General features: G+C 46.7%; 2 protein-coding genes and 1 long non-coding RNA gene across 4 annotated transcripts; 1 reads left to right on the forward strand and 2 right to left on the reverse strand.

Annotated features, from left to right (window-relative positions):
- Positions 1–20,660: 20,660 nt before the first annotated feature.
- Positions 20,661–23,843, reverse strand: LOC144381656 (uncharacterized). The gene is made up of 3 exons (XR_013447376.1): positions 23,740–23,843; positions 22,813–22,922; positions 20,661–20,881 (listed from the first exon to the last, which is right to left on the reverse strand). It is a non-coding gene; the product is annotated as an uncharacterized LOC144381656 (long non-coding RNA).
- Positions 23,844–24,021: 178 nt separating this feature from the next.
- Positions 24,022–57,025, forward strand: CYP27A1 (cytochrome P450 family 27 subfamily A member 1). Its single transcript, XM_036083071.2, has 9 exons — positions 24,022–24,735; positions 50,985–51,175; positions 54,406–54,605; positions 54,730–54,927; positions 55,117–55,289; positions 55,815–55,981; positions 56,149–56,230; positions 56,311–56,523; positions 56,634–57,025. The coding sequence occupies exons 1-9, from the start codon at positions 24,472–24,474 to the stop codon at positions 56,751–56,753; spliced, it is 1,608 nt and encodes a 535-aa protein (XP_035938964.1). The 5' UTR covers positions 24,022–24,471; the 3' UTR covers positions 56,754–57,025.
- Positions 57,026–60,611: 3,586 nt separating this feature from the next.
- On the reverse strand, positions 60,612–69,780 carry PRKAG3 (protein kinase AMP-activated non-catalytic subunit gamma 3). Of its 2 annotated transcripts, none has more exons than XM_078071339.1 (14): positions 69,706–69,780; positions 69,095–69,134; positions 68,495–68,650; positions 67,729–68,141; positions 66,492–66,573; positions 65,922–65,980; positions 65,756–65,801; positions 65,467–65,521; positions 65,155–65,281; positions 64,856–65,021; positions 63,520–63,557; positions 63,198–63,344; positions 62,626–62,859; positions 60,612–62,073 (listed from the first exon to the last, which is right to left on the reverse strand). In XM_078071339.1, exons 1-13 carry the CDS (start codon positions 69,724–69,726, stop codon positions 62,743–62,745), a joined length of 1,467 nt encoding a protein of 488 aa, XP_077927465.1. In that variant the 5' UTR covers positions 69,727–69,780; the 3' UTR covers positions 60,612–62,073; positions 62,626–62,742. The 2 variants fall into 2 exon arrangements, with proteins under 2 accessions (XP_077927465.1, XP_077927466.1); XM_078071340.1 differs by having other exon boundaries at positions 68,495–68,669; positions 69,706–69,777.
- Between the last annotated feature and the right edge of the window lie 827 nt (positions 69,781–70,607).

Genomic DNA, 70,607 nt, shown 5'->3' on the forward strand with positions numbered 1-70,607 from the left:
GGGGTGGGGGCATGGAGGGTGGTCACTATTCCTGTTCACTTCAGATTCACTCAGGATTGATCAGAAACTAATTTAGAATGCATACTGATGAAGAGGTGGTGTCGTGATAGGAAGAGCACATGGACCTTGTAGTCTGACCTTGGATTCTAATCTCAGTTCTGCTGTGTGACCTTGGGCATGTCATCTAACTTTTTAAAGTCCAGTGTTTTGTTTTAAGGTTTTATTTATTTATTTATTTGAGCACACACGCATGAACAAGGGGCAGGAAGGAGAGGGAGAGAATCTCAAGCAGACTCCGCACTGAGCGTGGAGCCTGATGCAGGGCTCAATCCCACCACCCCAAGATCACTACCCGAGCTGAAACCAAGAGTTGGACGCCCAAGCGACTGAGCTACCCAGGCACCCCTAAAGTCACGTGTTTTAAATAACATGAAAATAATACCTACATTGCAGGGCTGTGAAAATTAAGCAAGACATAGTAAAAGTACTTAGGACGTAAAGGGAACTTAATACATAACACGGTCACTCCTTTCTCCATTTGCTGTCCAAGCCCTGTTCCTTGGCTAGGGGGAGGCAGGCAAGAAACGTAAAGCCCTTTCCACAGGGGAAGTGAAGCAGCTGAGACATTTTAGAGGTGAGGAAGGCCAGAACAGGCTTTATATACCTCATTACCCCCACACAAACACTACCAGCATTATTCATTCTACTGTTTTACTCTTCATTGAGGGTTTCTTTGGTTAATATTTTACAGAATATTTGGGGCACCTGGGTGGCTCAGTTGGTTAAATGTCTGCCTTTGGCTCAGGTCATGATCCCAGGGTCCTGGGATCGAGCCCAGCATCGGGCTCCCTGCTCAGCGGGAAGCCTGCTTCTCTCTCTCTCCCTCTGCCTGCCGCTCCCCCTGCTTGTGCTCTCTCGATCTCCATCAAATAAATGAAATATTTTACAGAATATAAATTCCCTGGGAGAGGAAACACATTAAGCATTGCAAGTATGTGAATTGAATGAAATTATTCAGCCCTATCCCAAGAGAAACGTTGATAGAAAAGGGAGAGCAGGGGAGCACTGGGGACCTGGTGGCTGGAAGGGGGAGGAGCAGGGTCCAGAAAGCAGGAGACCTTGAACTGGAGCTGGAGCCAAGAACATGCACAGACCCAACAGCTGTGCCAAGGACAGTTGTTACAGGTGCATTCTTAAGCTCTTAGGCTATTCGTTGAGGGCGACTATCCCTCTCACCATGGCTGAACGACACACCGGGCTGCCCCCTGAGTCCATCCAGCCCTGGGCCAGTGAAGAAGGTGGATAACCCAGCACATGGTAGGTACTTCCACGTCCTGTCAGCTGAATTAGTTAAATAAGGGGGGGCACCAAAGGCAGCTGGGGGACCTCCCCTTCTCGTTTCCTCTGGATTTGTCCTTTAAGACCTAAGATTAAGCTGTGTACTTACTGGTTGAATCCCCCAACTGCTTTGAGACTTTTCAGAGATGTGTAGCTGAGGGACCTCTATCTCATGCCACTTGTGATTCTGATCCAGCCTCTCAAACCTTCTTGGCCTTTGGACCCCGCCCCCCACCCCCAGCAGAGTTTTCATCCTCGTTAATGTCCAGGGATCAATAGATACTCTTTTGACATGACCTTTCATCAGCTTCGGAGCAATGAAAGCTGCAAGCAATCATATGTTGCTCTTGGCAGATTTCTTACATAGATGAAAGCACACGAGAAGGATCAATAGTTGTTTTCAAAAAACCCATTTGTGCCTTTATTATAATGGACTTGGACACAGAATGCTAGGGACTGTCACTGGAAAAGCTAACACAATTTGAAAAGCTCTTTTCTCTTCACGCTTCAATTAGTGAAGTGGGGAGACCAAACCATACTTCACTGGCTAGTTATGAGGGTTAAATGGGGAGGGGGGGAGGATGTATGGAAAAAATTAGGCAAAGTGTCTGCTAACATACAGTTCAGATTTAAAATAGATTCTAGGGGCTCCTGGCTGGCTCAGAAGAGCATGTGACTTTTGATCTCCAGGTTGTGAATTAAAACCCCATGTTGGATGTAGAGATTACTTAAATAAAACTTTAAAAAAGTGGGGGGCACCTGGGTGGCTCAGTCCTTAAGCATCTGCCTTCCGCTCAGGTCATGATCCCAGGGTCCTGGGATCGAGTCCCACATCGGGCTCCCTGCTCAGCGGGAAGCCTGCTTCTCTCTCTCTCCCTCTGTCTACCATTCTGCCTACTTGTGCTCTCTGTGTGTGTGTGTCAAATAAATAAATAAAATCTTAAAAAAAAAAAAAAACTATAATGATGCAGGTTCAGAGATTTGGTGTATGTTCTTCAATGAGCCAATGGGGCGAAGCTACCATCTACGAATATGACTGAACCTCTACGAATGTTATTGAGGCCAAATGATAGGGCAGCATGGCTGGGCCTCCACCTGTTCTCCCGGGTGCCTGCTGCAGGTGCACCCTGGACGGCGTCCTGAGCAGAGAGCCGCTCCTCCAGACACGGGTGTGGCTAGAAAGGGAGCCTTGTCCTCGCATGCCATGCAAGGCACATTCAAGGAGAACCTGGTGTTGAACTGTTTGTAGAGGACCTGCTTCTGGGTCTGGGTTGCTATGTAGCTGAGCAATTCCCTCATCGGGATCTATTGAAAGGCAGCCCTTGACATAGGGGGTGGGGGTGGGAAAAGGGCAAAACAAAAGAAAACCAAAGTACAAGAAAAACTACAAGGAGACACCACTTACGTGGTAGGATAGCTCACATGAAAAAGGCTGAAAATACCACGCGTCAGCGTGGATGCAGAGCAACTGGAATGCATACGTTGCTTGTGGGAATGCAAAATGGTACATTGGAAAACAGCTTGGTAGATTCCCGTAAAGTGAAACATACTCTTAGCATATGACCCAACAATTCAGTCCTGCATGCAAATGTTCATAGCAGCTTTATTCATAGAGCAAACACTTGGAAACAACCCAAATATCCAACACCTACTGAAAAATAAATTGTGATATATCTGTTCAATACTACTTAGGAATAAAAAAGGAATAAACTGGGGCTCCTGGGTGGTCTGGGTGGCTCAGTCAGTTCAGTGTCTGAGTCCTGACTTTGGCTCAGGTCATGATCTCAGGGTCCCGAGATCGAGCCCTGCATTGGCTCGGTGCTGGGTGTGGAGCCTACTTAGGATTCTCTCTCTCCCTCTGCCTCCCCCTGGCCCCCTGCCCTGGCATGTGCACTCACGTTCTCTCTCTTTCTCTCAATCTCTCTCTCTCAAAAAAAAAAAAAAAATCAACTGATACATGCAATAATATGGATGAATCTCAAGAGTATTGTGCTAAATCAAAGAAGCCAGAAACAAAAAACTATGTACATTATTTTTTTTAAAGACTTTATTTATTTGAGAGAGAGAGAGAGTGAGAGAGCCCAAGAGGGGGGGAGGGTCACAGGAAGAAGCAGACTCTCCTCTGAGTGGGGAGCCTGACGCAGAGCTTGATCCCAGGACTCCAGAATCATGACCTGAGCCTAAGGTAGCCCCCCAACCCACTGAGCCACCCAGGCGCACCAGAACTATGTACGTTATGATTCCACTTATGTAACATTCTAGAAAAGGCAAACTGTAGTGACAGAAAGCATATCAGTGGTTGCCAGAGACTGTAGATGAGGGTGGGGATTGACAGTTCAGGGGTGCGTTGGAAATACTCTGTATCTTGATTGTGGTAGTGGTTGCATGACTGTACATTTGTTGAAAGTAGTCGAATTATACACTCCAGATGGGAGAGTTTTATCGTATGTAAGTATATGAAGCTGACTTTCTAAAAAGGACAAGGAGATACCATTTCATCATGCATATACAAATTAAAGACAATGAGATAACACTAGAATAATTAAAATTTAAAAGGCCATCAAGACCAAATGTTGGAGAGGTTATACAATTGGGGCTTTCACATCTGATGTGTGTGAGTATAAATGGTACAACTGCTATGGGACACCAGCAGTTTCTTGTGAGTTATATATCTACCTTCGATTCAGCATTTCCAGTCCTAGATAGTCCCCCCCAATAAAACAATATGCTCATCAAAAACGTTTGTTGCATCTTTCTTCATCATAATAAAGAGTTGGAAACAACCCAAATGTCTCTCAATAGAAGATCAGATAAGCTGGTCTGAAGTATTGCTATTCAGCAATAAAAAGAAAGAAACTACTGATTTATTCAACAACATGAATCTCAAAAAAATTATGTTGCATAAAAGAAGCCAGATGCAAAAGAGTACACACAGTGCAACTCGTGGAGTTCAAGAACAGAGGAAAATAACCTGTGGGGAGTTAATAGTGTGGTAGGAAAAGGGGTACCAGGGAACTTTCTGGAGTGATGGCAATGCTCTATTCTTGATAGGGGTCTTGTTTACACATGTAATGCACTAGTTAAAACTCATCAAGTTGTGCACTTAAAACCTGTGCATTAATTTTAAGATAGCACTTTTTTTTTAGAAATTGGGGTGACATTGACATAAAATTAACTTTTTTTTAAAAGAATTATTAGAGAAAGTACAAGTAGGGGGAGGGGCAGAGGGAGAGAGAGAGAGAATCCTCAAGCAGACTCCCCACTGAGTGCAGAGCCTGACGTGGGGCTTGATTTCAGGACTCCAAGATCATGACCTGAGCCAAAATCAAGAGTCAGCTGCTTAAGCAACTGATCCACTCAGGCGCCCCAAAAATAACTGTTTTAAAGTGAACAATTCAGAGGCATTTAATACATTCACAATGTTGTGTGACCACCATCACTCTCTAGTTCCAAGACATTCTCATCCATCTGAAAGGAAACCCCAGCACCCCTACTCCCCCACCTCACTTCCTGTTTGCTGTTTCTGTAGATTTACTATTGTGGATATTTCATGTAAATGGAATCCTACAGTTTGTGATCTTTTGTGTCTGGCTTCTTTCACTAGTATATTTTCAAAGTTCATCCACTCCGTAGCATGTGTCAGTACATCATTCCTTTTTATGGCCAAATAATATTCCATCGTATGCATATGTAGGTTCACAACCCTCTCAGGAGTTTTCCTGGTGTAATCTGAAACCAGGCCCCATATGCAGAGGGCAGGGAGAGACTGAAGAAAGAAGCAGGCCACTCCAGGTTGGCAGGTGACAATTTTAATACTAGCAAAGTGAACTTACATATGCAAGGTGAATGAATCCCTGCACCCATTAGTCATAATATCATCAGTGCATGATATATTTCAAATTTGAAAGATAGTTCCCTTGAAACCAGACAACCCAAATCTGAATGCTCTTTGGCAGAGGAATACAAATTTTAAGTCAACTCTCTTGTTGGGGAATTGATTCAAAATCAGGACCATGGGCTTGGTAAGTGCCAAGTATCTCAGCAATCATATCTGAGACTTTAGCTGAGATAAATATCACTGATTCTGTTGCCTCTATTAGATGGGAAAAATTCCAAATCCGTGGAGATGAAAGACAGTTTTTTTTGGTTTTTTTTGCAATTCCTCTCTAGCCTCAACAAATGACCTTTCTTATGGGTTGTGCTATTAATAGATGAAGTCTCGGACATTGAAAATCTCATCATGATATATTTCAGAAGAGCAATCAGTCACTGGAAGAGGTATTACAGACATTTTATTAATATGTATACTTCTTCCCAGAGAGTGGATGTTTGAGCAAAATAAATAGTAGCTATCGCTTACTGGGTTTCCATTTTGACTCAGGCATTGTTCTTGGAGTAGACACAAATGAGCGTGCACATGCAAGCACACTCACACACTTACTCTTATCAAAAAATTCCTTCAATATTGGTATGATTATTATCTCTATTTTTCAGATAGGAAAAATGAGGTTCAAAGAGGTTGGATGACTTGTGCAAGGTTATTGAATGAATCAATGAATGCATGTACTGCCCAGTTTCTCAGTGCCTTGTAGCAGTTACAGACTTCAGAAATCGATGGGAAGACCTGGCCTGAAGGAAGGAGGGACGGTGAAGCCAAAAAAAGAGTCAAAAATATTAGAAGATCGACAAATGTGACAGTGATTTAATCATACGGTCAGATGTACCCTAACAGTTATAAAGTAATAATTAAATGATTTAGAAATGATTTTTAGTGGGTTTTTCCCCCCATATAAGGTATTTCCACTACATCAAAAACTGATGATGTACTGGATGGTGACTAACATAACATAATAAAAAAATTATTTAAAAAAAAAAGGTGTTTCCTACACATTTTCCGTCACTGAAAACGATGAAATAGACAGTACATGGCCAAATAAAAACTTCTGCCAGTTGTCAAAAGGAGTTTCCAACATTATTCGACGACTTGTGGCACATCCCCAAATTTGTGGGTTTTCTTTTTCTTTCCTTTTCTTTTGTCTCAAGATATATTTTAGGAGCACTTGGGTGGCACAGTCGACTCTTGGTTTTGGCTCAGGTTATGATCTCAGGGTCGAGGGATCGAGCCCCGAATCAGGCTCTGCGCTCAGCATGGAGTCCGCTGAAGATTCTCTCTGTCTCCCTTCCCCTCTGTTCCTCCCCAGGTTCACGTGTGTGCGCACTCTCTCTCTCTAAAATAAAATCTTTTTTTTTTTTAAATCTATTTTATTCATACTACTCTAAATAAAGTGGCTTCCATTTACTCTAGAATAAAATGGCCTGCATTTACACTTACAGATCTCTTAGTGATTACCTATCCTAAAGTTTATCCCACGATGTACCCCAGAGATGCAGCTGTGAAAAAAGAGAAGAGACTTCATAAAATGGAGTCTGGAAGCTCAAACTGCAAATTAGATTTTATTTTATTTATATGAGAAGCCAAATTCAAGACCAGTGCTATCCATCATAGCAATCAACCTGTAGCTAATTAATTCTACAGAAATACCTGTAGTATCATTAAAAAGAATTGCTAGCCCCCATCTGACACCTATCTGGACAACCCTCTCCCCTAATATTGAAGATGGTAAACCAAGTCCTCAGTATAAAAGATAACATGTTGGGAGTCAAGAGCAATTTGTAAGCAATAAAGAATATTTTCTAATTTAAAATCTATGTGATTGTTTCCAGCCAAAATGAAGTAGCAGGGACTAGATTTGCCCTCCTGCATGAAACAACTAAAAAATGGACAAAATATGAAACAATGATTTTCAGACACTGGACCTCAGGCAGCATAGGACAGTGACCTGAGAGATGGGGAACAAAAAATACGATCCTTGTGGTTGCCCCAGCTCACTACCTGGAGAGAGTCTCTAGGCCAAAGCTCAGGGAACTGGACCTCAAGTGGAGCTTGGTAGAGCCCCTGAGCTGAAGAAGGAGAACTAGGAGTCGGGGATGCCAGGAATTCTTAGGTGAATTCCCAAAGAAGAGAGCTCCGCACAGAAAGAGGGACAGGGAGAATGCTCAGGAGATCTACAGAGGGTCCCTTTTGAGACATCAGCTCAATTCTGATCAGCGCATGTGTGAGAAGAAACCACCCAAGCCTGGGGGGAAAACCCACCTAAAGGAATAATCCTCAGAACTCATATAGGGACAGGAATAGATTATGTTCCCCACAAAGTAGGAAAAAATGTATAATTCATGGGACATCAGATTGAACATTCAGAAGGGTATCACCTTGATAGTGGAGAAAAATTAGTCCTAAAGTCTGTTCTAATCCCACCTAACAGAATTTAAAATCTACATGGTTGAAATAATTTATTTCCCATCTTTGGAGATGGTGACTTTCCATGTGGTCCCTCAATAAATATTCATTAAGTAACTGTAAAGTTGAATAGAGATTTTTACTTTGTCTAGATTTTGGCATCCAACTCCCCAGTTATACAAATGTGAGGGAAGACATGGGTGAGAACATCACAGAAGTGGAATCAGGTGTACCATTTGTCGGGGAGCCATACTATCCCATCCCCTTCAAGGTCCTTCCAGCTGGACTGAGAATCAAATTGACATGAGACAGAGAAAATAAAATCTAACAGGGTACATACAGGGAATCCAAACAGACATGGAAATTCTAAAGACAGGCAAAATGAGGGATATATGTCATCCTGACCTAAGGAGAAAGGGGTTGGGGTCTGGGACTTCAGAGGGAAGGAATGCAATTCACAGGGCAGGAATGTTGGTAATTGGATGTTTTCCCCGCCGTACAGATAGGTCACTCAGATAAAACTTATCTCTGGTAATAACCATTATTTTGGGAAAGATCCCCAATTTAAATTCTTCTAACTAGTTAAGGAAAGGGCCAAAGTTTCTACTGAGCCCTCAGGATCTTAACTGCCTTCAGCTCGAAATAATCTTCATGCCAAAGTGGCCCATCTTGGGGCAGCCTGCCCTGGGCCCCTACACATTCCATTTCTATTTTCTCCTCTATCTTGCTTGTGTTCCATTTAGCAGCAGATGAATCCAGGATAAAGTTATAAAATCAAACATCCCCCTAAGTGTTTAGAACATGTGATGGCAACTCTTTTTCGTGGCACCTGGGAGGCGGTAGGCTGCTTTAGGATGAAACAGAACATCTCTTTCCAGCTACTGGCTGCCAGAGACTCACTGAAGTGGATGAGGAACACAGACTTCGTACCTTTTAGGAGAAGCGCATGGCCACAGATGTTGCTGCCAATGTTCTGGGTGAAGAATGGCAAGTTTCGTGGTCTGGAGCAAGGGTGGCGATAACAAACAAGGCTTCCCCACAAAGCAGGTGCTCTTGACCCATGGCCGTGTCCGCCTGCTGCTGGGTAAGGGGCATTCCCACTACAGACCAAGGAGGACTGGAGAGAGAAAGCGCAAATCTGTTCAGGGTTGCATTGTGGACGCCGATCTCAGGCTTCTCAGCTTGGTCATTGTTAAAAAAAAAAACAGTGGAGAAGGATATTCCTGGGCTCACTGCTATGACTGTGCCTCGTCGCCTGGGGCCCCAAAGAGCTAGCAGAATCCGCAAATTTTTCAGTCTCTCTGAAGAAGATGATGTCCGCCCGTATGTTGTGAGAAAGCCCCTAAACAAAGGAGGTAGGAAACCTAGAACCAAAGCGCCCAAGATTCAGCGTCTTGGTACTCCGTGTGTCCTCGAACCCAAATGTCGGCGAATCGCTCTGCAGAAACAGCGTACGGAGAAAAATAAGGAAGAGGGTGCGGAATATGCGCAGCCTTCGGCCAAGAGAATGAAGGAGGCCAAAGAAAAGCACCAGGCACAGATTGCCAAGAGACGGGGGTATCCTCTCTGAGAGCTTCTACCTCTGAGTCCAATCAAAAATGAGATTTTTCTAAGAGTAGCAAATAAATAAGATCAGACATCAGATTTCAAAACAAAAAACAAAAAACCCAGCTAAAAGCCAAAAACCAAATATGTGATGACAGCCCTAGAAACTGTTTACTTCCTCATTTTGAACAGACAATGTGCCCATTGTTTGGTAGCATTACTGCATCCTTGTTACACAATTATCCACAAAATATCATTCAGGCGTTGCACCTCCCAGAGACTACGCTGGTGATCTTTCCAACCCACGCCATTTGCTCCCAGCTCAGTGCCACTGTTCATTAAACATGAATTTGAGAAACTCAGTAATGTTGTTGGAATTATAAGTTAGTCTTCCAAGGTTGGTCTCATAAACCTTCTGTTGAAATTGTGGGTTTGGAAATGCAAGTTTGTCCTTTGATTTTATTTTTAACCTCTCATTTACTCTAGTGAGTACACTTTATCATGGGTCCAGCCGAACCCTCTACTATCCTTCAAACAATCTGCAAACGCTCTAACAAGCTTCTAGATTGAGGAATCTTGGGGGTATAAATTATATGCACAGGTAGGAGCATGGACATAGAATGCAGCTTTACTCTGTGGAGTGTCATGCCTAATTTCCCACCTAGCTCCTACCTGACTTCAGCGCTGGGCTGGTCTGGGTCTCTTTCTCTCCTTCTTTCCTTTCCTTCTTTCTCTCCCTCTCTTCCCTTCTTTCTTCCTTCCTTTCCTTCCTCTATGATTTTTTTATGGTGGCAAAATATATATGCCATAAAATTGGCCATTTTAACTGTTTTAAATGTACAACTCAGTAGCATGAACGACATGCACTTTGTTACATAACCATTATCACTACCTGCTGCCAAATATTTCATCACCCCAAACAGATGGCTCATGTGGGAGGTTTTTTTTCCAAAGGGGACTGCCGTAATTTCTTTGGAAACTCATGTAATCCTACAACTGATCTTGCCATTCTTCCATTAGGAATTGGAGTCTGATTTCTCTCGCCTTGGATCTGGGAGAGCATGTAACCGCTCTGACTACAGAGTAAGGCAGAAGTGATGTGGTGTTGCTTCTGAAGCAGGGTAATCACAGATCAGGCTGCTTCTGTCTTGTTCTTTGGAACCTTCATGCTTGCAGCCCTGAGCTGCCATGTACTCTGAAGCTGCTTTGCTACGGGGAAGCCAAGGCCACAAACAAAACCATGTGAGGACACTCTGGACGACAATCCTTACCCCTGAGTCATCAGGCACTTCCAGATTCTTGCAGCCCTCAGCCTTTGCATCTTTCAGACTGAGGTCTCAGACACCATAGAACAGAAACAAGCCATTCCCACTGTGCCCACTCCAGATTCTCCTGACTCACAGAATCCGTACCCATAATGCAGCCATTGTCATTTTATGTCGCTAATTATTTGGACAGTTTGTTATGCAGCAATAGCAGAAGTCTAATACAAATGATTGGTTTTATTTTTTTTTTTAAGAGATTTTATTTATTTATTTGATGGAGAGAGACACAGCGAGAGAGGGAACACAAGCAGGGGGAGTGGGAGAGGGAGAAGCAGGCTTCCTGCAGAGCAGGGAGCCCGATGTGGGGCTCGATCCCAGGACCCTGTGATCATGACCTGAGTCGAAGGCAGACGCTTAACGACTGAGCCACCCAGGAGCCCCCAAATGATTGGTTTTAATGCATAATGCTAGCATGTTAGAACACATGAGCTCCATTTACCCCTTCCTGCCTTTTTTATTATTATTGTGACATTGTGATTTATGAGATATATATAGCCGGTCATGCAGATGACCAATATATATTTCTCATATACATTTGGTCTTCATTGATGGTTCCTAGCTTACAGCTCTCAAGACCCTAGGAATTTCCTGAGCAATAAGAGCAATGGGAGAATCTTTTGCTGTAATATTTGCTCTCCCGGGGCACCTGGGTGGCTCAGTCATTAAGCATCTGCCCTCGGCTCGGGTCATGATCCCAGGGTCCTGGGATCGAGCACTGCATCAGGCTCCCTGCTCGGCAGGAAGTCTGCTTCTCCCTCTCCTACTCCCCCTGCTTATGTTCCCTCTCTTGCTGTCTCTCTCTCTGTCAAATAAATAAATAACATCTTTTTAAAAAAAAATTTGCTCTCTCATGCTCAGTTCCTGAAATCACTCCAGAGCCATAAATGTGCAATGTGTGTCTTGTGGTTTCTAACGAGCCCCTTTCCACCCCAACTGGGTTTACACTCATAAGGTGACTTTTGGAAAGCACCTAAGAATGGGGGCTAGTTGCCAGGGGAGCCAACCATGAATAGAGGATTGGAACTTTCAGTCCCGAGCCCTGATTTCCAGGGAGGGGAGAGGGGCTGGAGGCTGAATCAGTCACCAACGGCCAATGATTTAATCAACATGCCTCTGTAATGAAGCCTCCATAAAAAACCCAAAGGATGGGGTTCAGAGAGCTTCCAGTCTGGGGAACCAGAAGGCTTCCACATGCCACCATCCTGGGCCCAAAGTCCATGGGGACAGAAGCTCCTTTGTTCTGGATATTGTCCTATGTTTCTCTTCATCTGGTGGTTGGTTTATCTCCTTTAAAATTCTTTGTAATAAACCAGCAATCTAGTGAATAATTGGTTTTCCTGAGTTCTGGGAACTGCTCTAGCAAATTAATCAAAGTCAAAAACCTGGGACCCTCTGATTTAGAGCTAGTTGGTCAGAAGTCTAAATAACCACCTGCCCTTGTGGCGGGCATCAGAAGTCTAAGGAAGAGGTCACGGGAACCTCCAAACTGCAGCTGGGTGGTCCGAAGCACAGATCACCTGGGCTCGAGATCGGCATCTGCGGGGGTGGGCAGCAGTCTTGTGGGACCGAGCCCCTCACCTGCAGAATCTGATGCTGTCTCCAGGTCCATAGTGTCAGAATGGAGCTGAGCTGTAGAACACCCAGCTGGTGTCCCAGCACCATGTGGTGGTGTCTCCCCGCACCCCCCAGACACGTTGGAATTAGGTGAGCAGAACCCCTTATTTAAAATTACATTTTAGGGGCGCCTGGGTGGCTCAGTTGGTTAAGCGACTGCCTTCAGCTCAGGTCATGATCCTGGGGTCCTGGGATCGAGCCCCACATCGGGCTCCCTGCTCAGCCGGAAGCCTGCTTCTCCCTCTCCCACTCCCCCTACTTGTGTTCCCCCTCATGCTGTCTCTCTCTCTCTATTAAATAAATAAATAAATAAATAAATAAATAATAAAATTACATTTTAATTCTACATATATTGCAAAACTGCTGAAAGCAACACTCCGCTTTTTGGAGGCTTTTCTTCTTAGCTTTCCAATCTCTCACTTTGCAACCCTAGAATCTGGCAAATGTCCAGAGGTAGAAACTGGCTGCGTGCTGGAAGTCTCCTCTAAGTTCTGCCAACATTCTTTCTAGTTTCTCTCTCCCGCCTGAGTGACTCTCCTTGAAATTAAAGCCTGGACTTTCAACCTCCCATCTGTTCCCAGAATTTCCGAATGCTCCCAGCATGAAAATACCTGTAGTGATCAGCTATACATTCTTTTTTTTTTTTAGATTTTTTTTTAAAACTATTTATTTGACAGTGAGAGAGACAGCGAGAGAGGGAACACAAGCAGGGGGAGTGGGAGAGGGAGAAGCAGGCTTCCCGTGGAGCAGGGAGTCCGATGCGGGGCTCGATCCCAGGACCTTGGGATCATGACCTGAGCCGAAGGCAGATGCTTAACAACTGAGCCACCCAGGCGCCCCTCAGCTATACATTCTTTTCCCTCGGTGGCTTCATCACTCTGGACCTACTACTCAAAATGTGGTCTATGGGCCAGAGGTCTTGTCATTACCTAGGAGCTTGTTAGAGATGGAGAATTCAGGCCCTCCCCCAAGCCTCCTGAATCAATACTTTCTATCCATTGTGAACAGAGCCCTGGTTATAGATTAAATAGGACACCCTGGTAAATTACAATAGTGATAATCATTAATTGAGTGATGAACTTTACTTATATTATCTTTCATCCTCACAACAGCCCTGTAACTTTGGTATGCATTAGTCTTATTTAATTGTTGAGAACTGAGACTTATTCAAGGGGTTATGTAACTTGCCCAGAGTCTCATAGCTAGTAAGTAACAAAGCCAGGACTGTGCGTCCATTACAGCCCATATACTCTACTGCCATGAATCTTTTTATCTTATTACAAAGAAATTCATTTAAAAAATTAAGACAACATACAGAAAAGTATAAAGAATAAAAGTCACATATAATTTACCACCATTATTAATTTTCGTGTGTGTATTTCCAATTTTGTGTGTGTGTGTGAGAGAGAGAGAGGGAGGGAGAGATGAACTGTTGAAATGGTTTTGTAACTTGTTTTTGTTTCTTCTTAATGAAACGTTGTGAGCATTTTAATACAACCCTTGCTCTTTTCACCATATCAAGCTGCCTCTTGTTTCAATAAATTCTTTTGTATCAGGGTAGGGAGCCCCATTCAAGGGTCAGAATATAGCAACACTCCCAGGGGCTCCCTTTGCATGGGTGGCCCTCCCCCATTAAGGGAGCAGTGGCTGAAATGTTTCATCTCATTCCTTTTTGGGAAAGACCAACACAGCAGAGAAGAAAATAGTCATTTATTTGTTTGCAAAAAATTTCAGGTTTATTATTTTTTTCTAATTTTATTTTTTTATTTTATTTTATTTTTAATTTTATTATGTTATGTTAGTCACCATACAATACATCATTAGTTTTTGATGTAGTGATCCACAATCCATTGTTTTCGTATAACACCCAGTGCTCCATGAAGTACGTGCCCTCCTTAATACCCATCACCGGGCTAACCAATCCCCCCTCCCCCCCAAAAATTTCAGGTTTAGATGTGTGATGAAATATTTAGAAAAAAACATATTTGGTTACAGAGAGCCAGAATTCCTGCTCCGAAGAGCAGACGGGTTACCTCAGGTGGCAGAAGGGGAGGCAACGGCGAAGAGGTCTAGTGAAAGGAAGTCAGTACGGAGCGCTGCAGAAAGCAAGATGGAGTCCCTCATGTCAAGCAATGGTGCAGGCAGCTGGGGGCACTGCGGTTCAGACCAGGTTACCACCGAGAGCAGCACCTGCTGACGACGCACCCAGAACAATAACCAGCAGAAAGAGAGCAGATCTGCAAACGCCCGACACTGACTAAATCCCCTGTAAAAGGGAGGATTTTGCAGCAAACGGTCAGACTCTCTGGACACTGAGCCCTCTGCGTCTGACCACTTCAGAAAGGTAGCTGCTGCCAACGGCTCTGCCCAATTGATCTCTGAACAGAACCGAGATCCTTGCCGGCTTGAACACAATAAGCAGTCAGTGCCGAGAGGGGACCCGGACCGGACCTGGACCGGACTGAGGCCTTATCTCAAGCCTTATCTCAGGGGCGACTCAGACTGAGTCTTTTGATTCATTAACGTCCTACACCTGCTCTTATCTTGTTTGTTGTGTGACTTGCCTTGTGCCTTGCGTGACTTTTTTTTTTTTAAAGGAGGCTCCCCACCCAACGCGGGGCTTGAACTCAAGACCCTGAGATCAAGACCTGAGCTGAGCTGGTATCAAGAGTCAAACCCTTGGGGTGCCTGGGTGGCTCAGTCAGTTGAGCATCTACCTTGGGCTCAGGACATGATCTCGGGGGAGGGGGAGGTTGGTCCAGGGATCAAGCCTCTGTCCAGCTCCCTGCTCAGCGGGGAGCCTGCTTCTCCCTCTCTCTCTGCCCCTGCCCCCCACTTGTAAACACGTGCTCTCTAAAATAAATAAATAAATCTTAAAAAAAAAAGAAAGAGGCAATGTACCAGTTTGCTCAGGCCGCCATTACAAAGCACCCAGACTGTGCGGCTTAAAGAGCAGACATTTATTCTTTCAGTTCTTCTGGAGGCCAGAAGTCTGAGATCAAGGTGTTGGCAGGGGTGGTTTTTTTCCCCTAAGATCTCTCTCCTTGGCTTGTAGACGTCCTGCTCAGGTGCCTTCACCTGGACTCCTCTGTGTGTGTCTGGGTCCAAATCCCCTTATAAGGATGCCAAATGTATTAATTTAGGGCCCACTCAACCTCATTGAATCTTAATCACCTCTTTAAAGGCCCGATTTCCAAATATAGTCACATTCTGAGGTACTGGGGGTTAGGACTTCAACAAACGGGTTTGAGGGGCAGACACTTCAGTCTATAACAAGCAGTATTTCAAAGGAGATTCCACTAGCCCAGGAACAGGCCGAGAGAAGAGTGGGACATAAAGCAGGGAGTGAAAACCGGCACACACAGATTTTGTTTGGACTGATTAATTTGTTTATTAAGGCTGTAGGGGGTATTCTCATAAAAATTCTGATGATTTGGCTTCTTGCTTAAAATCTAAAGCTCCAGCCCCATGGGGCCTGCATTCCTGCATGGCAATGCTTGGCTGGGGTCGGGTGGTAGCTGCCCCAATTCCCAGCACTCCCCTGCTCTGCTCTCCGGCCTGGTCTGCTTCACCTAAAGCCATCAGGGTTTTTGGCACCTGGGGTGGAGAGTATAGATGTAGATCCAAATTCATGTTCGAACTGAAGAAAAAAACGTATGTGATATTTCAAACCTATGGGGAAGCATTGTGTGGAAGAACGGGCCATGCTGTCCCACCCCCACTGAGAGGACAACTGTTGACTTGAGGAGTTTAAGGCAGGTGCCTTCCTCTGGGCACCTGAGAGTGCAGCCCTTAAGTGCTAGCCTAGAGCTCCTGTGATGTCGGCAGTTCCCCTGGGCCCCAAGAAAGGCAGGGGAGGAACCAGCTGCTTTGTTTGTTCTTCAGCAAAGTAATGGACACTCACTGATTCTATTAATTTTAAGAGGAAATGCTCTGGCTTCAATACGGTTTAGACTGCACCGTCTTTAAGGGGAAGAAAAGTAATTTGCCTCGGGTGAGATGCTCGCTTTTAGAGGTCAGCCAATAGAGGAACGATGCCAGCTGCCCGGCCGCGTGCTCACAGGCGGGAACACTGTGAATACTACAGGAACCGGAGGGTCTTCCTTCACCATCTCCCGGCGGCTGGGTGCCCACCCCCCTGCGCCTGTGGGGCCACTGGCTGAAACTCAGGGTTGAATGAAACTACCAAACTAAGACTCAGAACCTTAATCTGAAGAAAAGAATCCAGGTTCCTTGGGAAAGAAGTGGGGTTTTCTTAAGGAAGGGAAGTAGAGTTTCTCTACTTTGAGACTTGAAGAAGAGAATGCAAGAGGGACCAGGAACAAACCAAGTTCTGGAGCAGCCAGTTAGAAAGCTGTTCGAGAAGCATCTGAAGCACAGGGTCATGAAGGTCTAGGGCACCAGCTGCCCACCCTTGGGCAACTTGAGGGAGAATGTGTGATTCTCCTATGTAGCGGTTCCCTTCTGGAAATGTCTTTTTTGCTAAAGGAACATAGGCTGTCTGCTCTGTTGGTCTTGTGAACACTAAAGAGGCAGAGTGGCATGACGTGGAAGGGTATGTTCCTTCCCATCTCCTCCTGGCCCTCAGTGAAGACAGAGGGTCACCCTTGGGTGAACTGTAACCTTAAGCTGCAGGTGGTCATTGTAATATCAGAGGATAATCCTGAAAGCTACACGGCACCGGGACGCCTGGGTGGCTCAGTTGGTTAAACAGCTGCCTTCGGCTCAGATCATGGTCCCAAGGTCCTGGGATCAAGTCCCGCATCGGGCTCCCCGCTCAGCAGGGAGCCTGCTTTTCCCTCTGCCTGCTGCTCCTGCTTATGCTCTCTATCTCTGACAAATAAATAAAATCTTAAAAAAAAAAAAAAAAAGCTACACGGCACCAAAGCAATGTTCTGCAGTGAAATGGAAGATCAAATCTGCTAAGTCTTGTAAGTTAAAGAATCCTGCTCCCAGATGGGAGATGGGGGCACCCAGCAAACTCCCAAGCTATTATATAATAAATGATGTTGGAATAATTAGATGTTATTTAATTTAATGATGTTGGAATAATTAGATACGTTAACACCCTAGGTCACACCAGAAACAAAAATTCATTCTAGATGGATTGGATTGCTCAATGTGAAAAAAATATATAGCATATAAAAAACAAAACTATCAAATATTAGGTAAAATATATGAAAGCTTTTTCTTTCTTTTTTTTTTTTTTTAAAGATTTTATTTATTTATTTATTTGACAGAGAGACACACAGCGAGAGAGGGAACACAAGCAGGGGGAGTGGGAGAGGGAGAGGCAGGCTTCCCACAGAGCAGGGAGCCCAATGCGGGGCTCGATCCCAGGACCCTGGGATCATGACCTGAGCTGAAGGCAGACGCTTAACAACTGAGCCACCCAGGCGCCCCTATGAAAGTTTTTTCTGCTAACAATCTTGGGGTAGTCCCAAGCAAGATATGAAACCGAGAGGTCATAAAAGGAAAAAAATGCCAGGCTGGACTACACAGAAATGAACAAAAGATACTTTAAATGCAACCAAGATATAGGGAACAGATGACCAGAAGAAAATACTTGTAATATATAACAGACAAAGGTTAATCTCCCTAAATAGGAAAAGAACACCAACACACTAATAAGAAAGACAAAAACAAAAAACAAACAAAAAAACTCGACAGGAAAAAGATCAAAGGATATAATGAAGGACTTCATAGAGAAATAGAAATGGTCAATAAGAATATATTTTTAGAAACCCTGAGCCTTTATAATATTTTTTTTTTTAAGATTTTATTTATTTATTTGACAGAGAGAGACACAGTGAGAGAGGGAACACAAGCAGGGGGAGGGGGAGAGGGAGAAGCAGGCTTCCCGCCGAGCAGGGAGCCCGATGTGGGACTCGATTCCAGGACCCTGGGATCATGACCTGAGCTGAAGGCAGACGCTTAACGACTGAGCCACCCAGGCGCCCCCGAGCCTTTATAATATTTAAAAGAATTCACATTGAAGTATCATTATGACTCTTTTACCTGTAGGCGAAAAAAGATTTGTAAATACAGAATAAGGTCTGGAAGAATATGCGCTAAACCCTGCGCAGTGTTTCATTCTGAGGGAATATAACAGGAAGCAGAGCAGGTGTCTTTTATTTTGTTACTTTATATTGATTTTTCATGTGGTGAGATTATGGGTGATTTTTACCTTGGGGATGTTTTGTCGCTGTACAATTTAATTCCTTGGCAAGCAGTGCAAACATAAATTCACTGCTTTCAGGGGGTTTGAAAAGTTTCTGTTTATTTTAGTTTTCAAAATCACAAAAAATGTATGAGTTAATTAGAAGAATCAGGCCAGTTTTTACCTATTTTCACATCTCAAATTTTTTTAGAGGGGGAGGGGCAGAAGGAGAGGGAGAGAGAGAATCTTAAGCAGGCTCCAAGACCCTGAGATCATGACCTGAGCTGAAATCAGGAGTCAGACACGGAACTGACAGCCATCCAGACGCTGCTACAACCAATTTTTATTCACATTATTTGTCCTTGTACTTAATTCATGGATATCTTCAAGTATACAATTTCCCCAACATACTTCTTTCTAGATATCCCCCCTACTGAAAATAGAAAAGAAAGAAAACAAGGAAGAAGGAAAGAAAGAAAAAAAGAAGGTGCCATATATATACGGCTTTGATTATTTTAATACATTATTATTGCTTTCACTAAAGTTTTGACTCTAGTGAGGACCAAAGTGACCAGGATAAGAGATAGCCAGACATCACTTTGGGAAACAAGTTTCAGAAAGGTCAAAAGAAAACGTCCTTGCTACGTGACTTTTGAATAAGCCACTTGAAAAAACTAGGTATTACATGTACATATTACATAACTCAAAGAGTCCAAGAGAGTGTGCTGGGGAATTGTGTCCCTGCCACCTTTGTTCCTGAGGCAGATACCATTACAAATAGTAATATCTAGTATATCCTTCCAGAGACAGTCTATGCATGTGCAAATGTTGGCTTAATTATAGGGTAGCCTACCGTAACACTGGTTTGCCTCTTACTCTTTTTACTTAAAAAAATAGATCTTAGGGGCACCTGCGTGGCTCAGTCGTTAAGTGTCTGCCTTGGGCTCAGGTCATGATCCCAGGGTCCTGGGATGGAGCCCTGCATCGGGCTCCCTGCTCAGTGGGAAGCCTGCCTCTCCCTCTCCCACTCCCCCTGCTTGTGTTCCCTCTCTCGCTGTGTCTCTCTCTGTCAAATAAATAAAATCTTTTTTAAAAAAATAGATCTTAGAAATTGTTGTATATCAGTATATCGATAGAGCTGTATCATTGTTTTCAATGATATGCAAATGCCAATGATTTCAGTCATTGAATGATGGTTAACCATCATTTACCTCATTAGTCCCCTACTGATGAGCACTTATGTTGTTTCTAATATTTTATCTGTTCAAGCAATGCTGTGATAAATATCCCTCCGTGGGGCACCTGGGTGGGTCAGTTGGTTAAGCAACTGCCTTCGGCTCAGGGTCCTGGGATCGAGCCCCGTAACGGGCTCCCTGCTCGGCAGGAAGCCTGCTTCTCCCTTTCCCACTCCCCCTGCTTCTGTTCCCTCTCTTGCTGTCTCTCTCTCTCTCTCTGTCAAATAAATAAATAAAATCTTAATAAATAAATAAATAAATAGCACTCCGTATTTGTGATTTTGCAAATGTGCAAGAATTTGTAGAAGAAATCCCTGCATGTAGGATTACTGGCTCATAAGGTAAGTGCAATTTATTTTTTATTTTTATTTTTTTAAGATTTTATTTATTTATTTGACAGAGACAGACACAGCGAGAGAGGGAACACAAGCAGAGGGGGAGTGGGAGAGGGAGAAGCAGGCTTCCCGCTGAGCAGGGAGCCCGATGCGGGGCTCGATCCCAGGACCCTGGGATCATGACCTGAGCTGAAGGCAGATGCTTAACGACTGAGCCACCCAGGCACCCCCCAAGTGCTATTTAAATTGTGAATGCTCTGTAGTAATTTGTATTCCTTTGAACCATGATTAAGGGTTTGTTTCCCTATACCTTCAACTACATAATGATATCAAGCTTTTGATCTTTGCCAACCTCATAGGTGAAAAATGGTCTCTTACGTAGTTTTGATTTGTCTTTCTTTCATTGCAAGTGAAGTTGAACATTTTTGTATATGTTTAAAGCCATTTATATTTCCTCTAAGGTATCCATTTATTATGTCTTAATTTTATTCAATTTCATGTATTTAGTTTTAAGCGTTCATTCAAATTATAAAAATAATTTTTGCTATTTAAAGATTCGCTTGCTGGGTAAGAAAAAATCCAGCTACATGGTATTTATGAGAGATACTTCTAAATCAAAATAACTGGAAATAGAGGGATGAATAAAGATATATCAAACACATGAATAAAAAATAAAGTAGGAGTAACAATATTAAAACCAAAGCAATTTAATATTTCAGATTTATGAGAGGTGCTATTCATCAAGAATATATAATAGTCATGAACCTTTATGAATCTAACAACAGATTTCAAAATATAAAACAAAAACTGTTGGAAATACAAGAAAAAAAATTTTTTTAATACAGCTTTTTTTTTTAAGATTTTATTTATTTGTAAGAGAGAGAGAGAGCACAAGCAGGGGGAGCAGCAGGCAGAGGGAGAAGCAGGCTTCCCCCTGAGCAAGGAGCCCGATGCAGAACTTGATCCCAGAACCCTGGGATCATGACCTGAGCCAAAGGCAGACACTTAACTGACTGAGCCACCCAGGTGTCCTGAAATGCAAGAAAATTTGATGAATCCACAGATACATAATATTTTGGGGATACTAAAATGTATCTCTCAGAAGTTAACCAATCAAGTAGACAAAAGTAAGTAAGGTTATAGAGGATCTAAATAACAAAATTAAGTTAATAAACAGAGAATACATATTTAAAAAAGACACATGGAATGTTCAGAAAAAGAAACAATTATGAGACTATAAAAACATTTTGATAATTCTAAAAAGACCATATACAATCTGACCACAATGTAATAACTATAATTTAATAACAAAAGAATGGAACCTTTCAAAACAAAAAACAAAACCGCAACTATTTGCAAGAAAATAAAATCACCTTTTTGTATGACTCTTAGATTAAAAAGAAAATCAAAATGGAAATTACAAACTATTGGGACATGAATGACATTAAGGGAGAATGTTTAGTGAATCTTGTTGGAATGGCCAACACAGTAACATGTGAAAATGTATAGCATTAAAAGCATTTATCGGGAAATCAGAAAATTTTACTAAGCAGTCAGTTTTTTAAAAAGGTTAAAAAATAGAAAATAGCAAGAAAATGAATCCGGTGGGCAGGGGGGAAGAATAAAGATAAAAGCATACATCAGATTTCTACTTCTGTTAATACTGGACTTTCTTCTAAGGATAGCTAGAAAAGCTATATGACTACAAATATGACAAGCATTTACTTGAAGCATCAGCATCAGCGAACACGCAAGGTAATAAGACAATAGAACCAGAAGATGGAAACCCAGAGGTAAGTTAGGCATTAGGTACCACTTTCCTATTAGTGGTATTTCCTATTTTCTTTTCTTAAACTTTTTTTTCTTTTAAATATTTTATTTATTTATCCGAGAGAGAGAGAGAGAGAGAGAGAGAGAGAAAGAGAGATCATGAACAGCAGGGAAAAGGAGACTCCCCACCGAGTAGGGAGCCCAATGCGGGACTCGATCCCAGGACCCTGGGATCACAACCTGAGTCAAAGGCAGACGCTTAACTGATTGAGCCACCCAGGCGCCCCTGCATTTTCATTAGAGGAAGCTGAGTGGTTTAGCCTCACAGGGCTGGGTGAAGAAACGTTGGAATCCATGATCTCTTATACCCAACTTCAGATAGGGATCCCAAAGGGTTAAGGACTGACTAGGATTGCAGCTTGGCTTCAGAGAATCTCACTCCTGAAATTGAATTAGGCTCATCCTGGGTTGCTTGTGCCTTCAGGCAACTGTCAGAAACAAAAGTAAATCTTGCCTGAGGAAAATGAAATCATCCTAAACCTTAATGAGCTCCACCAGAAACTTAAAGAATGCATTTTTCTGGCACACAATCAAAAGCAACCAGGCCCAGGAAGAAATACGGCAACATGAACAAAAACCACTAGAAACAATGGACAATAAAAACTGTTTCATGTAGAACCCAGATATTGGAGTTATTAGTCATAATTCTTAAAACAACTATGTTTACAAAATATAAGGGAATAATAAAAGATAAAACTAAGAATTCTGACATAAAACTAGAAATATAAAAAAGGACATAGATTTTATTTTTTTTTTTTTATTTTTATTTTTTTTTAAAGATTTTATTTATTTTATTTGACAGAGAGAGACATAGCGAGAGAGGGGAACACAAGCAGAGGGAGTGGGAGAGGGAGAAGCAGGCTTCCCGCCGAGCAGGGAGCCCGATGTGGGACTCGATCCCAGGACCCTGGGATCATGACCTGAGCCGAAGGCAGACGCCTAACGACTGAGCCACCCAGGCGCCCAGGACATAGATTTTAAAAAAACTATTCAAAATTAAAAACTGAAAAATACAATAGCTGAAATTAAGAATTCAATGGACAGATTTAACAGCAGTTTAGACACAGCTGAATTGAGGATTAAGGAGCTAGAAGAGACAAGATAATTTAAAAAAAATGCAGAAGAGGGGCACCTGGATGGCTCAGTCGATTAAGCGACCAACTCTTCATCTCAGCTCAGTTCTTGATCTCAGGGTCCTGAGTTCAAGCCCCACTTGGGCTCCACCCTGGGCGTGGGGCCTGCCTAAAAAAAACAAAAGTTAAAAAAATGCAGGAGAGTGGGCGCCTGGGTGGCTCAGTTGGTTAAGCGACTGCCTTCGGCTCAGGTCGTGATCCTGGAGTCTTGGGATCGAGTCCCGCATCGGGCTCCCTGCTCGGCGGGGAGTCTGCTTCTCCCTCTGACCCTCCTCCCTCTCATGCTCTCTGTCTCTCATTCTCTCTCTCTCAAATAAATAAATAAAATCTTTAAAAAAAAAAAAAAATGCAGGAGAGAGGGTAAGAGACAGGAAGGATCGGCCAGAAGGCCTAGCATAGGTATAATCTGAAGTTTTAGAAGGGGGGTGGAGAAAAAGGAATGGGATTGAAGAAATGTTTGAACAGATAATGTCTGCAAAACTCCCAAACTGATGAAAGATTTTCAGTCACAGATTTAAGAAACCCTATGGCCCCAAATGGGATAAATACAAACATAAATCCACACCTAGGCCACATTAACTGACCCTCTAATTGTTGCCCCTTTGAACCTAAAATGACCTTTCTCCCTTTGGCTGTTTGTAAATAACCAATTCTTCCAATGTTCTTAGAACAAGATTTACCATCCTGCTTTTAACTTTTTGAAATAGAAATAACGTTTCAATGTACCTTGAATATATAGGAGACAAAGGATTCATGAAACACTACTCTTTCTTCTTGGCAGTATTTTCTGTACTATTTTATTCTTTTCCATCTTATTAAAAAATAATTCTGGTCACAGTCCCTAAATCCGGGCTCAACCTACAGTTTGGAAAACCCTGCCTTAGCTGATTTAGGAGTGTGGAGAGAATAGAAATGCATTAACAAACCTCTGATATGTAAATTTGTTTGTTTGGCTTTTACCCTCCAGGAATCAGATGACCTTGGACACGGGCCGGTTTTCTTTTCTTCGCTGTGCTCTGCTTTGTTTGCTTCTTCTTCCTCTTTTTTTTTTTTTTTTTTTTTTTCTTTTTCTTTGCTTTGGGGGTGGTGCGCATTAGGAAAAGCCGGCGGCCGGTTAAATCTCAGCGGCCGGTTCCTGCTCTCGGGGAAGGGAGGAACACTGGGGCGAGGGCGCTCTGCGGTAGCGACCCTGTAGGTCAGGCGAGGGCCCGGCTCGCTGGCTGGGGCTTCCTGGCCTTGGAAGCGCCCGGAGCTTTCGAGAACTTTGCTGTCCTGCGAATGAAATGTCAGACCAAAGAACTTCAAGTTCTCCTTGAGAGTCCGCGGAAGTGCAAGGTGGGGAGTCGCGGAAGAGGGGGCCGCGATCGGCGCTCTGGAGGTCTCGGTAAATCCCGGGGTGCATCCTCTGCAGTCGTGTTGGCCGGCGCCTCCCCCGGGCCGCAGGCTTACGGCTGGAGGAGGTGGCTTCTGTGTGTTCGTGAGGTCCCGTCGGGGAGAGACCGAGGACCGCGAGGAAAAGTGAGCGGTAAGGGGCCTGGCCGGCCTTCGCCCGGCCCACGCCTGGCTGTTGGCGCCCTTGAACCCGCCCCACCGGATAGATCTCGGAGCGGGTTCCAGGCGCTCTTCGCTCGCGGTCCAAAGGCGCGGCGGCGCGGGCCATGGATCGCCTGGCTGCGCTGCGGGGCGCGAGGCTGCGGTGGGCGCTGCTGGGGACGCGGGTGGCCCTCCCTGGACTCTGCCCGCACGGGGCCAGAGCCAAGGCCGCGATCCCCGCCGCCGTCCCGGTTACCGCCGAGACTCCTGGAAACGGGCCTGGCGACCGGAGACTGCGGACCCTGGAGGAGCTTCCAGGGCCCGGGCAACTGCGCTTCTTCTTCCAGCTGTTAGTGCAAGGCTACGTTCTGCGGTTACACAAGCTCCAGGTAATCGAGCTGGGGCGGGGGGGGGGGGGGGGAGGCGGGTAGGCTCGCGGCCGGGGTGTGGGGGGGTGAGCACCGGGACAGAGAAGCTGGAGATGGAGAGATGTTGGACAAAAAAGTGAAGGACACGAGAATTTAGCTCAGGACCGACTGGAGCTATGGTCCTAGACTGGACATCTGTAGGGATTATGAGTAAAGGGTAGACAGAACCCTTTGAACTGAAATGAATAGGTCCAGGAGTGGTAGGGCACCAGGGAGGAGGTGACTTGGGAGGCCAGGTTCCAAAATGAACAGAGGTTGAGAGAGGCAGGAACTGTCTTGGTAACAGAATGGCAGATGCAAGTGTCTTAAGTTGCCAGATGTGGTAGAACCACTATTTAATTCCGGGATAATGTTGGCTACCACAGACTTCTTCCAAAGGAAATGGCTTTGGGGAGGATTACAGACATCTCGCAATTTGCAAGATAGATTTTTCCATGGGGAGAAAAATGTCACTTCTCAGGGAGTGAAAGCAAAATCGTAGACGTTCAGGAAAAGGTGCATTTTTTTTGTTGTTATTAAGGAATCAATGTCCAGTAAGAAGAGTTTATTCAGTAGAACACTGAGGCAGGGATGGATGGATATCCCACTGTGAACGGATGGAAACTGGAAAACCCAATGTGGGTTAAGGTGGAGAGGTTTTAGGAAATGAACTGAAGAGATTCATCTGGGATCTGTCTTCCTCATGACTATCACAAAGTTATAAACCCATCCACTCTGCCCCAGGCATTTTTCCAAGTGCTGGGATTCATTGAGAGGTGGCCAATGCCCTCATGGTTTATATGCTCAGTTGGAAGCTTACATCCCAGGGTTTATATGGTCCTTTGAGGGAAGGAGGAGGACAAGGATATGAACAAGTCAATAAACAGCTCATTTCAGAAAGAGAACTTGAGTGCCCTGCAAGGAGAAGCCTGTCCAGCGTTGGGGGCGGAGTGGGACCTTGATTCATTTGCCCTCCACATGTGTGGTTCACAGTGATTGGCAAGAGGAACGGGCAAGCTCACCTGCTGGGCTGGTGAGCAGGCTGGTTACCATGTAGGTGTGCTGGCCAGTAGTCAAAAACTCAGAGGAGCTGTGGGCACTGGGGATAGGACAGGCCTTTAAGGAGGGCCTCGAAGGTCAGACTGAGGGCCCGGGTTCCTCTGAGGGGCTTCGATGGGCTCTTGAGCAGGCCTGGGGGCAAGATGGCCTCCAAGGGACACTGTCCAGGTTATGGTGTGTGCAGTAGGATGGACTAGACAGGAGGGGTAGAGAGGGCCTCAGGGGACAAAGGCTCGGGCGTGGTGTATCCGAACCACCCTCCAGACAAAGCTGGACCAGGAGTTGAGGATCAGGGGGGAAAATGACTCAGGCTTTGAAGCACTAAACTGACCGGTGTCTCTGCACCCACCCGGGCTGCTGCTGTCTCCTGGGGCCGCCTTTGTTAGCTCCTGTTTCCGAGACTTGGTGGGCAGCTCCCAAGGCACTCAGAGATGGTTAAAAAATCATTCCTTCCGGGCTCAGCCTCAAGAAACCAAGTAAGCCAAGAAACCAGAGTCCTGTAAACTTTTCCTACTTGATTTAACCTCTGGAAATATGAGAGGCCCAGTGAATGCCCCGAGGGTGGCGACTAAGGATTTCTCATAACTTCTTAGGGAGAGTTTACCGGAAGGTTTTGCTTAGGATTATCTCTGGAGCAGTAACTACCAAAGAAATTCTAGGCCATCTTAGGAGGTGGAGGAGGAAGCAAGAGGAAAGCCAGGAATGTGTAATATTTTATTTTATTTTATTTTAATGTTATTTTATTTTATTTATTTGAGAGAGAGAGAGAGCCAGGAGAGAGGGAGAGAGAGAATCTCAAGCAGACCCCCTGCTGAGCGTGGAGCCCAACATGGGGCTTGGTCTCACGACCCTGAGCTCATGACCTGAGCTGAAATCAAGAGTCGGACGCTTAACCGCCTGAGCCACCCAGGCGCCCCATTTACTCTTTCTTTGAGATGGATACCTAGAAGTAAATCCAGAGTCGTCTGCTTAACTGACTGAGCCACCCAAGAGCCCCAGGCATGTATAGCCTTTTAGAGCAGCCAGGGCTAGGATCTAAGAGAGCCCCCTGGCTCCAGCCCCTGTATCCGAGATCTGGAGTCACATGAACCTTCCCAGGGCATCGATGGAAAAATACATTAGCCCTTCCCCCTACGTGCGGCTGGTGTGAGTTAATAAAGAGAGGAGTGCTGCACATCTATAAAACACAGTTAATACCCCTATTGAGGAGGAGGATACATTTCAGTGACCCACTTTGTATCAGTTCAAGTTTATTTGGTTGCCACTCACCCTGGCTGCAGGTAGCTTTACTGGCTCCTGTAACCAGAAAGTGTAATAGTTGGATGCCCTCCAGCTATATGGTTTGCTCTGGAGCTTCATGAGATCGTCAAAGCTTTAGTTTTGTTTTTCTGCAGTTCTCTTGGCTCTGCTGTCTTGAAGAAGTTGGTTGACTGACCCGGGTTAATTGCCTGTCTCTGAACCCATCATAGTGGCCAGAGACATACTCTAATGAGCTTAGACACGTGCAGGCTCACCCCTAAAGCTGGGATTGGGGTCCCTTCCACCTAAACCACGTGAGTACTGCACAAAAGGCAGAGGACTGGAGCTGATAGAAAGGCAGCTGACCATAATATCCCCCGGACCCTCAGTTGTCAAAAACTGCGCATCACACACAAAAATAATAAAATCAGCTCAGGGAAGCGTTGTAGGACTTAAGGGGCGGGGTGGGGATTGGAACATGTGAAAATCGTGCCAGTCCATAAATGCGGTTCCCTTCTCTTTCTTAACTAAAATAATACCAAGAGTGCTAGAAAAATGAAATGTGAGCGTACATTAAATTTATATGTAGATTTATATCAAATTGGTTTCTTTCAAAGAGGTCGGCCCAGAGAATGATGAGACCAGTTCCATATTCCGTAGTTCTTATCGTGGACTGCCTCGGTTGGCGACCCCTCGTGTGCCCCACAATGCCCTGTGCACGTAACTGTCATTTCATATGCATGGTTCTCTCTCTCTCTCTCTTTTTTCATAGTTACACATATTTTTTCCTGTGATGAGAACTCTAAGATCTACTCTCTTAGAAATGTTCAAATATACAATACTGTATTAATAATTATAGTCACCAGGCTGAACATTACATCCCCCGGACTTATTTACTTTGTATCCGGAAATTTGTATCTTTTGACCCCCTTCACCCATTCCAGCCCCCTCCCACCTGCCATGCCACCAGTCTGTTCTGTGTATCTATGAATTCGGTTTTGTTTGTTTTGTTTTTAGATTCCGCATGGAAGAGAGATCAGTCAATATTTGTCTTTGTCTGACTTATTTCAGTTAGCATAATGCTCTCAAGGTCCATCCATGTTGTCATACATGTCAAGATGACCTTCTCTTGTGTGGCTGAATAATATTGCATTGTATATATACCACAATTTCTGTATCAATCCATCCATCAACGGACATGTAGATCACTTCTGGGTCTTGGCTCTTGTAAATAATACTGCCATGAACATGGGGTGAGTAGATCTTTTGGGTTAGTATTTTCTGTTTTCTTTAGATAAATACCCAGAGTGAAATTGCTGGATTACAGGGTAGTTCTATTTTTGATTTTTTGAGGAACCTCCATACTCTTCCACAAGGGCTGTACCAGTTTGCATTCCCACCAACGGGGCGCGAGGGTTCCCTTTTCTCCACGCCCTTGCCAGCACTTTGTCATCTCTCGTCCTTTGAGGTTCATTCTAACAGGTGTGGGATGCTATCTCATTGTGGTTTTGATTTGCATTTCCCTGATGATGAGTGATGTTGAGGGTCTTTTCATGTACCGGTTGGCCATTTGTGTGTCTTCTTTGGAAAAATGTCTACTCGGATCTTCTGCCCATTTGTGAGGCAGATGGTTTTCATTGATATTTTCTATTGTCTTTTTCGTCTCTATTTTATTTATTTCCATCCTGATCTTTGTTATTTTCTTCCTTCTACTAACTTTGGGGTTAGTTTGTTGTTCTTTTTCTAGTTCCTCGAGGTGTAAAGTTAGGTTGTTTATTTGAGATCTTTCCTGTTTCTTGATGTAGGCATCTATCACCATGAACTTCTCTCTTAGAATTGCTTTTGCTGTATCCCATAAATTCTGGCTTTTTCCACTCTTTCCGTCCTTTCCCTGAAGCCTGCATTCCCATTCTCCACTGGACATCAGCATCAAAGGCCAGATCAAAGGCCAGATGATCTGTGACCTTCTGAACCTGGCAGGCTTTGTTCGAGGATGTCGTGTCCAGCTCCGGCAGCAACAGCGCCAGGTCAGCCTCCTTGCTTGGCTGTGGCTCAGCCGGCAGCCTGAGCAGCCCCACGGGGACTGTGGGAAGGAAGGGTGCCCGGGCGCCCCCTCCTGCTGGGTCTCCCGTGCGGCACAGTCTGCCCCTATGATTTATGCAGGCACCACTGCCCCGTCCGTGTCCCTTAAAGCATGTTTGGTTCCCCTGCTCAGGAATCTCCAAAGGGCCTGGGCAGTCAGCTTTTAACTCTTCACAGGGATGTCAGAGGCCCCAGCCTCCTTTTCCCAAGAGGCCCCCTCCTCTTTTAAGGTTTAGGATGCTGTATTTCCATTTTCTTTCTTTCTTTCTTTTTTTTTTTTTTTTAAGGTTTTATTTATTTATTTGTCAGAGAGAGAGAGAGAGTAAGCACAAGCAGGGGGAATGACAGGCAGAGGGAAAAGCAGGCTTCCCGCCGAGCAGGGAGCCTGATGCAGAACTCGATCCCAGGACCCCAGGATCATGACCCGAGCCGAAGGCAGACGCTCAACCGACTGAGCCACCCAGGCGTCCCTCTTTTTTTTCCTTTTAAATTTTTTTTTAATTTTTAAGATTTTTATTTATTTACTTGAGAGAGAGAGAGAGAGAGAGAGAGAGAGCATGAGCACGGGGGAGGGGCAGCAGCAGAGGGAGAAGCAGACTCCCCTCTGAGCAGGGAGCCCGATGTGGGACTCGATCCCAGGACCCTGAGATCACCACCCGAGCTGAAGGCAGATGCCCAACCAACTGAGCCACCGGCGCCCCTGTATTTCTATTTTCATTTGTCTTTAGGTATTTTTTGATTTTTCTCTTTCGGTTTCTTCTTGGTTATTCAGTAGCCTGTTGTTTAATCTCCACATTTTCGTGAATTCTCCAGGGTGTTGGGTGTTTGTTTGTTTGTTTGGTAATTGATTTCTAGATTCATACCCTTCTGGTGACAAAAGATGCTTGATAAGATTTTAATCTTCTTAAATTTGTTAAGACTTGTTTTGTGGCCTATCATGTGATCTCTCCTGGAGAATGTTCCTTGTGCACTTGAGAAGAATGTGGATTCTGTTGTGTTTGGATGGAATGTTTGGTATATGTCTGTTAAATCCATCTAGTCTGTTGTGTCATTTAAGGCCCATGTTTCCTTATTGATTTTCTGTCTTGGTGATCTGTCCAGTGGGGTATCAAATTCCCCTACTATTATTGTATCACTGCCTATTTCTCCCTTTAGGTCTGTTAATATTTGTTTTATATATTCAGGTGCCCATGTTTTATATCATCACCTGTTTATATGGCTTAGAGGCTGGGCTGATAAGTTCTGAGGGCTGGGCCTATGTCTTTCCCACCTCTTTGTCTCCCAGTGCCAGAGACAGGCCTGGGTACAAGGAATGTTCTCAGTAATGTTTAATAAAAAATAAATTTCAGGGGCGTCTGGGTGGCTCAGTCGGTTAAGCGTCCAACTCTTACCTTCGGCTGAGGTCACGATGTCAGGGTCGTGAGATGGAGCCCCGCGTTGGGCTCTGTGCTGGGCGTGGAGCCTGCTTGAGATTCTTTCTCTTTCTCTGCCGCTCCCCACTCTCTCTCTCAGATAAAAAATAAAAATAATAAAAAATAATAAATTTAAAAAAAAAATAATAAATTTCATGTAACAGCCAAGGGACTGGGACGGATACCAAGCAGTGGCTACATCTGGTGGCAGACTTTGTGAGTCTCTCCTCAGCTCTTGGGTCTGGGTTGTGTGACGTTAGATGGAGTAAAGAAGAGACAGTGAGGGCGGTGGGCAGATGGAGTAAGCCTGACCCTTCAGGTCTTAGCTTTTCGAGTTCAGAAACTAAATTTCATCAGCAAATTCAGCATGGGCAGACTATTAGGGACTGACCAACATTGGCCAAACCCACAGAAACAGATTGTGGACCGGAGTGCTCACATGTTTATTTACTGGAGAAGCTGGCCCTCTTGGGGATCCTAATACTCCATCACATAGAAACCCTGTATTCTAGTTATCTATTGCTGTGTAACAACCTACTCCAAAACATAATGGCTTAAAGCAACATTTTGTTACACTCCTGGTTTTGTGGGTCAGGAATTTGAGCAGTACACATCAGAATTGACTTATCTCAGCTTCACAGTGTAGTGGGCTTCCGTTTGAATGGCTAGTGATGGTTGGGATGGCTCGAGTGGGGTGTATTTCCGGGCCTCAGGCCTGGTTTTGGGCTGGCTTCCTCAGTTTTTCCCCATGTCACAACTCCTGGGCCTGGAATTTCCAAGATTGTTTCTTCAGTTGCATGTTTGGTGCCTGGGCTGGTTTGGCCACATCAGCTGAATCTCTCTCTCTCTCTCTCTCTCTCTCCATGTGGCTAGCTTGGGCTTCTTCACAGCATGGTGGTCTCTGGATAGTGAGAGTTCTTACAGGGTCCTGGCTTCCCCCAAAGTGAATTTCCAAGGGCTAGAAAGTGGATGTTGCCAGTTTCTTAAGGCCTGGGCCTGAAAATTGGCACAGCATCATTTCGACTGTATTCTACCCATCAAAGCAGTTACAGAGCCCACCCAGATTCTAGAGGAGAAGACGTAGACCTCACCTCTTAATGGGAAGGGTGTCAACGAGTCTCTGGCCATCTTTAATCTGCCACATCCTCTTCCTAGGATCCAGGTACCTAGAGACAGAAAACAGTCATTACATTAATGGATTGCTTGGTGTGCAGAGACCCCAGAACGAAAGGAGTAGAATCGTATGGAAGGAAATTTCATCTAGGCTTTGGAGAAACCTGGTTGAATGTGACTCTCTTGTGCCTATCCATTAGATTAAGTATCTCTCTCTTGAGAGATGAATGCTGCCAAATTCTTGCTGCTTGGCTCCCCTCTTCTGGGTTTTGTAATGGCCACTCCCATTCTGTTAACACATTCTTTCTTCAGTTTGGCTAATACCATTGATTGGGTGGATTTTCTGCCCCAGGACTCCTGTTACCATCCAGGCTTTCAGAGATTATCCTCTAGTTACCTTTATTTGGCTCTCAGTCTCATCTGGCAGACATGATAGGTTGTCCTTGAGACTATGGCCAAATTGGGTGGATGACTTTTAAGCCTCAGGGGTGGGCAATTTGAAACCAGGTATTAAGGTCAAAAGTGTGAATCATACCAATTTAGCAACTGCACTGTTGTGGAATTTTTATCTTACAGATACAATTCTCTGGTCAAAGAGAATACCAAATAGTCAAGGTAGCAATATTTCTGATTGGGAAAGATTAGAATGACGTGCATGTCCCAGTAAGGGACTATTTGATTATAGTATCTTCATACAATGGAATTTTATGCAACCGCTAAAACAGACCACAGTTCTATGTGTATTACTATGAATTGCCTGCTAAGAGATGGGAAGAAAGTAAGGCACAAAACTGTATCTATATGCATGCATATATTTAGTAGATGCATAAAATCTCTCTGGGAGGACGCACCAGAACTTGGTAATGATGGTTGCCTCTGTGTGGGGTCTTGGCATTGGAGACGAGAGTTAGGAGGAGGTCTTACCTTTAATGTGGGACTGCTCTGGACCTCCACCAGGTTTTCTCTGTTACAATGAAATTACCTATTACAATAAAAACAATAGCAGCAGCCAAAGAATGGAAAGCAGGGGATAAGTGCACAGCTGACCACATGCTTCCTGGTCTAACATAATATTTTGAGGTCCTCTGATGGCCCTTCCTCTTGCACCCTTGTTTGGCTCCGGGTCCTTACTTTGATTTCCACCTCTGTGCTACATCCTCTTTCCAGTTCTGTATCCGCTGCCGATTGCACGTTCCTTGTTCTTGGAATACTCTCGTTGTTCCGCCCGCCTGAGACCAGCCCGGTGTGTAGGCAATGATAGGTGTAGTAGAATACTATTTCTGTAAATTAAAAAACCACACAAAGATACTATAGGCTATCATTGGACCCATATATATGTAGTAAAATTATATAAACATTGACAGAAAGGATACATTTCAAATTCAGGATAGTGGGTTGTTCTGGAAAGGGAGGGTGAAGGGAAGGATAAGGAGACTTTGAAGTGTTTTCTTTTTTTTTTTAATATTTTCATTTTTGAAAAAGATTTGAAGCAAATATGACAAACGGTAACAGTTCTTAATTTTGGTGGGTGGGTGCGTGTGTATTTATAATGTTATTTTCTTTAACTATTCACATTAAAATATTCATAATAAAAAGTACAAGTACTCCTGCTCATCCTAAGTCCACATGGAGCCACCGATCTCGGAGATCATTCAAGGCCAGGTCGAGAGCTGGGAGAACCGGGGAATGCTGTTAATTATCTAGCACCTTCTGTCTCTTGGAAATGTGAATTCCATTTGTGGGAGGGGGTTGGGGCTAAATTCCTGATGACACTTTGACAGTCCTGAGACATGACTGTCCCAGCGGGGCTCCTCTTCACCTTTGACCCCGAGTGGGCCTTCTTTCTGCCACATCTGTCAGTGTAGGCAAAGGAATGACCTGTGCCTACAGTTACCTCTCTCCTTCCGTTTATCCAACTGATGGCTGCCAACTTTTAGGGGCAGGCTTGTTGGTACCAGAAAAACAGTACATGGTGTTTGTGAGTTTACTTTTGTCCTCAGCGCTGTTTACTTGCTGTTTTTGTGGTGTTTTTTTTTTTTTTAATGCTGTGCCGAGAGCCTCCCTGAGGAGTCCACTTGTCAGTACACTGAACAGGCCATTAAGTAGGAAAATAGAATATTGCGATGTGGTATCAATTTTTCCCAGGGGAGATTTTAGATGATTTTAATGTTCTTTTTTTCCCCCCCTCTGCTAACAGCTTTATGGAGATATAATCACGTGCCATATCATCCACCCCATTGAACAATTACATGGCTTTTAGGAGATTCACAGACTTGTGCAACCATCACCACGTCAATTTTAGAATATTTTCATTGCCCCAGAAGGAAACCTTGTGCTCTTTAGCGTCACCTGGGCCCCATTCCCTCATTAGCCCCTGGCAGCCACTAATCTATTTTCTCTCTCTATGGATTTGCCTATTCTAGATATTTCGTACAAACGGACTCAATGGACATGTGGTCTATTATGAGAGGCTCCTTTCACTTAGTGTGCCGTTTTCAAGGTTCATCCACGTTGTGGCCTGTATCGGCACTTTGTTCCTTTTCATGGCTGACTAATATTCCATTGTGGGGATACGGCACAATGTGTTCTTTCCCCATTTGTTGATGGAGGTTTGTGTGGTTTCCACTTTGGGGCTCAGTATTACTTTTTGAGTTTTCAGGGTACACATGACTGTCAAAAATAAGCACGGCGGACATTAAAGTGGTGAAAACAGATTTTATTCAGTAATGAGTGACAGGAGGGGAAAGAAATTAAACTCCTTTCTGGTTTGTGCGGGGGGAGTGACTGGGCATTTTCAAGGGAGAGTGAGAGAGCGGGGAGCGGGATGGTGGGGGCTTGAGCAGAGACAGGGAAATGAAAAATTACAAAAGCAGGAAGCGGGGCAGTTGGTCCATGTGAAACTCATCTGGTTTGTTAACCGGTGCTTATCAAAGTCAGACTCCCACATTTCCTCAGAGCCTGGAGACAGGGGCCTTATTTTTAGGTGTTGGCGGGAACAAACAAGAAATTCTTTTGGCAGCCTTGAGTTTTCTCAGGCAGGCCTTTCTCCTAAGGATGAAGGTCATCCTAGGGATGCTACTCTGAGCTATTAGATGTCGGTGTGTTCAAATCTTTCTCGGCCCCAGCTGAGGCCTAGCTGAGAAGAGGCCTGGGGAGAGCCTGACCAGGTCTGGTTAAGGACTGAATCTCTATCATATCCCAAAGCTGAGTTTCCTAACTTTGTTTAGGTCCCTGACCTTTTAAAAATCTGAAAGTTACAGCCCTTTGCAACAGCAAAAAATGAGTCTATATACAACATATTACATAGAATTGCAGCTTTCCCTCCCACCCCCCAGCCTGTCTGCACCCCAGGTAACCACCCCTTACCTAGAGGCAGATTAGTGCATTCTAGGCACTATGCCTAAAATTTGGGTAATGGCCATTATGACCTGCCTTGAGTGATTTATCTTAACGTATGGGTAGCCACAGTGTACCTTTGGGATCAACTAATAGTCTAGTTCTCTTATTTAACTGATGAAGTGTCAAAGAGGAAAAGGCAAAGCTAAGGCTTGACTGATTTAATCAGTAAAGATACAACAAGCCACTTACAGATTTAGACATTTTATTTCTTACATAGTAAAAGGAAGAATAAGCAAAGGTACCAGCTCCCCGGGAACCACATCCCACACATTCAAAAGGACAATACTGAAACTTTTCCCACCAGATCAGTGCAATGTGAGTTACAGGGTACCCTGTTGCTGAGGCATTCCTTCTAGACGGCAGCCAAGGGGATTTCTCTTCGGTGGCTCTTGTCTGGGTGGGGGTGGGCAGAAAGCCAGCACTTCATCAGAACCTGGGAGGTGATGAGGAACTGTTTCATGACAACCTCCCAGGGGATATTAGGAAGGTGAGTGCGAGGTGGCCTTATAGCAGCTCCTTATAGAACATTCTCTCATATTCCAGGAAGATGGCAGAGTGTTCTGCCAAAACTCATAAGCTATGGCTCAAGTCATCGCATGTGTGGATATGTACGGGGCTGTTCCATTATTCTCCCCTGACCTTTCACATATCCAGATATGAGAGAGAATTCTCAGTGATGTGAATATCCCACCAGATAAATAGTCCAGTTCTACTGATAGGAGCTCATACCAAATCGGCCGTTTGTCTTCAGCAACATCAGATGAGAGTCACCACACCCTCCACTCCCTGGAGGCTGACGGGGCCTATTTGGAGTATAGACTGCGGCCGGGCCCGCACCCGAGGGTAGCCAGAGGTGTCAGCGACCACGCACGCCCCACCCAGCCGGCCTGGGAAGTCGTGGGCATTACGACTGCCCATCACCACCGGTGCTGAGAGTTTAGAGCAGCCCGTGACAAATGAACAAAAGAGGCCAACAGTAACAGGATGAAGCTAAAGAGACCAAATCAGTGTCCAGAAAGTTAATCTTGTTCTGTTATCTTTACTGGAGGCTGACCATTTCTGAAATCAGTGTCTCTTGGGAAGTTTATAACAGTTTTTAGATTGAGATTCCGTTTGGCCGGTGGTCAAGTTGAGGGTGGTGGCAGTCTGGGTTAAATTGGCCAGATGTCAATTAGATGCCATCTTGTCTGTAGATAGATGCTGAGAGAGAGAGAGAGAGATTAGTAGTCCTTCCTGCACCTCCAGCTACCAGGGGATGGCCCCTGATCTCCCACAAGCCAGAGGTATCCCTTTTTCCACAGCCGTGTGACCAATGACCATTTCTTCTAGCAATCACTTCACCTTTTTGTCCCAGTCCTTCTTTTGTCTTACTCTCGCACGAACCCTGGTTTCTCATGAGGTGCTTCAGTCATTTCTCCCTTATCTACCAGCTACCTATTCTAGAACATCTCCGAACCCCCATGGCAGGACCATCTGGGGAGTCGTCACGTCATAGTCATGACCATTATCGTCAACATCTATTATTGCCCAAGAGCAGCAAACACAGCTGATGGCAAGAGAAGTACCAGGTTAGAGTCGTTCACTCCCTGACTCTTCTTGCTGCATGCAAATTCCAGGAACCTTGGTTTTCCAAAGGGCAAGTGTGGGAAGAAAAATGGTAGAATGAGAAGAGTTAATTATGTGGCTTGGGTCCCTTACAGCTTATCCAGGCCTCTCGAGAGGATGGTAGGGGACCCCTACGGTCTGTATGCCAGGACAGGCTAGCGCTGGTACTCCTCACTACGTGCCCCCACATTTCCTTTACCGCTGGACTGTTTAGCGGACAGTCCGGACATATTTGCCAGGCTTCTTTGGCTTCACGTGCCGGAGTCACTATGCCTTGTTTGGGGGCCAAGTCTTGAATTGTAGATGGAGTACCATGCCCTGTGCAATGGTGTACCCAGGTGGCTAGGGTCCTTACATGGGCATCACAGGTCCCCTCCGCTTGCTGATTTCCACTGATGTGTGTTCATCCAAGGAAACCTTTGCCACGGGCATCCACCTGGGGCACGGACAGAGGGTATGGGTCTTGTGTGATCTGCTGCCATAATGTTCCTTACCAGAGAGCCTGAGACTTGTTCATCCAGGCATTCCACTGCCAAACATCAGCTCACAGGGATCAGGGATGAAGGGAAAATGTAGCAAGGTGCATTTTGGGAGGGCTTTTCCAGAACAAGTACCACAGCTCCCAACCCTGCCTGTTGAACAGCGAATGTTCTCTTTTCCACATATAGTTGTAAGCAGTTTTCTTTGGGGCCACACAGCAGCAGCCCAGTATCCCCCCCCGGCCCTCAACTTAGCTGATCTGTCCATGAACCAGGCCCAGGCTTTGTCAGGAACCTCAGTGCGGCGAGGCCTCCAAGAAATTTGAGGGCTGGCCTGGACCCTGCATCTGAATCAACACATCTGGGGGGCGACTAGCCACTTAATGGCTGGTGGACGACTTCCCTGGATGTACCACTGCCACGTAATAAGGGATGCTTGTTAGGCCATACCCACTTCATTGGTGTTCTCATTTCTGACCCATCTCATGGGAGGGACCCCAGGTAGAGCCACGCTTTGCTGTGTTGGCCTGTCCGTGGGCACTAGCTCTGGGTAACAAGCCAGTAACGGTCTCTCACGTGGGGTATTCCAGGTCCTGATGACAGGCGAGGGCCACGTCCAAAACCCTAGAGAACCAGTGTCCCATGGCCACGTCATTTCGCTGCAAAACTCAGTCTGCATGTCAGTCACTGACCCGTGTAGCTCAAATGGCGAGTGAGGGTTGACCCAAGTGGAAGGGCAGTCTGTACTGTTGGATTGTTTGTTTGTTTTTCTAAAAAAATAAAAACATACATCTATCTATCTATCATCTATCTATCTTAGTGACCTCTACACCCAGTGCAGGGCTTGAACCCATGACCCTGAGATCAAGCATCGCAGGCTCTTCTGACTGAGCCAGCTAGGTGCCCCTGGATTGTTTTCTTAAGCATCATGTTTGTCTGTACTGGTTCTTTGATCAAGACCGTGATCTTCCCTTCTACCCCTTCCCTTTCCCTGGAGTCCTGTACTACTTTATTGATTATTGATAACACATGACTGAGCTGAGAGAACAAGGTGGACTCCCAGTGGTCCACTCAACCCACCACCATTGTTCTAATCATGGCGTTTCCCCACTGGGAACATCCCTTACAGTGTACAGAAGCATGAGATGTACTTAACACACCTATTCCCACAATACATTCAGTAGTATCCATGACAACCATTGGAGTGTGTATTGGCTCAAAAAAGGTCGCCCATGGTAATCGTTAACTGTATGTGTCCTCTTGGCTAGGTTATGATGTTTGGTGAGACACTGGTCTAGATATTGCCATGAAGGTATTTTGTGGGTGTGATTAACATTTAAATCAGTACCCCTTGAGTAGAGCAGTTTACCCTCCATAATGTGGGTGGGTGGGCCTCATCAAATCAGTTAATGGCCTTAAGTGAAAAGACTTAATGTCCCCAGAAGAAGAAGAAGGAACTCTGCCTCCAGACTGCCTTCAGACTGAAGACTACAACATCACCTCCTGCTGGAATTTCCAGCCTTCTGGCTTGCCTTATAAATTTCAGACTTGTTAGCCCCACAATTGCATGAGCCAGTTCCTTAAAATAAATCTCTCTTTATATATACATATACCCCAGTGGTTTTGTTTCTCTAAAAAGGCCTGATTAATACACCCACAAAATTATATCAGTCCATTGTCCAATTTGAGAGTCATTTCCAAATCCAGCTGAGGTAATTTTTCAGCCATGCCCATGGGTATTTCTCAGCATCCTAGTGACTTGTGCCCAGAGTCCAAAAAGGCTGAAAAATTCTGACAGCCTTGGTTGCCATCAAGTCCCGAACCCATCTTAGCCAGTGAGTGCATAAGAACCCTGGTCCTCCTTAGGGAAGGAGGGACTTGGGTCTCTGCCCTAGTCCTGTTTATTCTTGAAAGGGGTAAGATCTGGGGGGAGGGGCGGGGTGGAGGCACTGGATCAGCAGGGCTCCAAATTGCACAAACCTCAGCAAGGGCATCTCGATCCTCTTGGCCGTCCTCCTGTTTGTCCACAGTAAGTGCCAGTGGTGACTGGGGATTCTTCTCTGTTACAACCTTGGTCTTTCAGTTTTGTAGCCCTCTCATGGCCTGGTAGCGAGAGAGAATTTCCTTCCTGGACAAACTCTCAGTCTCCAATTCAGTGTCATCCTGGCATAATAACCAGGTCCATATGATCCTACATCCTGGATGCCTGTATTCCTATGTTGTCCCCGTGTGTTCGTTTGCGAGGGCCGCCATAACAAAGGACCCCAAGCCAAGTGGCTTAAACAACAAAGATGTACTGTCGCACGGTTCTGGAGGCCAGAAGCCCTGGATCAAGGTGTTGGCAGGGTGGGTTCCTTCTAAGGGCTGTGCAAGAAGGATCTTTTCCAGGCCTCTTTTCTTGCCTGGTAGAAGAGTTGTCTTCATGTTCACCTGCCATTCTCCCTGTATGCATGTGTGTCTGCATCCAAATTTCTTTTTCTTAGGACACCAGTCATAATGGATTTGGGCCCACCCTTGTGTTCACTGGATTACTTCTTTATTCTGTCTTAAAACAAGGTCACGTTCTGAGGTACTGCATGTGGGACTTCAACATATGAATTTGTGGGGGGGGCACATTTCAATCCATAACACTCCCCCCTTAGCCTGAGGGGCATTGACCTTGCTCTCTGTCTAGGCTTCCATTCTGGGAAGTTTGTTGCCCAGAGATGAATAGTTTTCCAGAGTCTGTCTTTGGGGTGCAAGAGCAGATTTAACTGTCCCCTAAAGCCTGATGGTGCCCCTTGAACAAACAACTCAATCTAACCATAAGTGACTATCTGATCATCCAGGCACTCATGTTTTCCACTATAAATCCAGCTGTGGTTACAGCGTCCCAAGAGAAGTTATGGTTTCCTCCCTGGTCATCCCTGGGTGCTTATCAGATGATGGTTTCATTATGGGTGGAAGGACCCAGTGCAACAAGCCCTGATCAGTCTTCACCTGTCCTTCCTCCATCACCTAAGGAATTTGTGTTCATGGCCAGGGTGTCTAAAGAGCATGGGGTTGGTCATTAGGTGACATGTTGATTTCCATTCATTCTCATCCGGCGGAACTGGTGTGGCTTTCTTATCTACTACCTGGTGCAACCAAATTTCCAGAGTCTCATTAGGCTTTTGCCCAAATCGCTCCCTAATTTCTCCTTTCCTGCTCATTGTAAGAGGAGACTTCAGTACATCTCTGGGGAACTGACTGCCCTTGATGACAGGGGGTATTTTACTTCTAGCCACAGCCACCTGTCCGATGGAAACAGTGTCGCTTTCCTTGGTGATAAGGAACAACTGTGGAATGCTTTTTAAACATTTTATGGGCCCCTCTCCCCTTTTGCTCTAAAAACCAACACAACTCACCAGGGCTCTCGGGAACCACGGTCAAGAACCTTTTGTCACCTTGTCACTAAACACATCCACCAGGTCTGCTACTGCCTACCAGGATCCTATTGCAGACTTCGCGAGTTGGCCTGTGGGGTCTCACTGTCTTTTTTCCTAAAAGGATGCTGTGACCTCATCAGCTTTGGTGAGGAGGGTTTAAAAACCCCATGTAAGTCCATCTGTCAGGAGCAATGGAGTGACACCCCGGGTACTGTGGTTCTTTTTTGCGGGAGCAACTTTTTTTAAAGAAGATTTATTTATTTATTTGGCAGAGAGAGAGACAGAGAGAGCGCACAAGCAGGGGGAGCGGCAGGCAGAGGGAGAGGGAGATGCAGGCTCCCCGCTGAGCAAGGACCCCGGGATCATGGCCTGAGCCGAAGGCAGGCGCTTAACTGACTGAGGCACCCAGGTGCCCTGCAGGGGCAACTTTTATATCAGGAATATACCGCTTTTTAGTTGGTAAAAGACAGCAGTTTTTCTCTGACTGCTAGAGGGATTCCATGCTGTCACTTTACCAATATTGTTGCCAAAACTACTTGGCAAGCGGACTCTGAATCTTACTGGTCATTCCTACTGAGACCTTCAACTTGCCAACCAACAAGACATCATTATACAATGAAAAGTTGAGACATCAGAGGAATGTTCGTAACACCTTAGGAACACTGTCAGGGAGACGTCTCAATACTGGTCACACATTTTGCAACAGTCTGTAGGAGGAATCACCTTGGGGACCTCTCACGGAAGGAATTTTCCCTTTTGTTCTCTCTTGGAGGCCATTCTTGTCCCAAACCATCAGTCGCTTTTTACGGAAGCACAGACCAAGGGGTTTACGTCAGGCACTTCAGTGAGCAGTGGCTGGAAGGTCAGGGGAGAAGGGGCAGCACGGAGGGACAGCTCCAACAGAAGGACAGCTTTGCAGTTAATTTCAATTTTCGGTGGCCTTTGTTTTTTTTTTTAAGATTTATTTATTTGAGAGAGAGAGAGCGCGAGAGTGAGCGGGAGGGGGGTGTGAAGGGAGGGGCAGAGCGAGAGAACTCAAGCAGACTTCCCATTGAGCGCGGACCTCCCTCTGGGGCTCCATGTCATGACCCATGTGAGATCATGACCTGAGCCAGAATCATGAGTTGGAACGTTAACTGATTGAGCCACCACAATGCCTTTTCAGTAGCCTTTTATTAACAGGATGGATAGCACGGTGGGAAGACCCCTACTCCTCTGCCTTCTCTCCCCTACCCTGGCCCATGCCATCCACCAGTGGGAGGACCCTTCCCTGCCTGCCCCCCAACACACACTTAGCCCAGAGCATGTGCTCCTAGATCATGGGTTCTGCTTTGTCTCCAAACCTGACCACGTGGTGCCAGTTCTCTAAAAGGGCATTGTAACCTTAGCAGCCCCATGTTAGGCACCAAATGTGTCCAGTTCACTCTTTAGACAAGGCAAGGCCAAGACATAACCGATCTTTCTGGTAAAGATGTCATGGGCCACATTTAGATTTCGACAGTTCATTACTTACATAGGCAGTGAAAAGAAGAGTAAGCCCAAGGTGCCAGCTCCCCAAGATCCTTGTCGCACACATGCAGAAGGACAACCCCAAAACAAAAGGGGTACCCCATGGTGGAAGTGCCCCTTCTAGATTGCAGCTAGGGGTGGTTTATATTTTGCAGCTCTTTCCTGAGGGGTGCGGGGCAGAAAGCACACACCTCATCAGAGCCCGGAGGAGAAGCTGTAGGTCTCCTGACGGCCTCCCAGGGGACATAGGGAGGCAAGTGCTAGGTGTCCTTGTGGTGGCTCCTGGTCGGCCTCCTGTCCTCCGGTGTCCCGGGAGGGTCACAGGGCATTCAGCCCAAAGACCCAGGGAAGGCTGGGTTCCAGCCTTTGTGTGTATAGATACACACAAGGTCGGGAGGGTGCCATAGTGAAGCTGTCATCCAGTAAAGTGACAAAGCCTGTTAGTGTTGGGGCTGGAACTAGAACAAAATCTCCTGCCAGGCAGTCCCTGCTCCCTGCCCTGATCCTGCCAGCTGTGGATGAGAGAAAAACACACAACAGCAACAGGCTCTTTTTTGCTGTAAAAAGTACTCTTGTTTTTTGGAAAAAATCACATAAATATGAGTTATGTGCTAATTATTTATGACTGCATACCACCTGTAGGAGAAAATGTCATTTCGACATGGCTGACGTAATTTTCGGATATTAAACAATATTCTGCACACATTAACGCGTGTTTATTGTAGAGAAATCAGAAGATATAAAGACACAAAAAGAAGAAAATCCAAAACTTCCATAATCCCCAAACCCTGCACAGGTCACAGTGCCTTGTGCACATAGGTGCTTGATAAACATTTGTGAAATGAATACATAAATACACACACCTGATCTTAGTGATAAGTAAGCATTATCCCTGTTTGCTTATCCTTGGTGAATAGATTTCCACACTTTCCCCGATGTGTCATCAACATTTATATATATATTTTTAAATGAAACCACACCATATACTCTCTTTGGTAAACCTGCCCTTTATTAAAGATAAATATGGGGGCGCCTGGATGGCTCAGATGGTTAAGCAACTGCCTTTGGCTCAGGTCATAATCTCAGGGTCCTGGGATCGACCCCGCGTCGGGCTCCCTGCTCAGTGGGGAGTCTGCTTCTCCCTCTCCCTCTGCCCCTCCTCCATGCTCATGCTGTCTCTCTCTCTCTCAAATAAATAAAAAAATAAATAAATATGCATACCTTTCTATATCAACAAACACTTCTAGAATAATTTTTAATGGCTGAATAGTGTTCTAGCGTATAGCTTCACCAGAATTTGCTGAACCTTACTGTTATATATTTAGATTTTTTTTTATTTGTAAAGCTTTCACAAATATATCTATCATTAAATATCATGCCCATCCTGAATTAGTTCCGCAGAATAAACCCCTAAAATGGAATTGTTGTGTAAAAGATTTTGTTCAGAGGTTTGGTATGTATCACCTGCCAAATTGTCCTTTAGGAAAGTTGTAAACACAGTAGTTTAGCACAACAGAGGGCATTTTCAGAGACTCTGCCACTATGTTCTTCCCGGAACAAATAAACAGACCCACAAATACCCCCCAAAGCTTGATCCTTTGTCCTGGGTTAGGAAAGGTTGGTCTGATTCTCTTTCCTCCTTGATCTACAAGAGAGAAAACCTTGGAGGCAAGGAAGAACCAACTCAAGGGAACATTCCTTAGCCTCTTTCTGTTCTCTCTTTTCTGAGGGGCAATTTTTTGTTCACAGCAGGTTCTTTTTTTTTTTTTTTTTTTAAGATTTTATTTATTCATTTGAGACACAGAGATACAGAGAGAGAGAGCATGAGCAGGGAGAGAGGCAGAGAGAGAGGGAGAAGCAGGCTCCCTGCTGAGCCAGGAGCCCGATGCGGGGCTCGATCCCAGGACCCTGGAATCATGACCTGAGCCGAAGGCAGATGCCTAACCATCTGAGCCACCCAGGCGCCCCTCACAGCAGGTTCTTGCTGAGGCTCTGGAGGCTTTTTTTTTTTTAAGTAGGCTCCACACCCAGAGTGGAGCGCAACCTGGGGCCTGAATTCATGACCCTGAGCTCAAGACCTGAGCTGAGATCAAGAGTCAGTTGCTTAACCAACTGAACCACCCAGGCACCCCTGGAGGTTTTAAATATCACAAACTTGGGCGCCTGGGTGGCTCAGTTGGTTAAGCGACGGCCTTCGGCTCAGGTCATGATCCTGGAGTCCCTGGATCGAGTCCTGCATCGGGCTCCCTGCTCAGCAGGGAGCCTGCTTCTCCCTCTGACCCTCCCCCCTCTCATGTGCTCTCTCTCTCTCTCTCTCTCTCAAATAAATAAATAAAATCTTTAAAAAAAAAAATAAATATCACAAACTTCTGGGCTTTTTGTTTTGTTTTGTTTTAGGGGAAATTCACATAATACAATTAATCATTTTAAAGTGAACAATTCAGCAGCATTTAGTGTATTCTCAATGTTATGAAACCACTACCTCGCCCTAATTTCAAAACTTTTTCAATACCCCAGAAAAACACCCTGTCACCAATCAATCTCTCCTCATTCCTCTCTCCTACTGCCCCTCGATAATCATTAATCTGCTTTCTGTCTCTATCGATTTGCCCATCCAGATAAATCATAAAAAGGATCATACAGGGGTGACTGGGTGCCTCAGTCGATTAAGCGTCTGACTCTTGATCTCAGCTCAGGTTTTGATCTCAGGGTCATGAGTTTAGGCTCGGCATTGGGCTTCATGCTGGTGTGGAGCTTACGTTAAAAAAAAAAAAAAAAGGATCATTCAGTAAATTACCTTTCGTGTCTGACTTCTTTCACTTAGCACATGTTTTTAAGATTCACCCAAATTGTAGCATGTATCATATTTTATTCCTTTTTATGACTGAATAATATTCCATTGTATGTGTAGACCACAATTTGCTTATTCACTCATCAACCGATGACATTTGGGTTGTTTCCACCTTTCAACTATTATGAATAATGCTGCTGTAAACATTCGTGTCCAAGTCTCTGTGTGGCATATGTTTTCATTTATCTTGGGCATATACTTAGCAGTGGAATTGCTGGATCATATGGTAATTCAATGTATAACCTTGGAGACCTGCCAAATGGTTTTCCAGAGCATCTGCACCATTTTTACAATTCCAGTGTACAAGGGTTTCAGTTTCTCCACATGCTCACCAAAAACTTGTTATTTTCTGTTGTTTTGGATTAAAGCCATCTTAGTCAGTGTGAAATGGTATCTTATTGTGGTGTTGATTTGCATTTCCTTAATGACCAATGGTGTTGAATGTCTTTTCATGTGCTTATTGGCCATTTGTGTGTCTTCTTTGGAGAAATGTCAAATCCTTTAACCATTTTAAAATTGAGCTGTCTTCTTATTGTTGGTTTTTTAAAGACTTCTTTGTATATTCTGGATATCAAACTCTCATCAGACATATGATTTGCAAATATTTTCTCCCATTCTATTAATGGTCTTTTCACATTCTTGATAATATCTTTTGATGTGCAAATATTTTAAATTTTTACGAAGTCCTGTTTATCTTTTGTTTTTCTTTTATTGCTCATGCTTTTAGTGTCAAATTGAAGAATCTGTTGCCAAATCCAAGGTCATGAAGATTTGCCTCTATGTTTTGTTCTAAGAGTTTTAAGTTTTAGCTCTTATATTTAGGTTGTTGACCCATTTTGAGTTAATTTTTGTATATGAAGGGAAGTAGGGGTCCAACTTCATTCTTTAGCACTAAAGAATGTGGTCCAACCACATTCTTTAGGTTATCTAGTTGTTTCAGCATCATTTGTTGAGGAGGCTCTTCCTTCTCTCTATTGAATGGTCTTGGCACTCTTTACAAAAATCCATTCACCATAGATGGTGAACTGTCAGTTCTTATCCATTGGTGTATATGTGTATTCTTATGCTACTGCCACACTGTTTTGATTATTGTAGCTTTGTAGTAAGTTTTAAAATTAGGAGGTGTAAATCTTCTAATTTTGTTTTTCTTTTTCAGTATTTTTTTTGTCTAGTCAGGGCCTTGATTTTCCATTTCTACAGAAAAGGTCATTGGCATTTTGGTGAAGATTGAATTGCATCTGTAGACTTTGGGGAGTACTCCATCTTAACAATGTTAAGTCTCCCTATCCATGAACATGGGATATCTTTCCGTTTATTTAGTTCTTTAATTTCTTTCAGCAATATTTTGTAGCTTTCAGTGTACAAGTGTTTCACCTCCTTGGCTAAATTTATTCCTAAGTATTTTATTCTTTTGGATGCTCTGTATTAGTCTTCTCTGGCTGCTATAACAAAATATGACAGGTAATAATAAGACACCAAAATATGGGTGTCTTAAACAATATAAATTTATTTTCTCACAGTTCTGGAGGCTGGAAGTCTGAGATCAGGGTGCCAGCATGGTTGGTTTCTGGTGACAGCTTTCTTTCTGGCTTGTAGACGGCCACCTTTTCCCTGTGTCCTCACATGGCCTTTCTTGGTGTCTACGTGCAGAGAGAGAATGCTCTCTGATGTCTCTTCTTATGAAGACACTAATCCTATTGGATCAGGGACTCACTCTCATTTAATCTTAATTACTTGTTTAATCTTACTTCCTTAGAGGCTCCATCTCTAAATACAGCCACACTGCGGGGCTAGGGCTTCACCATATGAATTCCCCCAAACACAAATATTCAGTCCAGAACAGATCCAATCCTGAATGGAATTATTTTCTTAATTTCCTTTTCAGATTACTCTTCCAGGCTTTTACAACTAGTGGCCACTCCTTTGGAGCCACTGTTAGCAGTTTCCTGTGAATCTCCTTCCCCACCTCCTTTCTGTGTGTCTTTGTTTCTGTCTGCAACTTGCGTTGTCTGCAACTTTTTTTCTCCACCTGATTCATTGACAACTGTTAAACAGTAAATGTCAAAAAGGTGCCTAGTGGTATGTCAAGCAATATGGGAAGCAATAAAGAAGTATGACGTGGTTCCTGCCCTCGAAGATTTTCCATCTAGTTGAGGAGACAAGACATAACTAGGGAGTAATTTATAAGCAACTCCACTGTGTGGCTCATGCATTAAGATGTAAACTCTGTAAGGGTAGGTGTTCCTGCTGTGCTCACAGTTGTATCCTCAGCCCCGAGATCAGTATAGAAGGAAAGGACATGAGCTCAATAAATGAATGTTGAGTGAATTCATCACTCTCCCCCTTCAGAATCTCACTTGGTGGAAGCTACCCCTCCCATTCATCCTGGAAGATGATCCCTAGGGGACTGTGTTCTGCAAAGTGGCACTTGGACAAGGATTTATCTGAGAACCTTGAGGCTCTCTAACTGGCTCAGATTACAGCCTAATGGTAGGTTCACAGACACAGCTCACTCTTTCAGCAAGTATTCTGGTGTCTTTCTAAAATAAGTTCTTACATAAATAGATCCCAGTTAAGTTCCACTGAGTAAACTGAGAAGAGGAATATGAAAGAAGAGGGAAGAAAGCATGGCCTATGCAAAGGGGGAAATGTCTCAGAAACCTGGAAATTGACAGCCAGGGAGAGGTGCCAGAGGCTTTGGATTCCGGAGAAGAAGCCAGTCCCCAAGTAAATGATGATTGCTCTAGTCTTTTAAAACATGATTTTTTTTTTCTGATTCCAAGATCATGGAAGAACATCTGAAAAGCAAATTACAGTATAAAGAAGGAAGTAACCTATCTACAAACCATGACTCAGCGATAACCCCTATTTGCATTTTTATAAAACTGTTGCATGTAATTGTATTTGAACTTAACACAAGGAAAAGAAACCAAACTTCAGATAAGTATTTTTTTCAAAATGAGATATTGTTTCTTAAGAAGAGTCCTCTAAAATTAAGGAATTAGAGTCGTATTAAAAGGTTGGGGTTACAAAACAACAACAAATAAACAAACCACCACCACCACCACCAACAAAAAGGTTGGGGTTATTGTGGAGGTTCTCAACCTGCGTGGTTTTGGCCCTCTGGGGACATTTTGGCAATGTCTGGAGATGTTTTTGATTGTCACAACTTGGAGGGCAGAGAGATGCTCGTGGGTAAAGGCCATGGATACTGCTAAACATCCTACAGTGCACAGGACAGTTCACCACAATAAAGAATCATCCAGCCCCAAATGTCAGTAGTGCAGTGAGGAACCCTGATTTATTGCATAGTTATGTTGGTTTTAAATAATGCATATTTTTAAAGGGCCTAAGTTTGTTTCTGGTTAGTAGGACATAGTCAGTTTTCTCAGGGATCAGTAGAGTAAGTGGTTGAGAGCATGACCTCCATCTAGGTGGTCTTAGTTTGAATTCTGACTCTTCTGCTTCCCAGTAATGTGACCTTGGGCAACCTCCTTGGGCCTGAGTTCCCTCATCTACAAAATTGTGGTAATGTTACACCCCCTCATACAGCTGTAGTGAGGACTGAATTTCTAAATAAGTAAAGTGCTTGGAACGGTGTCTGGTTTATGCTAAGCTCCATGGAAATATTTACTGTTATTATCATTATTATTATGTCATTAATATCATTAATGAATCAAGTGGAAACACAAATTAAAATTTACATTTAGGATAATTCTCCTAAGGGATTCAGTACAGGAAAACAGACATATAAGGACTTTCAACTTTTTTTTTTTTTTTTAAGAGCCAGAGAGGGAGGGGTTGCACAGAGGGAGAGGGAGAGAAAGAATCCCAAGCAGGCTCCACACCCATTGCAGAGCCCATCGTGAGGCTCAATCCCACAACCCTGAGATTTTGACCTGAGCTGAAATCAAGAGTTGGAACATAACCAACTGGGCCACCCAGGCACCCCCATATAAGTACTTTTAAAAAATGGAACCTTTACGAGAAATAAACAAAGTGAATAAAGCTAGGGCCCAGTTACAAATCTAAGGAGTATATACATGAATTGAGAGGTTTGGCAAGCCTTTCCTGCTTTCTGGAATTACCTGATCAATGGCAGGTGACTCATTATTTCACAAGGCACTTTCTTTTTTTCCCTTTAGTTTGAAAAAGTTGAATTCATTCTCATAGTTCAAAACTCAAAGCAATATGACAAGATATACATCACGCAGTCTTGCCTCTCACTGCCATCCCATCCACCCGCCCATAGGTAGTAACTTTAGTTAGTTTCTGATGTATTAACCCAGTGTTTCTTTATAAAAGCAAATGTAAATGCTGTATATTCTTATTTGGCCCCCCTTTCTTAGACAGAAGATATCATACTTTTCCATTTAACAGTCTACCTTGGTTATCTATCTTTCCACATTACAATCCATCTTTCCATATTATTACACCAGAAGCCGCTTCATCCTCTTTTAAGGTGACATAGTATTCCATTACGTAGACATCCATATTTTGTTTATAAATGTATTTGTAATTTTTATAAATATTAGCAAATTATCCTCCATGTAGGTTTGTGTCATTTTAAACTCCCACCAGCAATGTATGAATATGCCTATTTTTCTCCAAGAATCACTGTAATTTCCAGACAACCATCTGTTCAAAACCAGACCACACTGGCAGGCATTACTGGGAGGTAGAAGTGGGAAACAAAACTGAAAAGATATTGGGGGTTTGTCGAGGCTGTTTTCCTAGAACCTGACAGAATCAGCTGTTAGTTCAGGATGGATTCTGGGCAACTCAGTAGTATATTGAGGGCAATCAGGTCACATTGGTCCTGGGAGAGTCTAGTTTTTAATGTCAATAGTAAAACCCAGGAAGATTGCTGTTTTTCTGGACCAGGAGCTGGGTGAAGTTTCTTTCTATGGTTTGAATGAAAGATCTCTTCTCTATAATTTAACACATCTTTTACAGAAATGCTTTGGTCTAATTTCTGTACTGGAGCAGATTCTGATCCTCTTAACATCTTTTCAGTAACAGATTATGAAAGATGAAGTACCTGGGAAAACACTATGTTTCATATTCTTTAAGTTTATAGGTGTAACTTAGCCAGTAAATTTAGCCTCAGTTATTTGTGGATTCTTCTTAAGTTTTACCCCCCAAACCCAAAATATATTTATTTCCCCCCTCATTTTCAACAACTCTAAAAACATTATACTCATGTCAATTTCATAGATGCTATGGATATCAATTGTCAAGTGCTTTAGAAATTCTAAGATAAAATATTTGAGAATCATATTACTTAACACAGTTAATAAATTTTTTTATTCAAAAAAAATTCATACCAGGGTGCCTGGGTGGTATAGTCGGTTAAGCGCCTGACTTTTGGTTTTGGCTCAGGGTCCTGGGATCGAGGCCCTCATCGGGCTCTGAGCCCAGCATGGAGTCTGCTTGAGATTCTCTCTCTCTCTCCCTCTGCCCCTCCCGCTTGTACTGTCCCTCTCTCTCTCAAAATAAATAAATCAATCAAATAAATCAATAAATAAAAATCATACCACAAAGTGTACTTTCATATTTGAATCTTGGCTTTCTCATTCAGCTTCTTGTTTTTCCTGGAGTTTCTATTGTGTTTCTTTTTTCTTATTGATTATATGAGATACTTATCTTTAGCTCATTGACAGCAAGCTGCATTAGATTTAAATGCTTCTATGAAGGAGCTGTAGGCATTCTATTATACCTCACTAAAGGGTTCAATTTCTCTAAAACCTCAGACCCCAAACATCTATACCTCAATACAGACCCCAGTTTGCCACATATCCCATTTTTTTAAAATTTCATTTCTCCAAGGACTTCAACTCCACCAGTTCTACCAGATGCTTGGTGCTCTCAGTGTTCTAACTCCTGTGTACCCATTTTTTTTGGAGTTCTCCTTTGAGAACCACAGGCCATCCTAGTGCCTACCTCCTATAGAATGTGCTTTTGCCCAGCGCACTTACTCTGGTGTGACTATCAGATACTCCCTGATCTCATCTCCTCTCTAGTAAATGCCTGCCTGGATAGGCCATGGTTATTCAGCTTTGGTTGAACCCCACAGGTGCTGAACAAGGCCAAGTATGGTCCAATGTGGGTAACCCGCATAGGGCCTCAGACCCATGTGAACCTGGCCAGTGCCCCTCTCCTGGAGCAAGTGATGCGGCAAGAGGGCAAGTACCCAGTACGGAACGACATGGAACTATGGAAGGAGCACCGGGACCTGCAGGGCCTGGCCTATGGGCCCTTTACCACGTGAGCTGGGGCCTGAAGGGACTGGTGCAAGGCCTCAGAGGGCCAGGCCCAAGGACAGTGGTATTGGGAAGCCAGTGGATAATGGGCAGAGTGGGCTCTCCCTGCATCCTCTGAGCCTGATACTCAGTCTAGAAAGCAGTGGTTGGGATGGGCTGAAGCCCAGGGACCATTCATTATCTTTTCCGTTAGTATATTGTATAACTTTGGACAAAGGAATAATTTCCTTCTTCCTTGGCCTTATGTTTCTCATATGTAAAATGGGAAGTTTGGAGTGGAATATCTCCAAACTATCTCTAGGACTTTTCCAGCTCCATTATTCTCCATTGTAGTTGAAAATATACCAACTTGAATCATAATAGGACGTATCTGTTTATAGTTGAAAAAACATCATCACCATACTAGTTAGGAAGGCTGAATTTAACTTTAAAAATACTTCCTAAATTATGTGTTATAGGTTTGTTGTTGGATATAACTTTCATAGATGCTCTCCATACACAGACAGATGTAGGTTTCTGCCTTGACTTTACACCCAGAAAAGTTAAGATTATTTTCGCAGTGACAAATTCAAGGATGGGCTGAATGTGTTATATATGCATATGCCAATTGAGGTAAACCATTGAGAATCATTGGTGATGAACCATTCCTGCTGCTGCAGGTTGTAACTGGGTGTATTAGAGGGTTTTTAAAAAATTGTTTTTTATTTTAATCCCAGTATTGTTCACATACAGTGTTATATTAGTCTCAGAGGTACACTATAGAATGATTCAACAATTCTACTCAGTGCTCATCAGGATAAGTGTACTCTTTAATCCCCATCACCTCTTTCACCCTATTACAGATTTCTTTTTGCTGTAGTATGTTAACAGAGCTCCAAAAATAATGAAAGACTTATTTTCCCTAGTTGCTTGACATCTCATGCTTTCATCATTTCTTAAGGGATTAAAGTTGATCCTGATGGTGGTTATAGTAGCAGGACCAATGATAATAGCTAAGCAGGTGTTAATAACATGCCAGGTATCAGGCTAGTCTCTTTACATTTATCATTTCATTTTATTCTCACAACAAGTCCCTGAAGTAGATAGTGTAATTATCCCCTTTTATAGATGAAGAAACTGAAGCCTGGAGAGGTTTTGGCATCACTTGCCACTAGTAAGTGGTGGAATAGATCTCTCTGATTCTGAAAGTTAAGAACTTAATGCCTTGATACTTTTGGAAAGGAAGCAAACCGGTTGGAGGGTGCATTTCATCTGTCTTTGATGCCTCTATGTTCATTCTCCCATCGCATATTTGTTTCTTTTTTGTGGTTCCTTCACAGGTGGACAGTTTCAGAACTGCAACAATTAATGAGCCCTTTATTCAAAGTTATGAAGAGAATCGAGTGTCTGTCCTTCCAGAGCTCTTTAACTTGATGTCTGGCCCTGAGGGCAGGACTTGGGTCTTAGGTTTTCACCAGGTCAGGTCACCACTAGAGTTGATGGCTCAGGATTTAGAATTGGAGCTGAACATTATGTATACCCCTATTTATCTATTTATAGTTTTTCACTCTACAGCCAATTTCCTAATTATATGATACCATATATGTGTATTTTAAAGCTATTTTGCTAACCAATGTAAGTTATTTTTGCTTTACATATATATAGATGTGTGTGTATATATATACATTTTTTTAAAATCTCATTTTATGAAGCATTTTTCTCCCAGGAAATATTTTAACAACCACAGAAATGTTCTCATTTAAATTCTGCAAATCTGATTGCTACTATTGGGAGAATTTTTTCCTCTTGGAGAAGCACCCACACCCTGAAGTTCCAGTAAATGAGTCTATTCTGGTTTTTGTTTCTTTTTCAGCAGCACTTTCAGTTGACCTTTTTGCAGCTTTTCCCAGCATAACAAAGAAAACTCCTGAGGTTTGAGGTTCATTTAAATAAATACTTTTCTAAATAAAAAACCCCCGATTCTTGCTGTAAGCCTTTTTAATATCTTTTTTTTTTTTTTTTAAGATTTTATTTATTTGACAGAGAGAGGAAGAGAGGCACAAGCAGGGGGAGTGGGAGAGGGAGAAGCAGGCTCTCTGATGAGCAGGGAGCCCAATGCGGGGCTCGAACCCAGGACATGGTCCTGGGATCATGACCTGAGGGCAGACGCTTAACCCACTGAGCCACCCAGGTGCCCCTAATATCTTTCTTTCTAAAATACCTTATTGGTTTTTACAATTCAAAAGTAATGTTTATTGTAAAAAGTCCAGTAATAAAATACTGTCTCCCTACCGCCCAGTCCCATCCCATTCTTCTAAGTAATCCTGACAGTTTGGTGGGTATTCCCTACATTATGTGGAAACAATCGAATATACATATGGATCTATAGGGTTTCCTTTCTTCTTCCTAAAATTGGGCCATATTGTACTTACGACTGTACAGCTAGCTTTTATAAAACTGACCCATGCCCAGCTTGCTTAGGAAAGGTAACAGGTTTGGGGGACAGCTGTGGGTGGGGACAGTCCCTGCACCTGAAGCCCCCTGTGGGAAGCATGTTCCCACCCTCGTGAGCATCCCTGTCTAACCAGGGTGGGGACCCAACCCTCTCACTGGATAACTGTAGCAAGAGGACCTGGGGCATCAGCCTGGTGGGTCTCCCTGTCCCTTTGGCTCACTGAGCCAAGCAGAGCATGAAGGTCCAGAATCTGAGCTGCTCAGGAACCCTGATTTGCTCCTCCTTTATTCCTCATCCTCCACACAGAAGGACTGGAACGATTGTACTTCCTCCTCATTTCACATACAGAAGATCCTGGAGTTGTATCATCCTAAGATAATCATAGCCAACATTCATTAAGCATTCACCATGTTCCAGGCTCTGATCTAAGCACTGTAATCGTCTGAAGAACCCTACCAAGATAGGCATGCTTATTATTCCCATTTCACTGAAGGGGAAACTGAGGCACAGAGGAGTTAAGTCGCCTGCCTAAGGTCACTCAGCCAGTAATCATCAGACCTGTCATTTGGCCCTAGGTAGTCTGGCTCCAGATGCCTACCTTGGCTACTTCCACGATGCTGTAGTGAGACTCTGAAGTTTTGTGATTTGAAGATTCTGGTCTTCGAAGTTCAGTGATTCTATAATTCTAAATCTAGGAGATTTTCCTAGACTCTGTTGGGGTCTCAGGGCAGGGGGAAGAATGCATCCCATCTAACCTCCATCAGCTGCTTACAAGTGTGCGCTTCCTCCGTTCTCCATAGGGAAGGAGAGCAGTGGTATGAGCTGCGCCACACTCTGAACCAGCGGATGCTGAAGCCGAGGGAGGCTGCGCTCTACACCGATGTCGTGAATGAGGTGATCGACGACTTCGTGGCCCACCTGAACCGGCTGCTGGCAGAGAGTGCCTCGGGGGACCAGGTGTCCGACATGGCTCACCATTTCTACTACTTCGCTTTGGAAGGTACCCTTGTTGGGAGAGGGGCTGGGGTGGGCAGGGGCAGAGGCAGGTTGTGCTCCCCCCCTTAGCCCCCTGGATTCCAGGCGCCATGACATTGCCGCCTTTGACGGCCTCTCTGCACTGGCAGCTATTTGCTACATCCTGTTTGAGAAACGTATCGGCTGCCTGGAGCGCCCCATCCCCCAGGACACGGTGGCCTTCGTCACATCTGTCGGGCTTATGTTCCAGAACTCAGTCTATGTCACCTTCCTCCCCAAGTGGACCCGTTCCCTGCTGCCTTTCTGGAAGCGCTATCTGGATGGCTGGAACACCATCTTCTCTTTTGGTGAGGAGGCCGGGGAAGGAAGTGGCGGGGTTAGGGTTGGGGGTGGGGGAGTGGGTTCCAGGGTCTGTGCCATCAGCAGTCTCTCCCAGGACCTTCTACCTCATTGCTACCAGCTGTCAGAGTGGCTCTTGGTCCTTGGAGATCATGACTTTTGACCTTGCCCCCCTTTGTTCTCCATTGTCCCTCTAGGGAAGAAGCTGATTGATCAGAAACTCAAGGAGATCGAGATCCAGCTGCAGACCAAGGGGCCAGATGAAGTCCAGATATCTGGCTATCTGCACTTCCTGCTGACCAGAGGACAGCTCAGTACTCATGAGGCCATGGGCAGCCTGCCTGAGCTGCTCCTGGCGGGCGTAGACACGGTGCGTGAGGGGGGCCAGCGAGGAGACCAGGGGCTCCCAGCTCCTATCCTGAACCAATTCCCCATTACCCTCACCTGAGCCTGACCTTCGTCCCTCCAGGTACCTGCTTCTCTCTTTCTGTATCCTAGATGTAGAGCTAGAAGGAAAAAGGGGGGTGTGTCATTCAACCTGGCAGAGGCAGGCAGGGAAGGGTCCTTTTGTAAGAGGGATCCCGTCACCTCCTGGAGCCTCTCTGGGCCAGCTAGAAGTTTCCTCTCCCATCTATTTAAGGTGTAACTTAAGTGGAGAGCTCTGTTCTCTCTGTTCCAATCTCCTTGTTGTTAGAGCATGATTCTCCGTCTTGTGGGTCCTCACCCTGCCGTGGAGTCACGCTCAGCAGGGAGGGTCCCCAGGAGCCCCTGTGTCTTATTTCTGCCATGCTCGTGGCAAATTCATTTTTCGGTGCATGCCCACTCCCCTCCTGCTACCTCACTCGCCTTTTGCCTAGAAATCCCTCCTCACTTCATCTCTCCCTCTGCCTCCCAGACATCCAACACGATGACGTGGGCCCTGTACCATCTTTCAAAGAATCCAGAGATCCAGGCTGCCTTGCATAAGGAGGTGGTGGGTGTGGTACCAGCCGGGCAGGTGCCCCAGCACAAGGACTTTGCCCACATGCCCCTGCTCAAAGCCGTGCTTAAGGAGACCCTGCGGTAGGTGGTGGTTCCCGGGAGCGCAGGGTCTATGCGGAGGAGGACTCAGGGACAGGAGTCGGGAGTGGGGGCTGGTGGGCTGGAGCGAGGGCTAGGGCCAGGGGTGAGGTGGGAAGAACTTGGACCTGGGGGACCAGAGGCAAACCTGCACCTTCTTTTCCCTGCAGCCTCTACCCTGTGGTCCCCATGAACTCCCGGGTCATCACGGAAAAGGAGATCGAAGTCAATGGCTTCCTCTTCCCCAAGAACGTGAGTGGGGCTGAAGAGCTGGGATTCCCAGGGCTGCGCTGTAGCCCTAAGCTGATGTGCTGCCCATTCTTGCCCTGCAGACCCAGTTTGTCTTCTGTCACTATGTGGTGTCCCGTGACCCTGACATCTTCCCCCAGCCAGAGAGCTTCCAGCCTTACCGCTGGCTGAGGAAGAGCCAGCCTGCTGCCCTTGGGGTCCAGCATCCATTTGGCTCTGTGCCCTTTGGCTATGGGGTCCGGGCTTGCCTGGGCCGCAGGATTGCGGAGCTGGAGATGCAGCTGCTGCTGTCAAGGGTGAGTGGGGAGAAGCTGCAGGGCTGGTGGAGACCAGGGGGAGGAGCCTGTAAAAGAGGGCAGTGGGTAGAGATGGCAGATTCTAACGCCCCGCGTGCGTTCTCTCCCAGCTGATCCAGCAGTATGAGGTGGTCCTGGCCCCCGAGACAGGGGAGGTGAGGAGCATGGCCCGCATTGTCCTGGTTCCCAATAAGAAGGTGAGCCTGCGTTTCCGGCCAAGGCAGTGCTGAGCTGGGCCGTGCTGGGCCCGTGCCTCCTGGGAGGAGCCCCCTTCTCTCTCCCTGGCGCACTCATTCCTAGCCACTGCTGTGTCTCAGACCAGGAAGGGGAGAAGGTGGCTGCCAGACACCGGAGGTCGAAGAAACTCAGTGCACTTTCTGTAGAACCCTGAGCTTTTGCCACTTTGATCACTTTGAATGTCTCCTTCTCAGATAAAAGGCCACCACCATGTCACATTGCTCTCCTTGGAGAAAATACAGAATAAAGGGACTTGTATTCATAATTGGAGACCTTTGTCATTCTCTTTGATGACCCAGCATCTGAGCCCCTTGCTGTGTTTGGGGAACAGCCTCTCCCCACTTAGGGATCTTGTGGGAGGCAGAGCCCTCTCCCTCTATAGAAAGTGAGAACACCTGTGCTTTCCTGGACCTTCAGCTGGTGCTGCTGAAGCCCAGCCTGAGTAGGATCTGCAGAACAATCCTCCGGACCCCGAGAGGGGCCCCCTCTTTTGAACACAAAGTGCTTTGATATAGGCAGTGAAGTGCTGCCAGAATGGATGGAGGCGTTCTCGACTGGATCTTCAGCAACGGCTCCCGGGGTGCCCATCAGCCTGGGAAGCACCAGGTTGGCCGCCCTCAGGAGCATGAGTGTCGCGAAGCTGTCGCCACAGCTGCTGGCCCCAGTGCGCCTCCGTGTCTCCCGGGTCAGTGCTGCCGGTGGGGAGAAAAAGCGTCCTCCCTGCCCCCACTCCTGGCCCATGACTGCCCCTCCTCCCGCCCCCCACAAGGCGACAGCGACACAGCGACCTTGGGAGGAGCAGAAGCATGGCCTCTGTCCTGCTACCACCTTCCACCGACATCTCACAAACAACTGAGAGGTGGAACCCAGGGCCGGCCTGGAACCCGAGCTGCAGGGCAGTATGGGGATTGTAGTTCTCAGCTTTCCAGCCTCTTCAGCACAGGAAGCCGACCAGAGGGCAAGCGGGCTGGCGGAGACCGAGAGTACCGCGGGTTTGACGAGGCGATGAGTCCCAGCCTCACAGTCCCAGCCCCGGTGGTACATTTCTGCTGGGTCATAGAAAACTAAAGTTGAATTTCTTATGTTGGTGAGATTAAAAAAAAAAAAGATGTCATTGTCCTTATTAAAATCCTTCAGTGGCTTCTCTCAGCCCTGAAGCAAAGTCCTAAGTCCTTACTCTGGCTTGGAAGACTCTGGCACCCACCCTCCACCCCTACTCCCTGCCCAGAAACCCTTTCCACAGCCTAACCCCAATTCCTTGTATAGACCTGAGCACATTCCGCTCTTTCTGGCCTCAATACTCTGTTCTTAATGTCCCGTCTCCTTGGAACACTCTCTTCAACTGTGATGCCATCCCAGAGAACTTGCTCTTCCTTAAGGCTCAGCTCAAATGTCACTGCCTTTGAATAAGCCTCCCCTGACCTCTCTGGGGGAGCACAAGCACTTCCTTTGTGTTCCCCGCCTACCCCCCCCCCCCCCCGCCATGTTACAGAACTGAGTGCTCTGCCTGTTGACCATATTGGAGACCCGACTGACTGTCTCCCCAACCAGCGGTGCACCCCCTGGAGGGCACAAATCAAGCTCCTTTCAGTTTGGATCCTGGTGACCAACTCTGTGTCTAGCCCCTAGGAGGCGATTAATAAAAGTTTGTTGAATGAGAAGAGGCTGCAATAGTAGGCAGGGGAAGGAAGAAGAGGGGACGATGCAGAGTTTTTCCTACTGAGTCCGGAAATCTGGAGAGAGTTCGGAGGAATTCCTGATTATAAGGGCATAGCTCTTGACCCCACCTGTGCCGGGATTCAGCTGTGAGAGCGCCTTATGCATGTGGAGCGTGGGAGCCAGGCTCAGAGGGGGCAGGGATTTCTGTCACAAAGTCAACCAGAGCCACTTCTGCCTTCCCAGTGGGCTGCTCCTTCAGACCACCAGGGGTCTGCGGTCTCAGGGACCCTGCGCTGCCCACATAAGTCACAGGGAAGCAATGTTAACAGCTGGGCTCCCTGATTATCCACCCTGACCCGCCTCTGTAAGGAAAGAAGAACAATAGGATTTAGGATCATTGCAGAGAAGCAAGCGAATGTTAACTCAGCACAGCAGATACACCTTTGGTTGAAAAGAATGTGCAAATCTCCTTACCGCCATTGCAGCTAATTTGAACTTGTTGGCCAAATTAGAATCCATATTTTTGGGTAAGATCCATAATTTGGGGTAAGAAATCAGCTTGTCAGGCACCTGGGTGGCTCAGTCAGTTAAGCATCTGCCTTCGGCTCAGGTCATGATCCTGGAGTCTCGGGATCGAGTCCCACATCGGGCTCCCTGCTTAGCAGGAAGTCTGCTTCTCCTTCTGACCCTCCCCCCTCTTGTGCTCTCTCTCTCAAATAAATAAATAAAATCTTAAAAAAAAGATGCATGTTAAATAAAAATTCTGACAACTGTCATCATGAGAGGGACATACGGGACATTGTACTGAATTCTTCTGTATTTGTGGATGTTTGGAAGACCAGCAAGAATGCCAGCAAATCGTGTCTCTCCTATGCTGTGCCCCTGCCCTTAGCCAGCTCTTCTTGTAGATCTTAGTCATAACAAATAATATAGATGCAATAACGTGACAAATGATTTTCCTAATTATGGAAATGAGGCATCCTTATCTCTCAGCAAGCCATCGTGCTCATCACGTGTTATGCATCATAAATCTCTAGTGTCTGCAGAAAATAAATACAGTTGCCCAGGTCCCCCCCTCCCCCCCCCAGTCAGGATATTAGCATCTCTAGGCACCGGCCCTGGAATTTCCATCTTATAAAGCTCCCCAGGGCATCCTGTTGCCCTGCCAGGGTTGACAGCTGTTGAGATGGTGGGAGAGAAGAGAAGGGGTGGGCTGAGAAGTGGGAGAGAGTCCAGCCTGGGGTACACAGAAACTTGGAGAGGCTTCGGAGGCCGGGGCAGGAGTCAGGGGCATGGAGCCAATGATGCCTAGAAAACGTGGCCAGCCCCAGGTTCAGAGGCATGAACAGAGGGGCCAGCAGGGTGGGTTTCACACTTTTATTCAGAGTCGGGAAAGGAGTTATCCCCATGGCAACCCTTTGCCTCTGTTCTAGCAGCCGTGATGCTGGAGGACTGTCGGGAACGGAGGGCTGGGCTGTGATCCGAGCAGGAGGTCTGAGGCAGGGCGCTGGCATGGTCCCTCACAGAAGGGCCCAAGGGAGAACTGCCGGGTCCTCAGCATGGTGGGGCCCAGGAGGCTGGAGACCTATCTACTCTCAGGGGGAGTAGGAAAGGGAAGGAGGGACTTCCTCAGGCTGCCCCTCCTGCCTGCGCTATGACTTCTGAAGGTCTGCTTATGCGGAGCAATCTGCCCCCCCCCCCCCCACTGACCCGCTACATTTACCCTACGGTCATCTGCAGCTGGAGGCAGCCTGCCCCCGGCTCTCCGAGGACACTGTCACTTGAGACAGGCCCAGAGAAGCACCCCCATCCCATCATCCCACTTGAGCCCAAGGCCCGGGGCTTTCCCAGGGAGGGCCAGAGCAGTGCCAGCACTGACCCGTGGGTTATGGCGAAGTCGGAGACAGAGGCTGGGTATCTATGAGAAAAGGCCCTCTTTTGCTGCCTGACTCATCAAGCACAAATGTCTCCACTCCGTTGCTCCATGAGGTAAATGAGGTGGGATCATATTTTAGAAATATTAGCCTATCCTCTGCCCACAGGACAGCAGACCTACGGTGTCCATTGCCACAGGGGAGGGATGATGCAGCAGAAACCTGGTCTTGGTTTTGGAATTTGGCCCTCAAGGTACGTGGCAAGAAACGCAAGACACAGACAGTGGACTTGGAAGAATGCATGGTGGGTTAGTAAAAAGGCCCCAGTGGTAAAGATGCCATAGGTTGATGGGGGTTGGGGAAGCAAAGAGACTGTGGAGATCTCTGAAGTCCACATTTCTGGGGTCCCTGAGAAGAGGGGCCCTGAGAAGGGAGCTGTGTCTGAAGGGAGGGGGGAGTGTGACAAATACCCCAGAGAGGTTTGGAGATGACAAGGGTAGAAGGGCCCTGTGCCCTATGTTTCCAGGGTGGAGGCCGAAATAAAGCAAAATGCAGAATAAAGCAGACCACTTGCTGTCCGTCTGAGCAGATGGGCTTGGGACGGCCCTGCAGAGCTTCCCGAAGCCCAGAGGGGTGCAGGCCCAGGAGCTACAATGTCCTCATGCCCCAAGAGCAAGCGGGCCCAAGGAGGCTTCGCGGTAGGGACTGAGGGAGAACCTAACAGGCGCCAGGCCCACCAATGACCAACCAGTGACAACCAGATGGGAATGGGATTGTTTTAGCTGGTGCTGACATGCATGGGTGATGATGACAGAGGAACAAAGTCACGCTACTTAAAGCCTTCCCCCCCTCACCGAATTTAACCCCAGGCAAAGGTGGGGGATGAGCCCCAGACTGACTGAGATTAATTTCTCCCACCTGGTGAAACGGGGTTCATAATAGAAACTCCATTCAGTGTTAGAAAAATAAAGTTATGTTTCCTGCAGATGAGAGTTTGTCGACTGAGTTGTATTTACTACGTAATTAACTAATTCATATCTTCTTTGTGGTTTTGTTATAAATGAAAGATGAAAAAAGAAATTTCGGTGGGGTAACGCTCTATGCACCAAAGAAATGCCAGTCGTAGTGTTTGTCCATCACAGACCTTCCCTCGTGTCTCTGAGTTCAGAAAGCACAGGGGTCTTGCCACAGGTTCAGGTCAAATGACTGGCCTTTTCTGAGTTAAACTTGCACAATTCAAGTTCATTCGTGGTTTTTTCTTTTTGTTTTCTCAATGGTTCATCCTCAGTGATCCAAACCCAGGCTGCCCCTGGGGAATGAGAACAATGTTTGCTGGTGCTCAGGATGAAAACGGAGGGAGGACCCCACTCAACAGACTCCACCCAGAGCTGCTATTCCACGGCGACCACCAGCAGCCCTGAAATGACAATGTTGGGAGGAGGAGGGGCACAGTGGTGCGGAACCACCTTGGTGGTTGTGGAGGAACAGCTGGGACTCCCAGGTAGTCCAGAAGCTGAGGAATCCAGAGCTCCTGACGAACCCCGCCGGCCGAGGCCTTCCTGCCCTGCTGGGGCCGGTCAACCCCCCAGGTGGGGGGAAAGTGACGTGGGTGGGCCCGGAGCCACCGGCCCTGGGGTAATCCCAGTGCTTCTGGTTCACAGATCTCTAGGCTTGACTCAGCCGTTCTCCTTCATTTCACCATCCCACGGTGCACTGGGCATTCGTGAGGGCTTCTGGGAGCATAGGCAAGGCAGGGGCAATTAGGGAAGGCTGGAGAAGCCTGCGGGGAAAAGAGAAGGGAAGACAGTGACTACACTGTGGGGGGGAGATTGCCGTTCCAATCCGGGCACCTCGTCTTGCCATGCCCCGCCAAGCAGGTGGAATCTGTGCGAGCCCCTAGCGAGCATGCTACCAGCCAAGAGTCTGAGACGGTGTCAAATTTACTGAGATGAGTACTTAGAAGCTCCCTCCTTTCGGCCGTAGTTTTTACTGAGCATGGAAATTCCATTCAACAAAGGTTTATTAACTTGCTTCCTTCCGGTGGAATTCCGAGCCGGCGGGAATTGAGTCGTGAGAGGGCAGGTCAGTCTCCCCAGAGCATCTGAAATCACATCACTGCCCTTGCCTTTACCCCAGCCCCTGCCCATCCCTCTTATGAGGACCTCCATGACCTCAGCTGAGACCGGGACAAAGTGGGGGCCCCACAGTGAGTCCTGACACTTGGAGTTTTCATGGGGCTCCTCAGCAATGAGCTGGGCCACTCCCGTCCTCGAGGTGCCCCAGTCTGAGATCTGAGAGCCCCAAAAGATCAATGGCCCAGGGCAGAGCCTACCCGTACCAGAGCCAAACCAGCAAATGGGGGTGAGGGAAGACGAAGACCGGGTCCCCTGGCTCCCCTCATTGGCTTTGGCGTGTGAAAGGTGGCCTGGGAGGGAGGACTCGGACGTTCTCAGGCACCGAGGGCGTCGATGCCCGCAGGGCTGAGCACCAGCGCCTGCAGGATGTCGGAGAGCGACACGATGCCCAGGAGATGCTGGCTCTCGTCCACTAGCACCAGCCGGTGTACCTGTGGGTCCGCAGAGGGTCCGTGAGGGGTCAGAGCCGTGCGGCTACGGCAGCTAGCAAGGCTGGTGCCAAGAATCGGCATCAAAGGAACATAACTGGAGGAGCAAGAGCGTATCTCCTAGAAACCAGTTAGGGGTGGCTCTGACCACTCTGGGTGATCAACTGTCTGTGGCCCTTAGCACGGGGGCCCCATGGGCAGGACCAGTTGCAGACCAGTGTGGACACCGAGAGCTCGAAATGGCCACGAAACGGGAGGACAGGGTGTATAGGGACAGCTGGAGCCGCTCATGAGGACTGGGCTGTATGTGTTGGGCGTGCGTACGCAGGGGAATGGGGTACCTGCTCCCGGACAATCCGGTCGATGACTTCCCCCAAGCTCTCGTGGGGCTGGCAGGAAAGGACTCCCTCCAGACACAGTGTCCTCTGCTTCAGGGCTTCTGCCACACTGATGTCTAGGTGGTTGTAGGTTTGCTGGGCAGCCAGGTGCTGGGGCAGGGAAGGAGGTGCCGTGTGAGTCAGCCCCTCAGCCAGGCTCCGGACCCACACATACTGCCCCTCTACCCTCGTAAAGGTCCTCTGGTCCACAGATAACCCTCCACCGATCCTCACACCCACCGCCTCTCCCTGTGGCGCCTTCATTCCCCATCCCGCGGACACTTACAATCACATCAAAGCGGGAGTAGAGGCCCACGACCTGTCCTGCGGGGGGCGGGGGGTGGGGAGGAGAGGAAGAAAGGGAAGAGGTTCACATCAGGACCAGGACGTTGTGCAAGGGCCGGGGGCGGGCTTTCAGAAGGAACTACTGGACACCCCCCCACCCCTCCCTGGGCTACTGGCTTCAAAAATGACACATCGGGCTGTCACCACCTGAAGCCACAGGTCACACAGCATCATGGACAGACAGGTTGATATGCCGCCTGATGTGATGCAACACGAGTACATAGTGTCACCTCCGAAATACCCTAGCTTCAAATGGGTAGCCTGAATCTGACCAAGGCTTTAGATCTAATTTCCAGTTTACGGGGAAACCCGGGAACAGAGGAACAACACTGAGGCCACTTGCAGGAAGCAGAGACGAATCTGGAGGTGGGACATTCTATAGGACAACCAACCCATGATAATGTCACGGAAATTAAGTGAAGACAGAACCGTTCCACATTAAAAGAGACTTAAGACAAAATAAGCAAATGCAAGCATGGACCTTAACTGGATCCTGGTTTGTCCAAATCAACTGTAAAAAAAAAGATATTCTCAGGGAAGGTGAGCAAATGAGAATTAGGATCAGATCTTAGATAATATTAATAAATTATTTAGAGTTTTGTTAGGTGATATGGGAAATATACTGATTTTAAGAGGTGCAGACTGAAGGGGTAGGGGGGAAATGACATGATCTCTGTAATTTAAATTATTTCAGCAAAAAAAGGGGGAAAAAAAAAAACAAAACACAACTGGTTACAGCAATATGTTAACAGGAGTTAATCCAGGTAAAGGATAGGTGGATTTCATTATATGTTTTTTCCTACCATTTTCATACATTCGAAATTTTTCATAATCAAAAATAAATCAAAACATTTCTTGGTATCTAGCGTCATTACAGCAATTTTAACTTTGAAATGGTTTACAGCCATGGTTCAACCAAAGAAATGGAGTCCCTCTAACCCCTCTTCAGAGTGAGAAAAGGGGAGATCTGGCTGGATCCCATGGCCCATTTTAGGATGAATTAACATTAAAAGCCTCATCTCTTGTTTCCTCTCACCACGCTCATTTTATTGCATATATTCCTTTCAAATCATCCCCTAAAGTCAGAGGATGGGTGTTGTTAAGATTCCCATGTCACAAATGAGGAAACTGAGGCACAGAGAGGCTAAGGAATGGCTCTAAGACTCAAAGCAGGCAGACTTCAAGCCCCAGCTCTACCCTGGGTCCTGAGCTGATGCCCACAGACCCCTGCCTGCCACCACCCCACCCTAGCCAGCCCCACTCCTAGGTGCAGGTACCAGCTTCATTGACCACGGGCAGTGCAGACACGCGCCGGTCCACAAAGATGTCCAGTGCCGTCAGGATGGGCGCTGTGTCCAGCACCACGGCCAAGTCCCGGAATGTACCGATGCCCAGATCTTGGATGGCGCGGGAGAGGAAGGAGGGCTGGGGCAGCAGGGTGCCCTGGGTGGGTTAGGGACAGGTGGGGATCAGGGTGGAGCAGCACCCCGAGGGCTCCCAGCTGCTCCCTCCTCAGTCTGTTGGGCCAAGGACTGTTTAGCCCCCCAGGGCACCCCGAGGCTGTGCCCAGGCTCACAAAGATGTGCAGGAACTTGAGCAGCCTCTTGTGTGTGAGGATGTGGAGCACGGCACCTGAGACCGGGTCCAGGACCGGCAGACGGTGGATCCGGTTCTTGATGAGGGTGTAGACAGCTTCAAACAGGCTGCAGAGGTGGGAGCAGTGGGTCTGGGGGAGATACGCCCTCCACCCCAGCCCCTGCAAAAGGAGGACAGGGTGAACAGGCTGCCTTGTCCCCTGCAGGATGAGCCCATGAGTTCAGAACTGAGGAGCTGGGGAAGAGGACTGCTCGGGAAAAGGAGGCGCAGGTGGGTGGCTGGGGACACTTACCTTCTGTTGGGAGAGATGGAGACCAGAGGCTTGAAGCAGGCTTGAAGGTAGATCTCTGTAGGCAAAGCCAGAGTCAGGCCCAGGGAGCTGGCTGCCCTGCCCGTCACCTGGCAGCTCCCAGACTGTCTTCCTCCCTCAGGCCCTCTGGGCTCCCTCTGGCCCTTCCCTTGCTCCCTCCAGGAAATCCCCACTGCCCATCCTCCACCCCAGGTGCTTGGCCCCCCGCTCACCCACACACACCCCCAGCCCCTTCTAGGCGCCCCCCCATCCCCCACCCCCGCCAGCTCACCTCTCCAGGTCTCAATCTTATGTTCTTCAATCTCATAGATCTGGACCTAGAGAACAGACAGGACTCCAGAAGTCAGACATGGGCCCCTCGGGACACCAGGCTCCCTGAGCCACCCTCCGTCCCAGCCCAGATGGGAGCCCCCGGGGACCCCCAGCCCACTTCTCACCAGCGGGGACCTGTAATAGCGGTGCAGCACCGAGATGAAATCCGTGATGGTCAGCATCCCTGAAGGGTCAGGAGGGGAGGGTGGGGGGGTCAGCCTGGGGCCTTGTGGTGAGAGGCGGGTTGAGGGGTCGGACCCCCTTCCCCGCTCTGCCAGAGGCCGAGGACTGAGACAGCTGTGGGAGCTGTGGAAAGAGGGGAGCAGGGCAGCCCCTCCCATGCCTGAGAAATGGGGGTCGTCCCTTCTATGCTTCCCCTGTCATTTCTCTCCTCCCCCACCTTCTATTCTCCTAATTTCTTCCTCTCCCTTTCCTCTCTTCCTATCTAGCACCTATGACATGGGACCACGGGGGAGTAGAGCTGCAGTGGTCAGCTGGTCACACCTACTCCATGCGTGGGGTCTCCCACCCGGTGGCCACAAGACCGGGATCTGATGTTCCCAGTGCCAGCCCCCAGCTTGGCTCGGCCCGAGGGTCTGCTCAAGGCTGTGGCGCATCAGAGCTCAGCCCCAGAATCTCCACCAAAGATCTCTTTTTCCCCTTCCCTACCACCTCTGCCCCCCGCCCCTCCTCACCCACAAAGCTCTGCTTCTTGCTGTCCCACAGAGGTGCCGCCCGAATGCCATTGGCCACGAGGGCGAAGAAGGCCTTCTTGATCTGAGGGCCAGAGAGAACGGTGGGGGGTGAGTCTCTCCCTGCCCCTCAGTGGCACACTGTCCCCACCACGGGCCTTCCCTGGGGCCTTCTCCCAGGGTCTCCTGTACGTGAGCTTCACTGCCTTTCCTAAGCCTTGGCATCCACTGGACATAGTCCTTGTCAGGTGCACTTGCTCGGAGCTAAGGCTGCTGGTGGCCAGAGGTGCGGCAGGGACCCCTTCCCCTGGCTTGCCCGGGGGTGGGAAACTAACCCAGCGTTCCCACTCGGAAGTCATATGTGGACAGTCACACACAGTATAGTTTTTGCTAATCTAGGCACTAGAGGTATACTTACTTACGTAATACTTACAGAATACTTTTCTCTAAATAAATCTGACGGTGACTCGTGTGGCCTCATCCTAATACCACTTATACTGCTTGTATTTGTTCTGGGTGGATTTTTCTAATGCGTATTAAAATAAATGCAAAGCTACTAAAATAAATATATTTGTTCATCTACCACTGGAATCAAATAGTGTACTGTGGATGGTCCATATGCTGTGCTTCTGGAAACACTGGCCTGCTCTCTGTGATGGTAAGAATGGAATCAGGCATTCCATAGCTTAGCCTAGTGGAAGAGCAGGGACTAGAGCTCATCCTAATTTTCCGTTACCAAGAGTTCCCTGTTGTTTGTCCTAGGCCACCCTGCTATGTCTTCCACATACTCTGGGGTTCGCAAAATGCTCCCATTTATCCTGGGTTGTCCCAGGAGTCCTCCGAAGCTTGTAGGGCAAAGCAGGCATTCCTGTCCCCACTTTATTTCATTTTGTATTTGTTATTATTTTTTTTTTTAGTAATCTCTCCACCCAACATGGGGCTCGAACTCATGACTCCAAGATCAAGAGTTGCATGCCCTTCCGACTAAACCAGCCAGGCGCCCCCCATCCCTATTTTAGAGACAAGAGAGGTAAAGTGACTGACCCAAGATCCTACAGATACTAAATGGCAGAGCTGGGATGACAATTAGGGAGAGAAGCCCTCCCCGGCCCTGGCCTCCTGGGTGTTCAGAAGGAGTTCTGGAAGGGGACTTGCAGGGGGTGCCCGGCAGGGTGTCCCGGAGGGTGTGAGCGGGGGCTGCAGCCCCTGAGGAGGGAGGTGGGGCAGAGCCATGGCCTACCTCCAGCATGGTGTCAAAGATGACCATCTTGGAGCTGGTCGCCATGGCATCATAGCAGGTGTGCTCCTGCATGAAGCGCATGTAGACCTGGGCCCCCGGCTTCTGCAGCTCATCGTCCCAGCCCAGCCTGGGTAACAGCGCCCGCGGGGAGGGACACAGGGAAGGTCTCTCTTCCACCAGGCCGAGCTCATACCCCCAGCCCGCGGTGGCTGGGAACTCTATGTCCAGCTCCAGATCATCTGTGCTGGAGCCCACCGCTGAGGCTGCATCGTCATGGGGGAAGATGTCCCACTCTGCGGGTGGGGAGCCCAGCCGGGCCAAAGGAGCATCTTGGGACAAGTGTGTGGCCTTGGGGAATGTGGCCTCCAGCCCGGTGTACTCAGCAGGTGGCCTGGCCTGGGAATCTGTTGGATCTGTTGGAGGGGGAGAGGACGGTAAGTCCATCTTCTGGAGCACTTTCTTATCTGCTGGCTCGGGTCAACCTTGCAGCAGCCTTGGGAAGCCTGGATGCTGTGGCCCCATTTTGCAGGTGAGAAAGCTGAGTCTCAGAGTCACACAGGATAGTGGTTCTGTCCTGAGTTGGCCGTGCCGGACCCCTGGCTCTGCAACGCAGTTCACCTTTCCCATGTGGACAGACTGAGGCTACAGGATGAGGCTTGGGTCCACCTCTGTGCTTTGGAGGGATCCAGAGGAGAGCCCCAGCCCCAGGCTCTGGGACATCCCACTGCCCCCACTCCCAACTCCCCAGAACTGGCCTGGGCCTCACCTTCCCCCAGACCCGGCAGCTCCCCTTCCTCCACAGTCTCCTGCCTTGTCCATCTCGAGGCCTTGGCCCCCTGTTTCCCATGGCTTCTCTCTGAGCCAGTGGTCATGGCTGGTGATGGCCATGAAGTGTTCTCTCCTTGTTCTAGGAAGCTCATCTCTGGAAGGGGGAATGGGGCCTGTTTGGTTAATAGGGAGTAATACAACAAAATCAATTAAAATGTTATCAATAATAATATTTAATATTTGCAAGCTCCCCAAGGGTTTTTCTCCTATATATTTCTCACTCAAACCTCATAGAAATCTTATAAGGGAGGCATTATTATCACCCTTATTTTACTAAAGAGGGACCTGAGATCAGAGAGGTTAAGCAACTTGCCACAGTTCACACAGCTGGTAAGTGATAAAGTCGGAACTAGGGTCAAAGTCTTCGGACTCTAGGTCCCCCCACTTTTTCTTCTGAAAGAGGAAGGAGGAAGTGAGGGACAAAGGAAGAAGAAACAGGAAAAAGAAGGAAAAGGAGAGAGAGACAGAAGCCCGGCTATGAAAGTGGAGGAGATTGGGGGCCCAGAGAGGTGGGAGACAAAGGAAGTGGCCCACATACCTTGATGCTCGGGTCCCCCAAGGTGGCTCCAGGATGGGTTCTGTGAGGGAGAAGAAGGTCTGAAGGCGTGGGAACATGGCCCACATTCCCAAACCACAGGGAGCTCCTTTTCCCACCGCGTGTGTGCGTGTGCATGCCCGCACACACACGCACCCACCCCCCCACGCCCCACAAACACATACACCCATACACACTTATACAAACTCAGAAAAACACACATTCAACCATTCCCAGATCCACACAGAACCACATACGTCACTTACACGAAGAATACACATACACACAGAGCCCACATGCTCACAGGCGCACACCTGCGCGCGGGCGCACACACACACAGAAAATCCAGACCGCACGCGCGCGCGCACACACACACAGAAAATCCAGACCGCACGCGCGCGCGCACACACACACACACACAGAAAATCCAGACGGCACGCGCGCGCACACACACACAGAGAAAATCCAGACGGCACGCGCGCGCACACACACACAGAGAAAATCCAGACGGCACGCGCGCGCACACACACACGCACGCACATTCACACAGTGTGGTGTGCCCGCAGTCCCCTGGCCTCGGCTGCCCCAGCGCCCGTCCCCCGGGACCCCTGTACCCGGCGCAGTGCGTGCTCCATGTGGCCAACCCCGACCGACTGGAGAGCAAGTGCGCAACACTGGCCGCACCGCACTATTCTGGGCCCGGCCGTTGGCGCCCGGCCCACCCCAGATCGGTTTCTCTCTGATTGGGTGTCAGGCAGCAGGAGGGAGGGCCCCACAGGCTCAGCTGCTCCCGCCCAGAGCCTGGGGCTGGGTGGGGAGGGCAGGGGGGCACCTGGAATCTTGAGGCCTGGTCCTGGGCTCCCTCCTGGGTCTTCAAGGACAAACTTGAAAGACCTTGCTACGGGGGAGGTGGCTTGGAGCACTGGGGGGCACGGGGGGGGGGCCCGGTGGGAGGAGGCGGGCTCTCGGAGTCCTGGGTTCCTTCTCATCTTTGTCAGGTGCCAAAGGAGGGAAAATGGAGGCGAGTTGAGCTCAACGTTCTTCCTCTTAGAAACTTCCGTCGTGGGTGGTGCTGGAGTTAGAAAGGGCAAGTTGGAGCCAGCGGGGAGGCTGGGGCCAAGGGGTTTGTGGGAGGTCCCAGGAGAGTGGCCATTGTGTGTCCAGATGTCCCCATCTGAGTCCCAGGAGCCTGTCCCTTTCCCTGCTGGAGGAGTTGGAGTGGGATGGCCGGGAAGGTGGGGAGCTAGGAGAATCACCGCGAAGTTGTGCGGTGGGCTCGAGGGCCCAGGGTGAGAGACATCTGTTTCTACCAGTGGTTCAGAGGTGGGTCCCAGAGTGTGGGAGCCCCAGTCCCAACATCCCTCTGTGCGTGCTGTCCCTACATCTCCTGGTGCCAACAGGATCCCAGCCCGGCTCTGGTGGCTGCCCACCCCCCTTCCTTGGCATTCCTGGGGCCTGAGTCAGTGTCCAAATCGGGAATGCTGACCAGCTGCTCTAGCTCCCCTCTCTCTGCCCG

Source organism: Halichoerus grypus, chromosome 4 (genome assembly GCF_964656455.1).
Source record: "Halichoerus grypus chromosome 4, mHalGry1.hap1.1, whole genome shotgun sequence".
In the NCBI taxonomy this organism is placed as follows: Eukaryota; Metazoa; Chordata; class Mammalia; order Carnivora; family Phocidae; genus Halichoerus; species Halichoerus grypus.

Bases quoted from the DNA above. Each gene is read 5' to 3' on its own strand.
- CYP27A1 (XM_036083071.2), top strand. From the start codon at position 24,472: ATGGATCGCCTGGCTGCGCTGCGGGGCGCGAGGCTGCGGTGGGCGCTG. The intron at 24,736-50,984 runs GTAATCGAGCTG...TGAACCCCACAG, and splicing joins TGCGGTTACACAAGCTCCAG to GTGCTGAACAAGGCCAAGTA. The intron at 56,231-56,310 runs GTGAGTGGGGCT...CTTGCCCTGCAG, and splicing joins GCTTCCTCTTCCCCAAGAAC to ACCCAGTTTGTCTTCTGTCA.
- PRKAG3 (XM_078071339.1), bottom strand. From the start codon at position 69,726: ATGGAGCACGCACTGCGCCGG. The intron at 65,802-65,921 runs GTGAGAAGTGGG...TCTGTTCTCTAG, and splicing joins GCTATTACAGGTCCCCGCTG to GTCCAGATCTATGAGATTGA. The intron at 63,345-63,519 runs GTAAGTGTCCGC...TCCCTGCCCCAG, and splicing joins ACTCCCGCTTTGATGTGATT to CACCTGGCTGCCCAGCAAAC.